The sequence below is a fragment of the Oncorhynchus masou genome, chromosome 28 (genome assembly GCF_036934945.1).
Source record: "Oncorhynchus masou masou isolate Uvic2021 chromosome 28, UVic_Omas_1.1, whole genome shotgun sequence".
In the NCBI taxonomy this organism is placed as follows: Eukaryota; Metazoa; Chordata; class Actinopteri; order Salmoniformes; family Salmonidae; genus Oncorhynchus; species Oncorhynchus masou.
The window spans coordinates 52,009,654-52,081,742 of NC_088239.1; the positions used below are offsets into that span (position 1 = coordinate 52,009,654).

General features: G+C 42.4%; 3 protein-coding genes across 5 annotated transcripts; 2 read left to right on the forward strand and 1 right to left on the reverse strand.

Moving 5' to 3' along the window:
* Positions 1 to 2,662: 2,662 nt before the first annotated feature.
* Positions 2,663 to 31,649, forward strand: rab11fip1b (RAB11 family interacting protein 1 (class I) b). 3 transcript variants are annotated; one of them, XM_064942517.1, is made up of 7 exons: positions 2,663 to 3,148; positions 19,111 to 19,550; positions 19,657 to 20,663; positions 20,715 to 21,613; positions 23,046 to 24,677; positions 25,612 to 25,726; positions 30,251 to 30,448. In XM_064942517.1, the coding sequence occupies exons 1-7, from the start codon at positions 2,799 to 2,801 to the stop codon at positions 30,446 to 30,448; spliced, it is 4,641 nt and encodes a 1,546-aa protein (XP_064798589.1). In that variant the 5' UTR covers positions 2,663 to 2,798. The 3 variants fall into 3 exon arrangements, with proteins under 3 accessions (XP_064798589.1, XP_064798588.1, XP_064798590.1); XM_064942516.1 differs by having other exon boundaries at positions 19,657 to 21,613; XM_064942518.1 differs by lacking the exon at positions 23,046 to 24,677 and having other exon boundaries at positions 19,657 to 21,613; positions 30,251 to 31,649.
* Positions 31,650 to 31,728: 79 nt separating this feature from the next.
* Positions 31,729 to 34,674, forward strand: brf2 (BRF2 RNA polymerase III transcription initiation factor subunit). The gene is made up of 4 exons (XM_064942519.1): positions 31,729 to 32,186; positions 32,388 to 32,447; positions 32,579 to 32,900; positions 33,039 to 34,674. Exons 1-4 carry the CDS (start codon positions 32,030 to 32,032, stop codon positions 33,910 to 33,912), a joined length of 1,413 nt encoding a protein of 470 aa, XP_064798591.1. The 5' UTR covers positions 31,729 to 32,029; the 3' UTR covers positions 33,913 to 34,674.
* Positions 34,675 to 48,119: 13,445 nt separating this feature from the next.
* Positions 48,120 to 49,417, reverse strand: LOC135518621 (prolactin-releasing peptide receptor-like). The gene is made up of 2 exons (XM_064943777.1): positions 48,966 to 49,417; positions 48,120 to 48,756 (listed from the first exon to the last, which is right to left on the reverse strand). Exons 1-2 carry the CDS (start codon positions 49,415 to 49,417, stop codon positions 48,120 to 48,122), a joined length of 1,089 nt encoding a protein of 362 aa, XP_064799849.1.
* Between the last annotated feature and the right edge of the window lie 22,672 nt (positions 49,418 to 72,089).

A 72,089-nucleotide genomic window follows, 5' to 3' on the forward strand; every position in this document is an offset into this window, starting at 1 on the left:
CAAAACTTTTAAAGAGGATTCAGGGAAATGTCTGCACACTGAGAAAAGTCTTGACAGGAATTCTTTCAAAAGTAATATACAGTACCAGCCAAAGGCTTGGACACACAAAATCATTCAAGGTCTTTCTTTATTTTTACTCTTTTCTACATTTTAGAATAATAGTGAAGACATCAAAACTATGAAAAAACACATGGAATCATGTAGTAACCAAAAAAAGTGTTCAAAAAAATCTAAATATTTTTTAGATTTGAGATTCTTCAAAGGAGCCACCCTTTGCCTTGATGACAGCTTTGCACAATTGGCATTCTCTCAACCAGCTTTATGAGGTAGTCACATGGATTGCATTTCAACTAACATGTGTGCCTTGTTAAAAGTTTATTTGTGGAATTTATTTCCTGAACCAATCTGAACCAATCAGTTGTGTTGTGATAAGGCAGGGATGGTATACAGAAGATAGCCTTATTTGGTAAAATACCAAGTCCATATTATGGCAAGAACAGCTCAAATAAGAAAATAGAAATGACAGTCCATCATTACTTTAAGACATGAAGGTTAGTCAATGCGGAAAATTTCAAATGCAGTCGCAAAAAACATCAAGCGCTATGATGAAACTGGCTCTCATGAGGACCGTCACAGGAAAGGAAGACCCAGAGTTACCTCTGCTAAAGAGGACAAATTCATTAGAGTTAACTGTACCTCAGATTGCAGCCCAAATAAATGCTTCACAGAGTTAAAATAACCAACACATCTCAACTTCAACTGTTCAGAGTAGACTGCGTGAATCAGGCCTTCATTGTGAAATTGCTGCAAAGAAACCACTACTAAAGGACACCAATAAGAAGAAGAGACGTAAATGGGCCAAAAAACATGAGCAAGGGACATTAGGCTGGGTGGAAATCTGTCCTTTGGTAGGATGACTCCAAATTTGAGATTTTTGGTTCCAACCGCTGTGTCTTTGTGAGACCCAAAGTAGGTGAATGGATGATCTCTGCATGTGTGGTTCCCACCATGAAGGATGGAGGAGGTGTGATGGTGTGGGGGTGTTTTGCTGGTGACACTGGTGGTGATTTATTTAGAATTCAAGGCACACTTAACCAGCATGGCTACCACAGCATTCTGCAGCGATACGCCATCACATCTGGTTTGCACTTAGTGGGACCATAATTTGTTTTTCAACAGGACCATGACCCAAAACACACCTCCAGGCTGTGTAAGGGCTATTTGACTAAGGAGAGTGATGGAGTGCTGCATCAGATGACCTGGCCTCCACAATCACAAGACCTCAATCCAATTGAGATGGTTTTGGATGAGTTGGACCACAGAATGAAGGAAAAGCAGCCAACATGTGCACAGCATATGTTGGAACTCCTTCAACTGCTGGAAAGCATTCCATGTGAAGCTGGTTGAGAGAATGCCAAGAGTGTGCAAAGCTGTCATCAAAGCAAAGGGTGGCCACTTTGAAGAATATGAAATATAAAATATATTTTGATTTGTTTAACACTTGTTATGCTTACTACATGATTCCATATGTGTTATTTCATAGTTTTGATGTCTTCACTATTATTTTACAATGTAGAAAATAGTAAAAATAAAGAAAAACCCTTGAAAGAGTAGGTGTGTCCAAACTTTTGACTGGTACTGTATATCTTTAAATGAAATAAATCCAAATGTAGGCCTTCCTCTATCATTTGCTGTAGACCTAGCCTACTATGATAAAACCAATTTCCGCATTCAATGGGAAATAGAGATGAATGTAAAAAATTGTAGTGCCTATTAATACCCTACTGCTTTAATATGAAGCATATACTTTACTGAACAACAATTTAAATGCAACATGTAACAATTTAAAAGATTTTTACTGAGTTATAGTTCAAGGAAATCAGTCAATTGAAATAAATTAATTCGGCCTTAATCTATGGATTTCACATAACTGGGCAGGGGTGCAGCCATGGGTGGGCCTGGGAGGGCATAGGCCCACTGGGGAGCCAGGCCCAGTCAATCAGAATGAGTTTTTCCCCACAAAATGGCTTTATTACATACAGGATTACTCCTCAGCACCCCTCCCCCCTTTCGAACGATCCTCCAGGTGAAGAAGCCGGATGTGGAGGTCCTGGCCTGGCGTGATTACACGTGGTCTGCGGTTGTGAGGCCGGTTGGACATACTGACAAATTCTCTGGGGGACATTCCTGCAGTCAACATGCCAATTGCATCCTGTGGCATTGTGTTGAGTGACAAAATGGCACATTTGAGTGGCCCTTTATTGTCCCCAGCACAAAGTGCACCTGTGTAATGACCATGTCAGCTTCTTAATATGCCAACCCTGTCAGGTGGATGGATTATCTTAGCTGATGAGAAATGCTCACGAATAGGGATGTAAACAAATTTGTGCACACAATTTGAGAAAAATAAGCTTTTTGTGTGTATGGAAGATTTCTGGGATATTTTATGTCAGCTCATGAAACATGAGACCAACACTTTTAATGTTGCGTTTATATGTTTGTTTAGTATATATACTTCTATTGGATAATGTTTCCTAATGATGTGGGTATTTTTTCAGGCATCCGGTCGAAAGTCAAGCTTTGTCATTCATTTGTGGGTGTGTCTTGGCTCAGCAAATAACCTGTCTCGCAAGAGTATTTCAACATTCCACGCCCACTCAGCTGATTCCTCAACCGTCCATAGGTAAAAGTTTTTCTCTGTCGCGCTACACTAACTTATCTACTTCTATGTAGCACACCAAAACGTTTCTAGACGTTATTCAGAGACCCACTCGTCCAAACCTCCGCAGGTCTCAGCCATGTCTCTATCGGACCAGAGCCAACAGTGGTATCCCACCAGCGTACAGGTAACTGTGCTTCAGGCAAGAAGCCTGAGGATAAAGGGAAAAAATGGCACCAACGACTCATACGCCATCATGCAAGTGGCCAAGGATAAATTCGCTACATCGGTGGCAGAAAAGAGTGTGGCACCGGTGTGGAAAGAGGAGGCCACGTTCGAGCTGCCGCTCTTCCACAACGGTAACACAGAGAAGTGTACGTTGCATGTCCACGTAATGCACCGGGCTCTCGTGGGATCGGACAAGTTGCTCGGGCACGCAGTCATCAACCTGTTGGAGCTCAGCGAGGTTAAATCCCGCAATAAGACTGAGTGAGTGTTCACGTCTCTGTCCAGTAATAATCACAGCTTTCTATTTCTACATTGCTCAAGAAAGTGTTTGCCGTTAGTAACACAATTCCTTTTTAAATGGATAATCTCTGTAGTTGTGATAGCCTATTTAAGACATTGGAGCACCACAATGTCACTACTCCATTGGCCTTCAATAGGGGTTGTAATTATACAAGAACAGGGACTGCTCCCATATTCCACTTGTGTAATAATCACCCAACTCAACATGCAACAACAATGTTATGTATTAATTACAACAATACAGTATAAGCGCAGGCTATAAGGCCTAAAGTGTTATCCCACATGGGTTTACTCTGACAATTCACTCAGTATAGTGCTACAACCAGTTGCTAGAGCCTATGGAATAATATTGATTGTTGCCCTGTTGCTTTTTAGTTCACTCCTATTGCCTGCCTTCACCCCCCCATTGAGTGACTCTGTTTGTTTTGACAGCCTACTGATTTAGCTCATAACAGTGCAGCATGCGAGCAGCACAACACCCCATTACCAATACCTCACAAATTGCCTGTCTCCTCTGAGTCATTAGTTCATAGCAGTGTTCTCTCCCTTTATGAATATCTGTTAAGGTTTAATATCTCCAAACCATTGGTTTGCAGTACTGAAGCCCTAAAAGAGGGTTTTGTTTGACTGTATACTGTATTTTGACTGTATTCAATTGTTATAAAGAAGGTAATGTTATGTACATCTGTAGGTCTCAGGTGTTCAGATATTATAATAACAGTCAAAACAATCCCTAATGTATAGTTTTGAACTGAACAATGAGGATTTGAGTCAACAGTAAAAGCCTCGGTCAAACAAAAGCTGAGCCTTGGGGTCGCCTGTTCTGTGACACTCTGTCCTGGAATAAAACACCCAGCTGAAGTCTGGAAGGAAATGAGGAGGGGGGGGGGGGGCAGGAAGAGTCAACCAGGGGTCTCAGACCTGTGAGGTGTGTGTGGCCATGAGTGCCCTCTTGGAGGTTACAAAAACAAAATGAACACAATGCTGTGACTGCAGCTTCTTATCTTCGGTGAAGCACTCAATGTGAAACAGAAAAGCAATAAAAAAAACAGACTGACTGCTCACAGAATGACAAATATGATGAATAACTGTATGGGTGGAGAGAGAGCCTCTCCTCACTATTACTGCAGCTTTGTTGTAGAGAAGACAGTGTGGGTAAACATAGGGCAAGGTAGGTAGGGGTGGCAGCTCTCATTGTTGTCCAATGTTATTATTCATTCACAGAAAAATAGAGCAATACATTTGGGAATCATACAAAAATGTAAAACAATGCAGTCAGGCTTGTTCAACATGTCCCTCTAGTCCGGGGCTCTCCGACCCTGTTCCTGGAGAGCTACCCTCCTGTAGGTTTTTGCTACAACCCCAGTTGTAATTAACCTGATTCAGCTTAACAACCAGCTAATTATTAGAATCAGGTGAACTAGATTAGGGTTGAGTCAATTACTGTGAAATGTACATAGACATTCCATAATTGATGTAGATTACTGTGTATGTAAACAGGTTCTGTTTAGTTAACATCTCCCTTTGAGGGAGGCCATTGCGTCTAAAAAAATACTGATCCAGTCTTGAATATTAGTCAGGTTCACACACCCTCCTTCCATGTTACTGAGTGACTGACAACACCCCAAAGACTCATCCTTTCCTTCTACACCTCCCTGCTTGTGTTTGGAATACTGAGCAAGCACGTCAGGGACATTCGTGCCCGCTTGTGGAATCTACTTAGGGGCCACATAGCAGTCACAGCTGTTATACTGAGTAGTTATGTAAACATTTAAAACCAACTCTCTGGCCTTACAGCTGCACTATCACAAGCTGCATTTCCAAAGCAGTAAGGAATGGACACTTACAGTAAGCCCAATTATTATTTCATCCCAATATAGCTCTGTAATTCAATTGACGTTAGACAACAAAGGACAGTTCATTCTTCTCTGTGGTGAAAATGTCAAGTTGTTTTGAAAGTTTCTTAGTGAACAGGACACACCCAGACAATCCTTGTAGTTGTTCACTGATTGGTGCCTGTGTGGACATCATGTCACACCTCTCAACTAGAGGTCGACCGATTATGATTTTTCAACGCCGATACAGATTATTGGAGGACCAAAAAAGTCGATACCGATTAATCGGCCGATTTTTATTTATTTGTAATAATGACAATTACAACAATACTGAACACTTATTTTAACTTAATTTAATACATCAATAAAATCAATTTAGCCTCAAGTAAATAATGAAACATGTTCAATTTGGTTTCAATAAAGAAATAATGCTAAAACAAATTGGAGAAGAAAGTAAAAGTGCAATATGTGCCATGTAAGAAAGCTAACATTTCAGTTCCTTGCTCAGAACATGAGAACATATGAAAGCTGGTGGTTCCTTTTTAACATGAGTCTTAACATTACCTTCCCAGGTAAGAAGTTTTAGGTTGTAGTTATTATAGGACTATTTCTCTATACCATTTGTATTTCATATACCTTTGACTATTGGATGTTCTTATAGGTACTTTAGTATTGCCAGTGCAACAGTATAGCTCTCCTCGCTCGAACCAGCAACACAACAGCCACCACCGAAGCAGCGTTACCCATGCAGAGCAAGGGGAACAACTACTAGAATGCTCAGAGCGAGTGATGTTTGAAACGCTATTAGCGCGCGTTAACTAGCTATCCATTTCACTTCGGTTACAGCAGCCTCATCTCGGGAGGTGATAGGCTTGAAGTCATAAACAGCGCAATGCTTGACGCACAACGAAGAGCTGCTGGCAAAACGCCCAAAAGTGCTGTTTGAATGAATGTTTACGCGCCTGCTTCTGCCTACCACCGCTCAGTCAGATACTTGTATGCTCAGTCAGATTATATGCAACGCAGGACACGCTAGATAATATCTAGTAATATCATCAACCATGTGTAGTTAACTAGTGATTATAGTTGATTGTTTTTTATAAGATAAGTTTAATGCTAGCTAACAACTTACCTTGGCTTACTGCATTCACTTAACAGGCAGTCTCCTTGTGGAGTGCAACGAGAGAGAGGCAGGTCGTTATTGCATTGGACTAATTAACTGTTGCAAGATTGGTGCCCTGAGCTGACAAGGTGAAAATCTGTCGTTCTGCCCCTAAACAAGGCAGTTAACCCACCGTTCCTACGCCGTCATTGAAAATAAGAATGTGTTCTTAACTGACTTGCCTAGTTAAAATAAAGGTATTTAAAAAAATATATGAATAAATATATATATATATATATATATATATATATATATATATATATATATATATATATATATATATATTTTTTTTTTTTAATTGTCAAATCGGCTCCCAAAAATACTGATGGTTATGAATACTTGAAATCGTCCCTAATTAATCGGCCATTCCGATGAATCGGTTGACCTCTACTCTCAACAGACCCTTGTGAACAACACCCTACTAGGGAAGGGCCGGGCATTAGAGAAGAACAAGAGGAGAAGTAACTTTACTGAACATCTGTGAAAAGGAAGTTAACTGTAGTGGCGTTAGCTGGGTGGAGGGAGTTGACTAAGAACAGAATAGAACAGTAAATGAAAGGGTCATTTAGTATGAAAAGGTCCGGCGTCAGAGTATCATCTCAATGCAGCAGTCTCGCATCCCAGTGTGAAGTACACAACGTGCACTACTGCTGCTCACAGGCATGATAGACTAATGGAAAGAGATGGAACACTGTGCGAGTCAGCATTTAGGCTATTGTTCTCTTTCAGCATATACTCTTCCTGTGTAACCCTGAATGGCTGATAAAACAGTCTTCCTTGACACAAACCGTTCTTATCACAATGTGCAGCTGAGTCTCTCCCCCTCATACACATGCACACACACACATTCACTGAGAGAGACATAACTGAAAGCCAGCCTTTTATTCAAAATATGGCCCCTATAATAAGGTTTGCAGATTAAATCTGCGTTTGGTGCAGTCACTCTTATAAAGTATCTGTTTATGAACAGCCTTGACATAGTAATGCCACAGAGGAGGTACTCCATGTACCTTCATTGTGATAAAAAGAGTTGAAGAAAAATATGCACAGATAAATGTGCTACTAAGAACAGGGTTGGAGAGCCCTGCTCTATACCATTGAGTCAATTCCTGTGAAATGTACATAGAGAAATTGTTGTATATTACTGTGTGTGTGTGAAGTTTTATAGTTCTCTCGTTGAATGACAAATACTTAATTTAATAATATTTTTGTACGAGCAAACAGCTGAAAAAACCCTGCCAAAAACCCAAACCAAACAAAAACATCTCAAAATTTCATCATAATATATGCGGGAACTGTTTCAACTGGGAAACATGCAATAGTCTTTACTGTGTGTGTGTGTGTGTGGGGGGGGGGGGGCTGCAGGCTTATTTATTTCACAACTTCTTGAGAAATGTTACATCTCACTAAGCTGTCCCTAAGTATTTCAGTCCACACACATGTGCCCATGTCTTATTTAGCTGCTATACTCAGCACCAGGTGATGTGCACTGCACGCACACACTTAAGTCTGGTAAGTGGACACTCTTGAAAGTGGATATTGCTGTGTCTTGTGATGTGTAAGGAGAGTGCTTCTTGGTCAGACTTTTAGAGTAAATCTAGTTTGGTTTTTGCATCTTTCTGATGACCTATGCAAAGATCCATCATGATTTGCCATCTCCTTATATAAGATCAGACTTCTCATGCCCTATGTAAAGTCCATTCTCCATGATGATAATTGGTTTCATGCTACATGCTTTATCTGAGTAGGAGACAGTCTGGAGACAGGGCTGAGGATCTCCACGGGCGGATAATTTTTTTCCCCTCTGTGTGACAGTGATAGGTTCATGTGACGTTGTTGTTATCTCTGACCTTTAGCTAAAATGCCAAACTTCAGCAGAATTTTTGTAATTTTCTTCTCAGACCTGAATTCTTCCCAGAGCTACTTTTATATGCCATCTTCATAGCCTCTCAACCGTTTTTCGATGTCTGGTCAAAGGATGTCCATTGTAACTCATAAAACCTGATTCATACACCTTATGCATTGTATATAGTCCTATCAACCTTCGTTTTGAGTTCTTCGGAAAATGTCTTAAAACCAGTGAGCCGTGTTCAGGGAGTTTTCTTATTGTGTACTACTGCTTTCTCAAGGTTGACGATGGTGTATCTGATTTCTGCGGCGGCCAAATCCAGACTTAGCCTCACATTCCAGAGTGTTTAACTTGAAAAACAAACCTATTATGTGCTCCCCCTCTCTGGTGGTTGGGACTTGACCGTGGCTTTACCAGCTCCCAAACAGAGCGCGTTATGTTTGACTTAAAGCAGATAACTCGGTGTTTCTGTTTCCACTGCCTTCCTTCCAGTTCTCACTAGCCCCTGCCAGCTGCAGACAGCTTCTACCTCTCTCTGAAACAGATGCAGTTCATTCAGATTCATTCAGACATTTTTTTTATTCATTTTCTAAAGGACTAGCGGATTGCCTTTTGAAAAATAACATGTTTTATTTAAAGAGCAGTTTCCACAATTGGCACGGTATCTAGACATTGACACAGCACAAATATCCCTCTGGTAATGATTTCTTAACTCTAAACTGTGTTTGTATAGTACCAGTCAGAAGTTCAGACACACCTACTTATTCCAGGGTTAATCTTTATTTGGACTATTTTCTACATTGTAGAATAATAATGAAGACATCAAAATAATGAAATAAGACATGGAATTATGTAGTAGCCAAAAAAGTGTTAAACAATTCCAAATATATTTGAGATTCTTCAAAGTAGCCTCCGTTTGCCCCGATGACAGCTTTGCACACATGGCATTCACTCAACCAGCTTCATAAGGTAGTTTTTTCAAGTCGCAAAAACCATCAAGCGCTATGATAATACTGGCTCTCATGAGGACCGCCACAGGAAAGGAAGATCCAGAGTTACCTCCACTGCCTTCACGTGGACTGGGACATGTTTCGTATTGCGTCAGGCAACAACATTGACGAATACGCTGATTCGGTGTGCGAGTTCATTAGAACGTGCGTTGAAGATGTCGTTCCCATAGCAACGACTAAAACATTCCCTAACCAGAAACTGTGAATTGATTGCAGCATTCGCGTGAAACTGAAAGCGCGAACCACTGCTTTTAATCAGGGCAAGGTGACTGGTAATATGACTGAATACAAACAGTGCAGCTATTCCCTCCGTAAGGCTATCAAACAAGCTAAGCGTCAGTATAGAGACAAAGTAGAATCTCAATTCAACGGCTCAGACACGAGGTATGTGGCAGGGTCTACAGTAAATCACGGACTATAAGAATAAATCCAGCTCAGTCACGGACCAGGATGTCTTGCTCCCAGGCAGACTAACTTTTTTGCCCGCTTTGAGGACAATACAGTGCCACTGATACGGCCTGCAACGGAAACATGCGGTCTCTCCTTCATTGCAGCCGAGGTGAGTAAAACATTTAAACGTGTTAATCCTCGCAAGGCTGCAGGCCCAGACGGCATCCCCAGCCGCGCCCTCAGAGCATGCGCAGACCAGCTGGCTGGTGTGTTTACGGACATATTCAATCAATCCCTATACCAGTCTGCTGTTCCCACATGCTTCAAGAGGGCCACCATTGTTCCTGTTCCCAAGAAAGCAAAGGTAACTGAGCTAAACGACTACCGCCCGTAGCACTCACTTCCGTCATCATGAAGTGCTTTGAGAGACTAGTCAAGGACCATATCACCTCCACCCTACCTGACACCCTAGACCCACTCCAATTTGCTTACCGCCCAAATAGGTCCACAGACGACGCAATCTCAACCACACTGTACACTGCCCTAACCCGTCTGGACAAGAGGAATACCTATGTGAGAATGCTGTTCATCGACTTCATTAACACCATAGTACCATCCAAGCTCATCATCAAGCTCGAGACCCTGGGTCTAGACCCCGCCCTGTGCAACTGGGTACTGGACTTCCTGACGGGCCGCCCCCAGGTGGTGAGGGTAGGCAACAACATCTCCACCCCGCTGATCCTCAACACTGGGGCCCCACAAGGGTGCGTTCTGAGCCCTCTCCTGTACTCACTGTTCACCCACGACTGCGCGGCAAAGCACGCCTCCAACTCAATCATCAAGTTTGTGGACGACACAACAGTGGTAGGCTTGATTACCAACAGCGACGAGACTGCCTACAGGGAGGAGGTGAGGGCCCTCGGAGAGTGGTGTCAGGACAATAACCTCACACTCAACGTCAACAAAGCTAAGGAGATGATTGTGGACTTCAGGAAACAGCAGAGGGAACACCCCCCTATCCACATCGATGGAACAGAAGTGGAGAGGGTAGTAAGTTTTAAGTTCCTCGGCATACACATCACAGACAAACTGAATTGGTCCACTCACACAGACAGTATCGTGAAGAAGGCGCAGCAGCGCCTCTTCAACCTCAGGAGGCTGAAGAAATTCGGCTTGTCACCAAAAGCACTCACAAACTTCTACAGATGCACAATCGAGAGCATCCTGGCGGGCTGTATCACCGCCTGGTACGGCAACTGCTCCGCCCGCAACCGTAAGGCTCTCCAGAGGGTAGTGAGGTCTGCACAACGTATCACCGGGGGCAAACTACCTGCCCTCCAGGACACCTACACCACCCGATGTTACAGGAAGGCCACAAAGATCTTCAAGGACAACACCCACCCGAGCCACTGCCTGTTCACCCTGCTATCATCCAGAAGGCGAGGTCAGTACAGGTGCATCAAAGCTGGGACCGAGAGACTGAAAAACAGCTTCTATCTCAAGGCCATCAGACTGTTAAACAGCAACCACTAACATTGAGTGGCTGCTGCCAACACACTGACTCAACTCCAGCCACTTCAATAATGGGAATTGATGGGAAAGGATGTAAAATATATCACTAGCCACTTTAAACAATGCTACCTAATATAATGTTTACATACCCTACATTATTCATCTCATATGTATACGTATATACTGTACTCTATCATCTACTGCATCCTTATGTAATACATGTATCACTAGCCACTTTAACTATGCCACTTTGTTTACATACTCATCTCATATGTATATACTGTACTCGATACCATCTACTGTATCTTGCCTATGCTGCTCTGCACCATCACTCATTCATATCTTTATGTACATATTCTTTATCCCTTTACACTGTGTATAAGAAATTTGTTTTGGAATTGTTAGTTAGATTACTTGTTGGTTATTACTGCATTGTTGGAACTGGAAGCACAAGCATTTCGCTACACTCGCATTAACATCTGCTAACCATGTGTATGTGACAAATAAAATTTGATTTGATTTGCAGAGAATAAGTTCATTAGATTTACCAGCCTCAGAAATTGCAGCCCAAATAAATGCTTCAAGTAACAGACACATCTCAACATCAACTGTTCAGAGGAGACTGCGTGAATCAATCCTTCTTGGTCAAATTGCGGCAAAAAAATAAATAAAAAATACTAAAGGACACCAATAAGAAGAGACTTTCTTGGTCCAAGAAACACGAGCAATGGACATTACACCAATGGCAATTTGTCCTTTGGTCTGATGAGTCCAATTTAGAGAATTTTGGTTCCAACCGCTGTGACTTTGAGATGCGGAGTAGGTGAACGGGTGATTTTCGCATGTGTGGTTCCCACCGTGAAGCATGGAGAAGGTGTGAGGTTGCTTTTCTGGTGACACTGTCAGTGATTTATTTAGAATTCAAGGCACACTTAACCAGCATTCTGCAGGGATACACCATCCCTGATGGAGTGCTGAATCAGATGACCTGGCCTCCACAATCACCCGACCTCAACCCAATTGAGATGGTTTGGGATGAGTTGGACCACGGAGTGAAGGAGAAGTAGCCAACAAGCGCTCAGCATATGTTGGAACTCCTTCAAGACTGTTGGAAAAGCATTCCATGTGAAGCTGGTTGAGAGAATGCCAAGACTGTGCAAAGCTGTCATCAAGGCAAAGGGTGGCCATTTTGAAGAATATAAAATATATTTTGATTTAACACTTGTTATGCTTACTACATGATTACATGTGTTATTTAATAGTTTTGATATCTTCACTATTATTCTACAATGTAGAACATAGTAAAAATAAAGGAAAAACCCTTGAAAGAGATTGTGTGTCCACACTTGACTGGTACTGTATATACCTGCTTCCCCATCAAGTTTGTGAAGGTGGAACATGGACCTGAGAAATCAGCCTCAAATCCTGTCTGTGTGTGTTACTGATCTGACACATGTACAGAAGTAGGGTACATGTACAATGGGGACCATAAACTGCTGAATAGTAATGCCTCATTTTGCATAGTGTATTAATATAACATTTAGTACGTTTACATGCACACTAATAATTCAATATTAGACTGATTATGGCAGTAGGCTGAGCATGGCAGTAGGCTGAGCATGGCATTTGTCATGTAAACACCTTACTCTGCTTCTCTCTTAATCAGCCTAAAGTCATAGTCACAGTCGGTATACGCCGATTGAACACCAGGATTTCGGGGCAATCTTTGGAATTATTAGTAAACACCTTGGTGTATTTGATCTGCGCATGGGCAAGCGTCCCTCTTTCGTGAGTTTGGTAAAACTGAAAGTATGCGTCTTAGAAATAGTTTTCACTTACAAACGTTATACGTCCCAACTCAGAATCAAATAGGCATCACAAAAGTAACATGGTTGCAGTAATAGAATGTTTATTTTGATTGGTGATTTTCTGCATTTACCAAAGTCCCATCAGGTAACCTGATTTCAGATGTGTCCATGTAAACAGGATTATTAGGGAAATAATTATTCTTTCAAAGCATGTAAACATTTAAATTGAACTACTATATTAACCTGATTTATTCCTAATGGTCATATTATTGTGTGCATGTAACCGTACTCATTACTAATGCATGATTTCCATGAGGATATGGAAAAGCGACATGGCAGCACATTTATCTGTGCATATTTTTCTTCAACTCTTTTTATCACAATGAAGGTACATGGAGTACCTCCTCTGTGGCATTACTATGTCAAGGACAAGGCTGTTCATAAACAGATACTTTATAAGAGTGACTGCACCAAACGCAGATTTAATCTGCAAACCTTATTATAGGGGCCATATTTTGAATAAAAGGCTGGCTTTCAGTTACGTCTCTCCCAGTGAATGTGTGTGTGCATTTGTATGAGGGGGAGAGACTCAGCTGCACATTGTGATAAGAACGGTTTGTGTCAAGGAAGGCATTGTTTTATCAGCCATTCAGGGTTACACAGGAAGAGTATGTGCTGAAAGAGCCATTAGAATAATAATAGCCTAAATGCTGACTCACACAGTGTTCCATCTCTTTCCATTAGTCTATCATGCCTGTGAGCAGCAGTATTACTGCACGTTGTGTACTTCACACTGGGATGCGAGACTGCAGCGATGATACTCTGATGCCGGACCTTTTCATACTAAATGACCCTTTCATTGGCTGTTGTATCCTGCTCTTAGTCAGCGCCCTCCACCTAGCTAACGCCACTACAGTTAACTGTAACTTACTGACTTTAAGTTACTTCTCCTCTTCTTCTTCTCATTGAATGCATTCAATTGTACAACTGACAAGGTATCCCCCTTTCCCTTTCTCCAATGCCCGGCCCTTCCCTAGCAGGGTGTTGTTCACAAGGGTCTGTTTAGAGGTGTGATGTGACGTCCACACAGGCATCCGTGAACAACTACAAGGATTGTCTGGGTGTGTCCTGTTCACTGAGAAACTTTTAAAACAACTTGACATTTTCACCACAGAGAGAAGAATGAACTGTCCTTTGTTGTCAAACATCAATTGAATTACAGAGCTATATTGGGATGAAATAATAATTGGGCTTACTGTAAGTGTCCATTCCTTACTGCTTTGGCAATGCAGCTTGTGGTAGTGCAGCTGTACGGCCAAAGAGTTGGTTTAGAATGTTTGTTTACATAACTACTCAGCTACTGCGTACAGTATAACAGCTGTGACTGCTATGTGGCCCCTAAGTAGATTCCACAAGCGGGCACGAATGTCCCTGATGTGCTTGCTCAGTATTCCAAACACTAGCAGGGAGGTGTTGTAGGAAAGAATTAGTCTTTGGGGTGTTGTCAGTCACTCCGTAACATGGAAGGAGGGTGTGTGAACCTGACTAATATTCAAGACTGGATCAGTATTGTTAGACGCAATGGCATCCCTCAAAGGGAGATGCGTTAACTAAACAGAACTTGTTTACATACACAGTAATCTACATCAATTATGGAATGTCTATGTACATTTCACAGTAATTGACTCAATGGAATGGAGGGACAGGTTGAACAAGCCTGACCACATTGACCTTTTTTGAAGTTATTTTGTACATAATGGTGCTGCTACTGTCTCTTATGATCGAAAATAACTTCTGGACATCAGAACAGCGATTGCTTACCTCGAACTGGACAAAGATTTCTTTACTTAACTAGTCCGACGCAAAGGATATACTGCTTTGTCGGGAATGGGCCCAAATCCCTGTCATTTGTGTTAAAAGACAGAGAAAAAGGTTGCGGAGGTCAGGCTGCCTTCTGAGAATTTCGTAGTCGAGTGACTAAACCTCCACTACCATCTGTTCTATTGGCCAACATGCAATCATTGGAAAACAAAATGAATGATACACGATCAAGACTATCCTACCAATGGGACATTAAAAACTGTAATATCTTATGTTTCACCAAGTTGTGGCTGAACGCCGACACGGATAATATAGAACTGGCGGGATTTTTCATGCATCTACAGAACAGAGAAACTACGTCTGGTACGACAAGGGGCAGGGGTATGTGTGTGTATTTGTCAATAACAGCTGGTGCGCAATGTCTACATTTTAAAGAAGTCTCAAGGTATTGCTTGCCTAAGGTAGTGTGATCTACAGTTTATCATAAATTACTCTGTCTACCAAGAGATTTCTCATCTATATTATTCGTAGCCCGTCTAAGACCGCTCTCAAGCTGTATAAGGCCATAAGCAAACAAGATAATGCTCATCCAGAAGCGGTGCTCCTAGTGGCCAGGGACTTTAGTGCAGGCAAACAAATCTGTTTTACTTAATTTCTACCAGCATGTCACAGAGGGGGAAAAAAACTCTAGACCACCTTTACTCCACACACATGCATACAAGGCTCTCCCTCGCCCTCCATTTGATTGAGGAGTATACCACCTCAGTCATCGGCTTCATCAACATGTGCTTCGAAGATGTCGTCCCCACAGTACATATCCCAACCAGAAGCCATGGATTACAGGCCACATCCGCATCGAGCTAAATGCTAGAGCTGCCGCTTTCAAGTAGCGGGACACCAATCTGGACGCTTATAAGAAATCACGCTACAGACTCAGGCGACCCATAAAACAGGCAAAGCATCAATACAGGATTAAGATTGAGTCCTACCTACACCGGCTCTGACGCTCGTCGGATGTGGCAGGGCTTGAACACTATTACGGACTATAAAGAGACCCAGCCGCGAGCTGCCTGGTGACGCGTGCTTCGACGAGCTAAATGCCTTTTTATGCTCGCTTCGAGGCAAGCAACATTGAAGCATGCATGAGAGCACCAGCTGTTCCAGACGACTGTGTGATAACGCTCTCAGTTGCCGATGTGAGCAAGACCTTTAAACAGATCAACATTTCCAAAGCTGCGGGGCCAGACGGATTACCAGGACGTGTATTCAAAGCATGCGTGGACCAACTGGCAAGTGTTTACAATTACATTTTCAACCTCTCCATGACCGAGTCTAATACCTACATGTTTCAAAAAGACCACCATAGTCCCTGTACCCAAGGAAGTGAAGGTAACCTGCCTAAATGATTACCACCCCATAGTACTCATGTTGGTAGCAATGAAGTGCTTTGAAAGGCTGGTCATAGCTCACATCAACAGCATCATCCCGGAAGCTCTAGACCCACTCCAATTCACATGCCACCCCAACAGATCCACAGATGACACAATCTCAATCGCACCCCACACTGCCCTTTCCCACCTGGACAAAAGGAACACCTATGTGAGAAAGCTGTTCAACACCGTAGTGCTCACGAAGCTCATCACTAAGCTAAGGACCCTGGGACTAAACACCTCTCTGGAACTGGACCCTGGACTTCCTGACAGGGCACCCCCAGGTGGTAAGGTTAGGAAACAACACGTCTTCCATGCTGATCCTCAACATTGGGGCCCTACACGACTCCAACACCATCATTAAGTTTGCAGATGACACAGCAGTGGTAGATCTGATTACCGACAACGATGAGACCGCCTATATGGAGGAGATCAGTGTGGTGGCAGGACAACAACCTCTCCCTCAATGTGAGAAAGACAAAGGATATGATCGTGGACTACAGGAAAAGGTGTGCTGAACAGACAGTCGAGAGTTTTAAGTTCCTTGGTGTCCACATCACCAATGAACTTTCATGGTCCACCAAGACAGTCTTGAAGAGGGCACGACAACACCTTTTCCCCTCAGAAGACTGAAAAGATTTGGCATGGGTCCCCAGATCCTCAAAGTTCAACAGCTGCACCATCGAGCATCCTGACCGGTTGCATCACTGGCTGGTATGGCAACTGCTCGGCCTCTGACGTAAGGCGGTACAAAGGGTAGTGTGTACGGCCCAGTACATCACTGGGGCCAAGCCTCCTACCACCCAGGACCTATATACTAGGCGGTGTCAGAGGAAAGCCCAGAAAATTGTCAGACTCCAGTCACCCAAGTCATAGACTGTTCTCTCTGCTACCGCACGTGAAGTGGTAATCCTAGCGCCAAGTCTCGGACCAAAAGCTCCTTAACAGCTTCTACCCCCAAGCCATAAAACTGCTGAACAGTTCATCAAATGGCCTCCCAGACTATTTACATTGACCCCCCCCCCCCCTATTTGTTTTTACACTGCAATTATTTATTATGTATGCATAGTCACTTTACCCCCACCTACATGTACAAATGACCTTGACTAACCTGTACCCCCGCACGTTGGCTCGGCACCGGTACTCCCTGCATATAACCTTGTTATTGTTATTTTTTTAGTTTATTTAGTAAATATTTTCTTAACTCTATTTCTTGAACTGCATTGTTGGTTAAGAGCTTGTAAGAAAGCATTTCACGGTAAGGTTTACACCTGTTGTATTCGGTGCATGTGACAAAGTTGGATTTGTTTTACGTTGTTGTCGAATTCCCAAATGTATTGCTCTATTTTTCTGTGAATGAATAATCACATTGGACAACAATGAAAGCTGTCACCCCTACCTACCTTGCCCTATGCTTCCCCATGCTGTCTTCTCAACAACAAAGCTGCAGTAATAGTGAGGAGAGGCTCTCTCTCCCCCCATACAGTTATTCATCATATTTGTCATTCTGTGAGCAGTCAGTCTGTTTTTTTTATTGCTTTTCTGTTTCACATTGAGTGCTTCACCGAAGATAAGCTGCAGTCACAGCATTGTGTTCATTTTGTTTTTGTAACCTCCAAGAGGGCACTCATGGCCACACACACCTCACAGGTCTGAGACCCCTGGTTGACTCTTCCTGCCCCCTTCCTCACTCACTTCCTTCAAGACGTCAGCTGGGTTGTTGAGGAACAGGCGACCTCGGGCCTTATGGGTTTTGCTTGACAGACTTTTACTGCTGACTCAGCTCTGCATTGCTCAGTTCAAAACTATAAATGGATGGTTGTTTTGACTGTTATTCCATTATATGAACAGCGGAAACATACAGATGTATGAACAGTACCTTCTTTATAACTGAATACATACAACAGTGATTTCTTGAGGGTCATTGAACCAATCAGCATGGACGACAAGAAATTACTTGATGCAGTTCTTACGATGTGAGCCTTTCTTTTGTACTCTGACCTTCTTTTTCCCAGAAGGCATCTTCTATACAAGTGAAACAGACTTGGCGTAGAGGAACTTGTTTTGTGATATTCTGATTATATTTAATATACTGCATTCATCAAAAAAAGTGCCTGGGGATTTTGTAAGTGATTCATTAAATATGAACCTAAATTGAGTGTAATCTTAACAGACTCCAACTATATTTTACCTGCATAGCATGTAGCTATGATCACTCATAGAACCCTCCAATGTAAAGTCCATTAATTCAGTTTAGAAATTCACATTGCAAAATTATTTCACTCCCGGAACCCGGTCCCCCCCACCCCCACCCATTTCCACTGATGGCCTGTAGTAGCCTATACAGTATATTTTAAGGCATGGTGTTCAGTCTTAACATACAACAGAAGTGTGCAACAACTTAGTAGGACGGCAAGGATGAAATTGTCTTTATTTCTATGGTGACCATTTAGTATGAATCATAATGCCCACTGACTCTCAAGGTCACTTACCGCATCATTGGTCATTTCCCCTGGCTCCTCCACCCTTGGGCCTCTCCAAAAAGAATCACTGTTTCCATGGAAGGACTCTTAACATTTGAAAGGAAAAATAGCAGCAGCCCCAACTTACTGGAATTATTCTCTTGGCTATGATAAAACCCTTGGAACCAATAGGATTAGAGGTCAACAAATAAGGGGAAAAATACAGCCTTGAATAAAGCTATGCCATGGGTGACAGCTTTCTTTATTTGTGAGAGCTAACAACATGTAGACACTATATTTTTAGAACTGGAGGTGAGGCCCAGGGACTGATGAACACATGACACTTATTTGATTATCAGCCTTCCTCTGCTTATGCATGCTGTGGTTGTTCAGACAGATCAGTCTGCTAAGTGTGCGTTATCTGAAGAGAGTGGCGAATGCCTACACATTTCTAGTTATTTCTGAGTGCCCTTATTGGAGGAGCTCAGTTGACATCTAAACAAATAAAACATTACCTTGGTTCTTTCTTTCACTGCCTCACATTCATAGACCTTGTTCTTGAGCCATCTCTCCGATAAGAACAGCATGTGTTTCGTACCAATTCAATTAAACTATTTGATAAACAATAGACTTTCTCTCAACAGATGGCATAAGCTGTTGGATAAGGCAGGCAAGCCAGACAAAGACAGGGGAGAGGTGCTGGTGGACATCCAGTTTATGAAGAACAACCTGACAGCCAGCATGTTCGACCTCTCTGCTACAGACAAGCCGCGCTCGCGCCTGGGCAAGTTCAAGGACAAGGTTCGAGGCAAGAAGAAGGAGGGTCTGTCGGACTCAGCGTCTGCCGTGGTGCCGTCCTTCACCCAGGTTCTGACGGACAGCGAGGGAGAGGGGGAAGGGGAGGGAGGTGCAGACAAAGAAGAGAAAAAGAAGAAAAACAAGCTGAAGTCTCTGTTTTCCCCTAAATCTAATCTGCAGCGTCACGGACTATCTCAATCCATGTCTGTCCTGGGCCCTCTGCCGGAGAAGGACTCCTCACTGAGTGGCAGCCCCTCCTCAGGCCTCAATGAGGACTCCTCTGAAGGTGAGCATCATCACAGACTGGCCTTCCATTTTAAATATAGCAATCTATTAGAAAACTTGTTACACTGTGTTTACAAATCAACCCCCCCCCCCTTTCTCATCCACAGGTAAAAATAAATTCAAGTTTCTGACCCATAAGCGCACAGGCAGTTCCGACAGTAAGGCTTCTCAGGGCTCCCTGTCTCTAGGGCGCTCTAAGATCCATGCCCCGCTTGCAGAGCAGAGTAACCTGTGCATCAACGGCAGTCACTTGTACACAGAACATCCCCATCCCCGGAGTGCACGCACCGGCTCCACCTTCAGCCTTGCCAGCTCAGGCCACGGTTCCATGGAAGACCTACGCAGGGCCCAGGGCCGTAAGAGCTCCAGCACCTCCATGGACTCTCTCACGGCCCTGAAGCAGCCCTCACCCTGGGCAGAGGGGGAGAGCAGCAGGGCAGAAGAGGAAGAGGAGGAAGAGGAAGAAAGAGTTAAGATGGACGAGATGAAGAGAAAGGAAGAGCAGGAAAGAAAGACGTTAGAGGAAGAGAGGATGAGGAAGGAGGAACAAGAGAAAAGGAGGATTGGGAAGGAGGTAGAAAGACTTAGGTTTGAGGAGGAAGAGAAAACAAGGAAGGAGGAGCAGGAAAACAGAAAGAGGATGGAGGAGGAAAAGATTAGGGTTGAGGAGGAAAGTAGAATGATGGAAGAGAAGAAGAGGAGACTGAAGGAGGAGGGAGAGGAGAGGGTAAAGAAGAAAGAACAGGAAATGATGAGGTTACAGGAGGAACAAAAGAGGTGGGAAGAAGAGGAAAGGATGAGGCAAGAAGAGCATGAAAGAATGAAGAGGGAGGATAGACTGAGGAAGGAGGATGAGAGGAAAATGAGGGAGGAGGAGGAAAGCTTGAAGAGGGAGAAAGAGGAGAGGATTAAGGAGGAGGAAGAAAGGATTAGGAGAGAACAAGAGGAAGATATGCAAAGAAGGGAGGAACGGCAGAGGGAGATAAGGGAGGAGGAAGAAAGACTAAGGATGGAAGATGAGATGAGGGAGGAAGAAGTAAGAGTGAAGAGAGAGCAGGATAGGCTGAGAGAGGAGGAGAGAAGAGTGAGGGAGGAGGAAGAAAGAGTGAGGAAGGCCGAGGAGGAGGAGAGAAGAGTGAGGGAGGAGGAAGAAAGAGTGAGGAAGGCCGAGGAGGAAGATAGGCTGAGAGCGGAGGAGAGAAGAGTAAGGGAGGAGGAAGAAAGAGTGAGGAAGGCCGAGGAGGAAGATAGGCTGAGAGCGGAGGAGAGAAGAGTAAGGGAGGAGGAAGAAAGAGTGAGGAAGGCCGAGGAGGAAGATAGGCTGAGAGCGGAGGAGAGAAGAGTGAGGGAGGAGGAAGAAAGAGTGAGGAAGGCCGAGGAGGAAGATAGGCTGAGAGCGGAAATGGGGATAAAGAGGACAGAGGAGGAGGAAAGAATTAAGAGGGAAGAGGAGGATAGGCTGAGAATGGAGGAAGAGGAGAGGAAGATCAGGAAGGAGGAAGAGAGGATAAGGAGATTAGAGAGGGAGATGTTGAGGAAGGATGAAGAGCAGAGGAAGATCAGGGAGGAGGAAGAGAGGATAAGGAGATCTGAGGAGGAGATATTGAGGAAGGATGAAGAGGAGAGGAAGATCAGGGAGGGGGAAGAGAGGATAAGGAGATTAGAGGAGGAGAGGCTGAGGAAGGAGGAAGCCGAAACAATGAGGCTTGAAGAAAAAAGGGGCAATGAACAGGAGAGGAGTGATAAGGCGCAGAAAGAAAGATTTAGGGTAGAGGAAGAAAATATGAAAACAGAGGAGTTGAGACAGGAAGAGAAAAGGAGAAATGCACAGATGGAGGAAGAGCAAAGGCGTGAGGAGGCAAGGGCACCGTTGGAGGAAGTTGAGAAGCAGATGGAGCAGTATAGCGAGGCAAAGGTCACCGTGTGCAATAATCCTTTTGAGGAAGTCTCTCCCATCAGTTCATTTGATGACAGCTCTTCAAATAATCTGTTTGAGGAGAACCCTATGACCACTACTGGACCCATCAGCTGCCGGATAAATAAAGTATCAGCAGTCAAGCCAAGGTCAGTCACACACACACACTGTCTCAGTTCCCTTTGCCAGAATTCCATTAGCCCTTGGGTGCCATAAATTATGGATGCACTATTTATTTAGTCTCCAAAAGCAGCAGGGGGAAAATACCCAAGTGTCTTCTGGAACCCCCTGAGATCTCTCCTTTCATCCACACACACTAACTTTCCCTCTCTCAAATCCTCAGATTCTCTGATTCAGATATCCCATTTCATCCTCTAACAAAACAATATCAATAATGCTAACATTCTCTTTCCTCTGGGTGGCACAAGCCAGATTTATGTGGAAAACCTACCAACTTGTCTGAGACTTTTATACCACCAGTAAATCAAGGGAGGCAACAAGCCCAATGTATGGACATGGCACAGTGTGGCTGATTCCAGAGACTCGGCTGGATGGAATTGGGTTGGTTTTATTGGATCCTTACTGCTTTGGTACAAAATTGAGATTTGATCAGAAAACCTGTTGCCTTATCAAATACTTTGGTACAGGGTGACGTTCTGTAGAGAATATTAAGTTAATCTCTGTGTGTTGGAGTCATGGCCGTTTGGTGTTAAGCGAGATGTCCTGGTATCTGTTGGCCTGCGGTGTATGACACTACTCTCACATGCGCATCTCATTAAAGCACAATCCCCTGAAGTGCTATGACACCGTCATGAAAATTGCAGTGCAGTGGAAAATGTAGTTGTGCGTGTTCGCGTTGGAAACCTTTGGCTCAGCAAGGATTGGCTGCTCCTCCCATGAATCATACCTTGCTATACAGTTTCTACAGATGTCATATTAAAGGTGTTACAGTGAGACACAAAGCATTAGGTGATTGCTCAAGTTTTTAACTAGGGCGTTGATGTTGAATGACTCATGAGAGTATGTATGCTGATGAGGATGAAACAAACCAACAGGATGATTTGACTCGGTGTATTCAAGCAAGGCTGTTTGGTCATGTGAACAGTTCACGGTTCAGAGGCTAGAAAGATGATCTATCTTTTTTATTTCTCCTTTTGGTCTATTGTTTCATTCATGTTTGGTTATTTTAAATCTACATGTAAAACCTTTCTGTGCTTGTGTTACTAACTTAAACATTATAACTAACCTTCATGTCCCTCCCATAATAAAATGAAATCTCACCCTTTCTCCCATGTTCTTGTCTGGTGTGTTATGAGCAACTAATAACAACTTTGTTATATAACACCTCTGTAGTTTGTAGTTTACATTGACTACCTCTCTGCTAACTGGAATGTGTTTGTGTTTGGATTCCAGCAAGACTTTCATAGCATTTCATCATTTAGCTTTAGAAACAAATTCTATGTTCTTTAAAAAGTTTTGAAGGTTTTTCCATTTTCAATGTTTGGTAGTTAGACCTTGTCATCAGCAACAACAACAAAAAAATCTCACTGCACCCTCCCCTTCCTAACCCTGCTCTTCCAGACCCTCTTCATGGGGGAACCCTTCAAAGCCTGCTATATCTTCCAACCTCTTCTTATCGTCCTCGTCTCCTGAACTGGAGAGTTCTATGGACTCCCCCAGAGGCACAAGGGAAAATAGAGACGCTATTGACCCGTCTACTAATCTGATGGAGAAGAAAGACCCTCCCCCTGTGGCTCCCATCAATCAGCCCTGGGCTCGTAAGGACAACTGGTCTAGTAAATCTCATTCTGCCACACCTACCCTCGCTAAAACAAAGCCAACAAAACCGCCCCCTCCCCTCAGATGTCAATCTTCCACGGCATTGGTGGGAAGTGGGGATGACCAGGGGAGTGTTAGTGGTAAGGACCATTCCAGTGTCAGACAGGATAAGGGCCCTGCTCCACTGCCTCCAGACAACCAGCGATGGGCTCATAAGGACAACTGGCCCAGTAAGTCCCCTGGTTCTGCCACTCCTACCCTCACCCAAAAAACACCAACAAAACCACAGCCTCCTCCAAGACGCCACTCTGCCACGTCATTGGTGGGAAGTGAACATGACCTGCACTTAAATGAGAGTGTTAGTCAGGATGATTCCGGTGTCAGGAGGGGCAAGCGTCCTGCTCCACTGCCTCCTGACAGACCAAACCAGGCTCCAAGCCAGATACAGAGAGACCAGAGTATGACCAGTGTGAATCAGGGACATAAGGACAGAGTGGGTGCCTCCATGTTCAAAGTTTCTCAACGTGTGGTACAGATGATCAAGCCACTGAGATCTTCCTCCACAGCTACAACAGAGCACATCAGTGGAGGCCAGTACTCTACCCACCATGGGAACCAAGCAGAGGAACCCATGCCATCAGCCACTGGGGGGTTGGTGGTTGCGAAACACAATAAAGGTCCAGCACCCTCCAGGCCCCAGCACCTTCCAGGGAAGACAATGCCAACAGTTGATGTGTTAGATGAGCAATCAAATACTGAAGAACATGACTCTTCGGTTGAGTTTGGTCCAAATAATCCCTTTGCAGAAGACTGCAGAATGGAGAAGTCCTCTGGATGTGGTGTAGAACAGAGTCTAACTGGTGAGCGCCAGGGGAGCCCGGACTCTCACAATCAACAGAGTTGTACCTCCACAGATGCAGATCTAGGTCCGTTTCAGAAGCGTGTGGTTGGGGACACAACTGAGCTTCCAACACCAGATGTTCTGCCAGCCGAGGATGTCTCCTGTCCCACCAAAAGCACATCAGCGAAGCGGGCCCGTGCTCCCTTGCCTCCAGTGAAGATAACATCCACCTTTAGAGAGGAGGGAGCTGGTAAACAGAGTTCTGGAAAACTACAAAGCCCAGGGGCTCCCACTTCGAGTAAGCTTTCCTCAGGTAACTGGGTAAAAAAGCAGAATGGCGGGGTGGGTGTAGCACTACCATGTGTTACACTTGCCCAGCCCCCATGTTTCCCCTCACCTGCCCCCTCCTCCATACCCCACCCCGAGCCCCTGAAGGGATCAGGGGGCAGGAGAGACTGCCCTCCCCAGACAACAAGCTCTGTCCCTGGCCAGAAGACCCTGCTTCATGCTGGAGCTTTGCCCTCCATTACAGAGCAGTACAGTGGAGAGGAGGCAGGAGGGAGAGGGGACAGGTCTGCCTCAAGCACACGCAGGTGAGAGAGATCTCAGCCTTTTCCTGTAGCGTGTAGCAGCTATGTGCTGTCCACCAAACCTCTCCTGTAGAATGTACTGTAGTTAGAATTACTAAACCTCCCCAATCGTTTGTAAAATGCACTGTTCCAGAACACTTCATGAATGTGACCCTTTATAAAACTCTTCTACTCTCTTATCAAATGTTTAGCTGCACTTTCCTGAATTAAATCACTAACTTATGACTAGGTTGTATTTGCAATACTTTCACAAATTGTGCAAAGGAAATCATAGCTGGTACTCTTTTAAAAATGACTATACTATAATTATTATGGAGTTTAACATAAAGCAAAAGGAGCATAGCTCCCCAGAGCAATTAGCAGTATATTATGTCATCAAAGAGCACTTAGCTACTAATTACTGCAGATGTAATTTATTTTCTGCTAGTTGTTTAATTGTGATGTCATTCACACAATGCCCTCAGCCAGTATGAATCACGTCTATAGAAATGCCAGCCTTTGTAGCTTTCATTGCTTTTTGTCATATTATTCTTCCTGTAGAATCTGACAAAGCTCAGTGGAGCCTGTAAAATGCCATTACTCAGACTGTGCGTACACTGTGGATCCTCTGCAGTCTAACCTTATCTAAGAGAGAAAGAATAGATACTCTTGTCATTGTGTCATATATGGTGGGAATGAGTCAATTGTGAAGACTAATCCTGCTCGGATTTCTTGTCATGTCTAACTGATCAAACAAATCGTTTCCCATTGTTGGCAGCAAGCTTCCAACTCTTTTTTTTTCTTCTTCTGTGCTATGAGACATATAATAATCAGACCTGCTTTTTGAGAAAAGGCATTTATTTGGATATCCCCCACATCCACATGCTGCATCCTCTAATAACAATACTTTTCAGAAACGTTTGAGTGTCTCTTACTCTCTCTGTCTATCTCGATTCAGGCCACACCCAGTAAAGCCCTTGAGTTCCCTGGAAAACCAGCCAGCTTCCAACATCCATGAGGGACAGGCTGGCAAATCTACAGGGATCCTCGGTGGCCTTCAAGAGAAGATAAAGGTACTTTAAAGGAATATATTGTCAGGTCCATAATTATTGACACCCTTGATAAAGATAAAATAAATAATACAAATACTGAGCTGTATTTTATACTAATACGCTTGCTCAGAAAAAGATTTTGTTTAACATAATAATTGTCACCTATTTTCAATACTTTAGCACCCTCCCCTTGCGAGGATAATGAGGCTTTTTCTAAAAAAAAAATATGAGATTGGAGAACACGTTGGGCAGGATCTTAGACCATTCCTCAATACAGAATCTTTCCAGATCCTTGATATCCTTTGTCTGTGCTTGGACTGCCCTCTTCAATTCAAACCACAGGTTTTCAATGGGTTCCAAGTCCGGAGACTGAGATGGCCATTGAAAAATGTTGATTGTATAGTCAATTAATCATTTCTTTGTCGATTTTGATCAGTGCTTGAGGCTGTCTTGTTGGAAGATCTACTTGTGGCCAGGTTTTTTGGCTAAAATGTCCTAGTACTGTGTAAAGTTCATGATGCCATTGACCTTAACAAGGGTCCCAGGACCAGTAGAAGCAAAATAGTCCCATAACATCATAGATCCACCACCATATATTGCTGTAGGTATGAAGTACTTTTCTGCATACAGTGTATGCTTCGGTCATCTGACCACTAACTTGTGACTCGGTTGTATTTGCAATAATTAAAAAAATTGTGCAAAGGAAATCATAGCTGGTACTATATGAATTATTATATTATTATTATGGAGTTTAACATAAAGCAAAAGGAACAGTATAGCAACAGTATATTATGTCATCAAAGAGCACTTAGCTACGAAGTAATTAATACAGATGTAATTTTTCTCTGCTAGTTGTTTAATTGTGATGTCATTCAGACAATGCCCTCAGCCAGTATGAATCACGTTTACAGAAATGCCCGCTTTTGTAGTTTTCATAGTTTTTTTGCGCCTGGGCTGGAACAATACATTATGGCTTTTCTCTTGCATTTCAAAGATGATGGTCCAAAAACATGCATCTGTGTTATATTCTCCTACATTAATTTCACATTTCCACAAACTTCAAGGTGTTTCCTTTCAAATGGTATCAAGAATATGCATATCCTTACTACAGTTAGATTTGGGTATGTCATTTTAGGTGAAAATTGAAAAAAGAGTCAGATCCTTAAGAGCTTTTAATAGGCTTTTAACAGGCTTTTAGCAAATCCAATGACATGGTGATTTTTATTTTTAATGATTTCATGTCAGTTGACAACTCAGCCAAATGTAAACTAAAAACTAGACGTTGAACTGATTCTCTATGTAGGATATTACATTATGTTAGCCAGTGTAAAGGACGTCACGTCGCTTCCTTAGCAAGTACCACTTTCTCCTGATTCGTCTCACACAGGGGCTCAATCCCAAAACCACGTGACCTCCCTCCTGAAGCGTCTTACCGGTTGACGGCACATGAAAGGGGAGGTGACCGGTTAAAGAAAACTTTTTAAGCCTTGAGACAATTCAGACATGGCATGTGTATGTGTGCCATTCAGAGGGGGAATGGGCAAGACAAAAGATGTACAGTTGAAGTCAGAAGTTTACATACGCCTTAGCCAAATACATTTAAACTCAGTTTTTCCACAATTCCTGGCATTTAATCCTAGTAAAAATTCCCTGTCTTATGTCAGTTAGGATCACCACTTTATTTTAAGAATGTGAAATGTCAGAATAATAGTAGAGTGATTTTATTTCAGCTTTTATTTATTTCATCACATTCCCAGTGGGTCAGAAGTTTACATGCACTCAATTAGTATTTGCTAGCATTGCCTTTACATTGTTTAACTTGGGTCAAACGTGTCAGGTAGCCTTCCACAAGCTTCCCACAATAAGTTGGGTGAATTCTGGCTCCTTCCTCCTGACAGAGCAGGTGTAACTGGGTCAGGTTTGCCGCCAACCTAAATGTATGTAAACTTACGACTTCAACTGTAGATATGTATAGGGGTAAGGTGATTAGGCATCAGGATATATGATAATTGGTTGTACCTCTACTCTATTTATGGTTGTATGTATGTGTATTGAGTCAGTATAAATGTGACTGCATGTTATGTGTGTGTTGGAGTTTCAGTGTGCATAGAGACAACAACAGAAATACAAGGGTCAACTCAGTGTGTGTAGCCACTCTGTTAGCTATTTAGCAGTCTTATGGCTTGGGGATAGAAACTGTTCAGGAGCCTTTTGGTGTCAGACTTGATGCACCGGTACCACTTTCTGTGTGAAAGCAGAGAGAACAGTCTATGGCTTGGGTGGCTGGTATTTCACACCACCTGATATAGAGGTCCTTGATGGCAGGGAGCTTGGCCCCAGTGATGTACTGGGTTGTCGGCACCAACCTCTGAAGCACCATGCGGCCATACCAAGCAATGATGCAGCCAGTTAAATGCCTAGTACAAATAACAAAAATATTTTAAAAAGTCTAGATGCTCTCAATGGTGCAGCTGTAGAACCTTTTGAGGATTTGAGGGCCCATGCCAAACCTTTTCAACCTCCTGAGGGGGAAGAGGCGCTATCACGCCTTCACAACTTTACGCGTGTGAGTGAACTATTTAAGTCCTTAGTGATTTAGACACCGAGGAAATTGGAGCTCCTGGCCCCTCCCCTACAGCCCCGTCGATGTGTATGGGGGTGGCCCGTTTCCTGTAGTCCACGATCAGCTCCTTGGTCTTACTGACGTTGAGGGACAGGCTGTTTTCCCAGCACCACATTGTCATGTCGTCAGCAAACTTGATGATAGTGTTGAAGTCTTGTGGGTCCACGCAGTCATGGGTGAACAGGGAGTACAGGAGAGGACTAAGCACACACCCCTGTGGGGCCCCCGTGTTGAGGGTGAGCGTGGCGGAGGTGATGTTGCCGACCCTCACCAGCTGGGGTTGGCTCGTCAGGATGTCCAGGATCCAGTTGCAGGGGGAGTTGTTCAGTCCCAGGGTCCTAAGCTTGGAGGGAACAATACTGTTGTATGCTGAGGCAATGAACAGCATTCTCACATAACTTTACAACTACTTTGCAAGGTTGGGAAAGGGAAGCTAACATGCTAAGTAGTTGCAAAGTAGCTAAAAAGTAGTTGCAAAGTTACACATTAGCTTAAATGCTAAAGTTGTCCATGATGAGATTCGAACAATATTAGATGTTCGCGTTATACACTCGACCAACCACCTTACTTTCATTTTTGCCTTAAGCAACCTGTCTTATGTAACCGTACCAATTGTAACATATACTAATTTCAGTGTCCCGGATTTACATTTACTATGATACATCTAGTCCGAGACCAGGCTGCTAAGACGTCTGTCCTCAAAACAGTTTATGGACTTGGGCTCATGTATAACGCATTTAATTAACTTGAGTGTAGCCTATGTCTTGCAAGATCACATAGGCCTAATGATTTAATTAGTATTTACATAACAGACCTGAATATAACAGCGTAGTAGTAGGTCTATATTACTGTTACACCAAAAACACCTGTCATTTTTTTACTTTTAGGGTTCTGGCTGAAGTCACTCTTTTTTTTCCCTCATGCGGCCAAAACTCAACTGAGCACGCAACTTGGCAGGATGTATAGCCAGTCTATGCTAGCTGTGCCATTCGAAATCCTGTTTCAAGTCCAGGCTCTGTCAAAGCCGGCTGTGACCGGGAGACCCATGGGGCGGTGTACAATTGGCCCAGCGTTTGTCCGGGTTAAGGGAGGGTATGGCCGGCAGAGATGGTCTTGTCCCATCGCACCGACTCCTGTGGCGGGCTGGGCACGATGCACGCTGACACAGTCACCAGGTGTATGGTGTTTCCCCTGACACATTAGTGCGGCTGGCTTCCGGGTTAAGCGGGCATTTTGTCAAGAAGCAGTGCGGCTTGGCTGGGTTGTTTCGGGACACACGGCTCTTGACCTTCGCTTCTCCCGAGTCTGTATAGGAGTTGCAGCGATGGGACAAGACTGTAACTACCAATTGGGGAGATAAAGGGCAACAACAACAAAAAATTTGAATAATTTGGGACAATATGTGTGGGCATAGGCAGACGTTGCAATTGGAGGATGCGTTATTCTATATTCTAGAGTGCATCCGTTAGTCATTTCTCAATCAAAGTCATAAATTAAATTTAAAAAATGCATTTCTGCACCTAAAGGAAGGGCACTACACCCCTCTGTATGTGTACTGAATAATCAGACCCCATTGTGTGTAAGAAAAAAGGTGCTATCTAGAAACTAAAATGCTTCTTCGGCTGTCCCCATAGGAGAACCCTTTTTGGTTCCTTTGACAGAGTTCTACATCATCAGTTCCTCGGGAGCAGTTGTTGGGGGTTAACTGCCTTCCTCAGGGGTAGAACGGAAGATTTTCCACCTTGCTGGCTTGGGGATTCAAACCAGTGACTTTTGAGTTTCTGGCCCAACGCTCTTAACCACTAGGCTACCTGCCGCCAGATATTATAGATAATTCATGGCATATAGTATCCTTAGAGAAGTCTATGGAAAAATATAAATGGCACTGACTGATTGTACCACCTCAATTCCCTCCCTTCTAGGTCAAAGACACAGGGGTCAAAGGTCCCTACTCCCAGCTGACCCAGGAAGAGCTGATCTCCCTGGTGGTAAAGCAGCAGGCGCAGCTCTCCAAAAGGGACGATAAGATTAAGGAGCTGGAGCAGTACATTGACAACCTGCTGGTGCGCATCATCGAGGAGCAACCCAGTATCCTGATGACCATGAACTCACTCAAATGAGTGTTCCTAATCATTCAGAGCAGGGCTTTACTAAAATGTGTATCTTCCTCAATGCACATGTATTGGACTGGTTGAATATTTCAGTCTGAATTCACCTGACACTCATGTACTGTATACCATACCAAGCACTGGCTTTGTTTCTACTGAACAGGTGCACTTTTCATTACATTTTGATTGTTGACTATTTGATTGCTCATTACATTTTGACTGAAGGATTTCTTAACTTTATGGTGTGTAAAGACAGAACAAAGATAAGAACAACAAAGCACAAGTTTAAATAGGCCTGTGGGAAGTTGCCTTACATTTTTGACAGTTTGATTTTCCTTATTATTAATGTTATGATTTTCTTGCGATGAGTATGATATGAAGGTTAAATACAGCGCAATGACACTGAAGAATGAATTTAATAATAAATAATGAAAGCTCCAACAGAACAGTGGAGTTTGCATATTTGGTAACACTTTATGTAAAGCAGACAGACCGGTATAAGGTGTCATGCTTATGACCAGTATTACAATGAATTATAATCACATAATGAGTAATACCTGTTGGTAAAGTGTTTGTATTACTAGTCTATGAGGTACATATTATTCACTGATACTGTATAACTCGTATAAATGTTGTACATATTGAGATGTCCTTTTGCTATTGTCAACTTCATGTTGAATCACTTTGAGGGGGAAATCATTGATAAGTTGCTAGTCTTAAGAGATAAGCATGGATTGATAATTATTACAATTTAGTCTACAGATAAGCAAGGTTTACTGGGAAGTGTGGACTATGCAATGAATGAGAGTGCATTCATCAAAAGGCAATCTCACTGACAGGTGCACCTCTGGAAACAAATTGCATGGGTGTAACCTATAGACACCGTTCAAAGTGGCATTTTCTTGTGAAGAAAGCTATTGAAATTCAGAGACTTTTCTTAAACCAGCTACCACTGGCCATAGGTAGATACAGTAGCAAGATGTGTCAGAGTATGTTGGTCTGCCTTTGGTCATACAAATTATTACCGTATAGTTGGGTGAAAGTTAATCTCGGGACACCCAGAACTAAAATCTCATGTATCTCAAGTAATTGCGTCAAACGCTCAATTACATCTGTCCACGAGAGATTAGGTGAAAGTCGGAACGTTTATATTTGATCCATGTAAAGCCTATTTTACAATGATAAAATAAAGACTCATTTTCAAAAAATCATGTAATTTATTTAGCCTCCGGTTGACAAACACACACACCACTTTCTCTCTTTGTCTCTCACTCGCACACTTTCTATCGCTCTCTCATCTGTAAAATGTGTATTAATATCTTGTGATAAACCTTTAAATAAAGCTTGACGCATCGATTACACGCGATGTACGTAACGTATGGATAAAATGCGCTGTTCCAATAGAAGTCGAACGTTGCAGTAGTTTTCAATAGCGGAACGAAAGTACGGGTGCCTTGTTCCTACACGGATTATAAAGGCTGAGCTCATATTAAAGAACTCGAAACGTTCATTGGTCGTTCACAGCACATGAATGGTATTGATTCAAGTTTATGATTTGCTCGCTAACTTTAACCAACATACATCAACCGGAAGATGGCTACTGTCGGTCTTAAGTGTCCGGAGTGTGGCTCGCTCGACATAGTGGACGACGAACATTATTCACAGCCACAACTTGTATGTGCAGATTGTGGCGCTGTGGTATCCGAAGGTCTACTCACCACTACCCGAAGTGAAGAGACACAGGGCACAGGTAGCTAACGTTAGTTATCTAACTTACTGGTTTATCTGTCACCATCTTAGCACAAATATTTATGCAGCTAAGAATGTGCTTTCCTACTGAGTGTAGGTCATGCAGTCTTCTGTAAGGCTATTCCACATGCCTGCTGTCTATATTGTGACTAATTTAATTGAACACTTTGTATTTCCTTGTCTGCTTGTTTTGGTCCTGTAGATGTAAGATACAGTAATAGCACAGAAGTGGACAAGAAGCCATGCCGGAATCTAATCAATGGTAGGAACTGCACCGTTTCCCTGTAGAACTACTGACTACCTGTTTCTGACAATGTGAGGGTTGGATATCACAAAATGCTGTGTATTTTAATCATGTTTGGCTGGCAATACTGTATCACTTCCTCCAAACAGGCATACACCGGGTGCGTGCTCTCTGTCGTATTCTCAGACTCACTTTCCTCATGGAGGAGACTGCAGAGACCCATTTTAAGCAGGCCTATGAGCACCCTAACTTCATCAGGGTTAGTCTGCAGAAGAAAGAGGTTCTGGCAGGATGCTGCGTGCTGGCGACCTGCAGGCAGCACAGCTGGCCCATCGCCATGGGAACCATTTGTTGTCTCCTGGAAGCGAACCCCAGGCTGATAGGCGTGGTCTACCAGGAGATGGTGAAGACTCTGAAGATAGAGGCTCCCCCCATCAGTATCATTAACCTACTGGAGACACACTGTCAGGCGTAAGTCAATCACCTCAACTATAAACATTAACCTTGATTGCCTGATGATAAATAAATTGCCTGACATAGCACATGTTGTTATTAGGTAGACATTTGATGCTTATTGAGAAACTGTCTTTTCTCTCCTTTCTCTGTCAGATACAAACTAAGTCCTCAATATGTCCATGAAGAGTTGTCGGAGTCCTCCAAGGATTTGACAAAGCGAGCTGCTGTCCTGTTGGAGCTGGCTGCAGATGCCTGGCTAGTGACTGGCCGCCAGCCCATCCCCATCCTCACGGCCTCCATCTTCCTGGCTTGGCAGTCCCTGAAACCCACACAGACCCGGCTCAAATACACACTGGCCAGGTTTTGCCAGATGGCCAAGGTGACCAAGTCCTCCATAGCTCCGAAGCGGGTGACCGAGCTGAAGGAGGTGCTGTGTAAGCTGGGCCAGGAGCTGCCCTGGCTGAGGGGGGATGAGGTGACACCCCAGACTGTGATACAGATGGTGGATGACATCCTGAACCATAGACTCACCCTACTGAGGAGGGCCCTGAGCAGTCACGAGGAAGCCCTGGCCTCTGAATCAGTAGTCCCACCAAGTTTAGAGGACTCCCTACCTGGATCCCACACCAACACGTCCTGCCTGGAGGGTGCAGTCTCATCCCAGACCCCAGGGCAGACCCCTAAAGAACCCTTTGTGGGGGAGCCAGACACCGGGAGCGTCCAGCAACAAGGAGATGTTGACCTGACATACACTGTTGTAATGGAGGGGTTGCCACATACGGGGCCTGGCACAGACTCTCAGCACAGCCAGCCCTCAGTACCAAACTCTGGTAAGAGGAGTTTGTTTGAACCCCCTTCTGTGAGGTACGCTAAGATAAGGAGGGTGCAGGTCCCGGTGGTGGAGGTGACTGGTGATGAGGAGATCTCAGACAGTGAGATTGACAGTTACATCCGTACTCCTCAGGAGATCAGAGACTATGTTGAGGCGAAAGAGGCATTAGCTTCCTCCTCTGATGATGAGTTCTGACAGGAAGGGATAACATTGTAACCAGGTGACTTAGCTATACTGCGCTATCTGATCTGTAATGCATTATAATACAACGATTTGGCTATTTATTTTGTATGAATATTGAATAATCTCTTGTACCCTTCAGGTCATAAGGCGACACATTAAATCTACTTATTTCAAAACACTCACCAACAGTGTTTAGGACTATATTCATTTTAATGGTGATTGTATCCTTAATGTGTTCGTTTATTTGAAAGATTCTTCTTTGGCTGATCAATTTTATTGCATTGAAGGTGTGTGTGCATCCAAATATGTTACTAAATGGTCTGTACTTCAAACTGGAAAACAAGCCCATATACAGTACTTGAAGTGGCCCAATAGACTCCTTAGCTTTGGTTCTTTGCAAATTATCTATTTGACTAATTACAGTGGCCTAAACTCAGTTCATCATCTCAGGCTGGCTGTCAGTGATTTTTTAGAGCACATTCGCCATATTAGTGTCAATGTTGTCACAGCACAGCCTGTAGCCTAAAATATTTATTTCAAACAGTCAGCACTGTTGGTTATTAGGTTGTTTACAGCTGTCAGCCTAAAATATTTATATTCATTTTTACATAAGTTAGGCATTAGTCATCTAGATTTTAACTTTCTGAAGCCACGTTCTGTTTTTTTTTTTTTTACTGATGTTGTGGTGAGAGGACTGTTACCATAGCAACCACAGGTGGAATTTGTGGACAGTCACTGTTTACTTGTCACAATAAAGTATACATATTTTTTTTACTTGGATTAGTGCATTCTAGTTATTGTCTACCTGTAGTCTTGCCTCTCCATGTACTCCTCTTGTCAGTCCATTCATATCCCACTGGGCACACACTGGTTAAATCAATGTTGTTTCCACGTAATTTCAATTAAATGGCGTTGAACCAACATAGAATATCGGGGCCCCAAAAGGCTAGGGCCGGTTCTGACGATGTGGGTATGGAGACCCGCTCGCCACTGCAGCCCCTCATGATGAGTTCAGATGTTTTGTTGCCTCCACCCCCATCAAAGTTGCCCATACCTTATCCAAACATTTCATGCGAATGAATTACTTGACGCATGGGAAAAAAGTCACGACCGGGCTGATGGAAACAGGAACTGATCAGTGGTGTAAAGTACTTATAAGTCGAAATACTTTAAAATCAGTACTTAAGTAGTTTTTGGGGGTATCTGTACTTTACTATTTATTTTTTTGACAAATTTTACTTTACTACATTCCTAAAGAAAATAATGTACTTTTTACTTCATTTTCCATGACACCCAAAAGTACTCATAACATTTTGAATGCTTAGCAGGACAGGAAAATGGTCCAATTCACACACATCACAGGGAGGCAAACAAGTCACCTTTTTGGTGAAATGTGTCGTTTTGAGTCCAAAATAGGTGACCTACGTGATTTGTGTAGATTTGACGAGAAAAGTTTGGGAAAGGAGGGGGGTTTGGATCCTTACTGGCTGTGAGCGAGTGATGCGCGTTTGGAGAAATACTGGCTGTATCCAAGGCTCAGCCAATCGTTCACATAACAACAGAATGCAGCACGCGACTGAAGAAAGAAAGGACAACCAACTTACTAGTTACAGCATCAGCGCACTCTGGAAAGACAACTTGTCTGTTTCAGCAGCGCGTCCCCTGAACGATGACGAAGGTGTAACGTTATGTGAGAAGCCTGACCACGTAGACGACCGAGGTAAAGTTGGTTTTATATTCACACATTTGGACGTTCGACATTCAAAAGACATTCGCTAAAAGCCATTTAAAAATGTAAAAATGTCTGTTTGAATCATAAAACTAGATATGATTTATTCTATACATGTCTAGCATGCTATTACAACCTTTGTTTTGAGGAAAGATTTGAGTTTTAATTTATAGAACTACATAACATCTATAAGAAGCCATTTAAAGTGGGATAAATCAATAACTAATTCACTGTTTGTCACAGAAACAAATTAGGTATATGATTCATTCTATAGTATACTATAGTCTAGTATACTTTTACAACTTTTGCTTTGAGTAAACATTCCAGTTCTGATTTGATAGAAATACAGTTGAAGTCGGAAGTTTGCATACACCTTAGCCAAATACATTTAAACTCAGTTTTTCACAATTCCTGATTTAATCCAAGTAAAAATTCCCTGTTTTAGGTCAGTTAGGATTACCACTCTATTTTAAGAATGTGAAATGTCAGAAAAATAGAGAGAATGATTTATTTCAGCTTTTATTTCTTTCATCACCTTCCCAGTGGGTCAGAAGTTAACATACACTCAATTAGTATTTGGCAGCGTTGCCTTTAAATTGTTGAACTTGGGTCAAAAGTGCCGGGTAGCCATCCACAAGCTTCCCACAATAAGTTGGGTGAATACTGGCCCATTCCTCCTGACAGAGCTGGTGTAACTGAGTCAGGTTTGTAGGCCTCCTTGCTCGCACACCCTTTTTCAGTTCTGCCCACAAATCTTCTATAGGATTGAGGTCAGGGCTTTGTGATGGTCACTCCAATACCTTGACTTTGTTGTCTTTAAGCCATTTAGCCACAACTTTGGAAGTATGCTTGGGATCATTGTCCATTTGAAGACCCATTTACGACCAAGCTATAAATTCCTGACTGATGTCTTAAGATGTTGCATCAATATATCCACGTAATTGTCCTACCTCATGATGCCATCTATTTTGTGAAGTGCACCAGTCCCTCCTGCAGCAAAGCACCCCCACAACATGATGCCGCCACTCCTGTGCTTCACGGTTGGGATGGTATTCTTCGGCTTGCAAGCCTCCCATTTTTCCCTACAAACATAACGATGGTCATTATGGCCAAACAGTTCTATTTTTGTTTCATCAGACCAGAGGACATTTCTCCAAAAAGTATGATCTTTGTCCCCATGTGCAGTTGCAAACTGTAGTCTGGCTTTTTTATGGTGGTTTTGGAGCAGTGGCTTCTTCCTTGCTGAGCGGCCTTTCAGGTTATGTCGATATAGAACTTGTTTTACTGTGGATATAGATATGGTGTTTATACTTGCGTACTATTGTTTGTACAGATGAACGTGGTACATTCAGGCATTTGGAAATTGCTCCCAAAGATGAATCAGACTTGTGGAGGTCAACAATGTGGAGGTCAACAATTTTTTTGAGTTCTTGACTGATTTCTTTTGATTTTCCCATGATGTCAAGCAGAGGCAGAGATTGAAGGTAGGCCTTGAAATACATCGACAGGCACACCTCCAATTGAGTCAAATGATGTCAATTAGCCTATCAGAAGCTTCTAACGCCATGACATAATTTCCTGGAATTATAAGTGAAATAATCTGTCTGTAAACAATTGTTGGAAAAACTAGTTGTGTCATCCACAAAGTAGATGTCCTAACCTACTTGCCAAAACTATAGTTTGTTAACAAGAAATTTGTGGAGTGGTTGAAAAATAAGTTTTAATGACTCCAACCTAAGTGTATGTAAACTTCTGACTTTTTTAACTTAAAAATTGCACTGTTGGTTACATATATATACAGTTGAAGTCAGAGGTTTACATTCATTCATTTCACTGCAGAATGTTGTGGAAGCCATGCTGGTTAAAAGGCTAGGGGGCCCAATTTTCACGTCCGGATGAAAAGTGTGCCCAATGTAAACTGCCTGCTACTCAGGCCCAGAAGCTAGGATATGCATATAATTTTTGGATAGAAAACACTAAAGTTTCTAAAACTGTTAAAATGATGTCTGTGAGTATAACAGAACTTATTTGGCAGGCGAAACCTCAAGGACAAACCATCCAGAAAAAAAAATGTTTGAGGTCACTCTCTTTTCAATTGCTTTTCTATGGGGAACTAGATTTCTAAGGCACTTGCTTGAAATTCCTATTGCTTCCACTGGATGTCTTTAGAAATTGATTGATGTTGTTCCTTTGAGAAATGAAGAAGTAGGGCAGTTCAGAACGTGGGTCGAGTGAAGTGTACTGTTGTGGTTGGGGCGCGCGACCTGAAAGCTCGCTCCACTTTGTTTTTGTCTGCTATTGAACACAGTTTATTCTGTCTTAAATTTTATAAATGATTTACATTAAAAATACATATATAAAGTTGTATTAGGAAAGTTGTTTGAAATGTTTGGATCAAGATTACAGGTAACTTATTATATATTTTGTATTTATTTTGCATGAGTTGGAACCGGTGTATTATCAGAATCAAACGTGCCAAATAAATGGACATTTTAGGGATATAATGACAAAATTAATCGAACAAAAGGACTATTTGTGATGTTTAATGGACATTTTGGAGTGCCAACAGAAGAAGATCTTCATTTTATTTCTGACTTTTGTGTCGTGCCTGGTGGATTGAATTATGATTTTCATGTGTATGTTTGATGGGGTGCTGTCCTCAGATAATAGCATGGTTTGCTTTAGCCATAAAGCCCTTTTGAAATCTGATACTGTGGCTGGATTAACAAGAAGTTCATCTTTAATCCGATGTATAACACTTGTATGATGTATTAATTATTATTATGAGTATTTCTGTTTTTGAATTTGGCGCACTGCTAATTCACTGGGTGTTGTCAAATCAAGCCCGTTAACGGAATTAGTGCGTGAAGGGATCACTAAGGAGTTAAGTGTGCCTTGAATTCTAAATAAATGACGACAGTGTCACCAGCAAAGCACACCCACACCATCACACCTCCTTGCTTCACCGTGGGAACCACACATGCGGAGATCATCCATTCACCTATTCTGCGTTTCACAAAATACGGTGGTTGGAACCAAAGATCTTACATTTGGACTCATCATCCCAAAGGACAGATTTCCACTGGTCTAATGTCCATTGCTTTTGTTTCTTGGCCCAAGCAAGTCTCTTCTTATTATTGGTGTCCTTTAGTAGTGATTTCTATGCAGCAATTTGATCACAAAGGCCTAATTCACGCGGGTCTCCTGAACAGTTGATGTTGAGATGTGTCTGTTACTTGTACTCTGTGAAGCATTTATTTGAGCTGCAATTTCTGAGGCTGGTAACTCTAATGAACTTATCCTCTGCAGCAGAGGTAACTCTGGGTCTTCCTTTCCTGTGGCGGTCCTCATGAGAGCCAGTTTCATCATAGCACTGCATTGAAGAAACTTTAAAAGTCCTTGAAGTTTTCGGGATTGACTGACCTTCATGTCTTAAAGTAATTATGAACTATCTTTTCTCTTTGCTTATTTGAGCTGTTCTTGCAATAATATGGACTTGGTCTTTTACCAAATAGGGCTATCTTCTGTATAACACCAATACCTTGTCACAAATTCATTAAGGAAAGAAAAGAAAATCCAAAATTGTACTTTTAACAAGGCACCTGTTAATTAAATGCATTTCAGGTGACTACCTCATGAAGCTGGTTGAGAGAATGCCAACAGTTTGCAAAGCTGTCATCAAGGCAAAGGCTACTTTGAATAATCTAAAATACGTTTGGATTTGTTTAACACTTTTTTGGTTACTACATGATTCCATATGTGTTATTTCATAGTTTTAATGTCTTCACTATTATTCTACTATGTAGAAAATAGTATAACAAATAAAAACCCTTGAATGAGTAGGTGTGTGCAAACTTTTGACAAGTACTGTATATAATACCTTTTTTATAGTTTTTTTTGTGCCTGTTTTGCTTGTCATTTTGGCAATAATACGTGTCACCTATCAGTTTGCAAACATTTAAAAAAGAAAATCATATTAATTGAGTTAATAAAGCTGCATACAAACATGTTCTCTTTTTGTTTTCTTGAGTAAGGCAGCTCCAAAATGCAGGTGTTTCAGCCGAGTTCAGTGCTTTCTGTGGTGGTGGGGCAGCCAGTGGAAAATACAGAGCGCAGTTGTTGGTAATGTTCTCTAGTTGTGTCGTGATTGGCTCAGTGTTTTGTCACTCATGGGGACACTACGTCACTGCAAAATCTACGTAGAGAGCTTGAAAATTCTAGTCCCTTGGGTGCTGCCATAGATTTACATTAGAACTGCCCATCCAAGAAGGCTCGAGGTCGTTGACCACAGATAAAAGGACATCAAATCACGTTATATCTACCGTAGCTTTGTGTTAAGGTTTTCTTCCTCTTCCTCTGAAGAGGGGGTGTAGCAGTGATCGGACCAAAATGCAGCGTGGTTATCTTGATACATCTTTAATGAAGATAATACCGAACAATACAAAACCACTAAACGTAATGTGAAAAAACGAAACAGCCCTATCTGGTACAAACAGAGACAGGAACAATCACCCACGAAACACTCAAAGAATATGGCTGCCAAAATGTGGTTCCCAATCAGAGACAACGATAAACACCTGCCTCTGAGAACCACTCCAGGCAACCATGGACTTTCCTAGACTACTATACTATACCACAATCCCATACCTACAAAAACCCCAAGACAAAACACACCACATAAATAACCCATGTCACACCCTGGCCTGATCAACAAAAAAAAAACAACACAAAATACTAAGACCAGGGCGTGACAGAACCCCCCCCCCACACCCCCAAGGTGCGGACTCCCGGCCACACACCTATACCCATAGGGGAGGGCAGCTCTGGCGGCTCTGGCGGCTCCTTGCAGACTGACAGCTCTGGCAGCGCTGGACAGGCGGGAGACTCTGGCAGCGCTGAACAGGCAGGAGACTCCAGCAGCGCTGAACAGGCGGGAGACTCCGGCAGTGCTGTAGAGGAGGAAGGCTCTGACAGCGCTGGACAGGCGGGAGACTCCGGCAGCACTGGAGAGGAGGAAGGCTCTGGCAGCGCTGGACAGGTGAGGCGCACTGTAGGCCTGATGCGTTGTTCTGGCACTGGTGGTACTGTGCCGAGGACACGCACAGGAAGCCTGGTGCGGGGAGCTGCCACCGGAGGGCTGGTGTGTGGAGGTGGCACTGGATGGACCTGACCGTGAAGGCGTACTGGAGATCTTGAGAGCAGGGCTGGCACCAACCGCCCTGGCTGGATCTTCACCCTAGCCCAGCAGATGTGAGGAGCTGAGATGTAGCGTACCGGGCTAAGCACGCGTACTGGGGACACCGTGCGTTCCACAGCATAACACGGTGCCTGACCAGTACCTCGCCCACCACGGTTAGCACTGTTATGCGCACTGTAGCGCTGAGCTGGCACAGGACGTGCAAGGCTAGGGAGGTGCACAGGAGGCCTGGTGCGTGAGGCTGGCACCGTCTTCACCAGCCGACTAGCACGCACCTCAGGACGAGTATGGAGAGCTGATCCAGGGGTCATCAAATCCCCAACACGCTCCGTCAAGGTGAATTCCGTGCCTCATGCACCAACAACTCCCTCATAACTCTCTCCTCCAATTTCCCCATTAACTCCTTCACAGTCTCTGCTTCGCTCACCTCCAACACCGGCTCTGGTTCTGGTTTCCTCCTTGGCTCCTTACGATAAACAGGGGGAGTTGGCTCAGGTCTGACTCCTGACTCTCCCACACTCTCCCTCAATTGCTCGTTTTGAGTTCAAGTGCGAAAATCTAACGGAGCTAATGGATTTCAAATTGCTGAATGTTAACTTGCTGAACACTGACAGATGTAGCCTACTAATTACCCCACAATACTTAACCATTCATATACTGTAACTTACGACACTGGACTGTATATGCGTGTATTACTAGCACAGATGTAAACATAATGTTAGGCTCTCTCTTCTCTGATTAACTGTCTGTTTTAATGGAGCCAAAGGTCTAACGTTAACTTACACAGTGACTCAACTTTCATAAAAGTTGTTCAGGAAACCTAAACCCGATGCTAAACCTTAAAACTTACTTCAAATATGATGCTTTCGCCAATCGCGAAAAGAGCTTGTGGAGCTGTGGAAATATTCTCTCTTCTTCTTCTGTATGTTATTCTTCTTCTTATTCTTCTGTATCTCGCAACCAACATTAATATTCTCTCTTCCTCGTCCTCGATTTGAAAAATGTGCCACCTAATGTCAAAATATATGCTTCTTTCAATAACAGGTGAAATGAGATGTCAATCAGCATCAAACTGCCAGTAGGGAATTTAATTTTGAGGTGGCACCCAGGGTGGCCAATCAGATGTCAGGGGTGTCCAGTGCCCACCGGACACCCCTCTGGCTTCGCCCCTGCTTATGCCCCATTCAAAACAACTGGAAACTCGGAACTGGGAAATCTCAGACTTCAGTGAGTTCAAGACAACTGGGAACTCGAACAAAAACTAGCTCTGACTGGGAAAATATGTTTTGAACGGTCATCCAACTCAGAATTCCATGTCGGGAACCTGGGCCTTTTTTTAGAGCGGTAACCTGAAGTTTACTGACGTCATGATTCAATCTTGTTTTTTTCGGAGTTCCCAGTTGTCTTGAAAGCACCACAAATCCAGAGAATGCCAGACTTTGATGAGAAAGTTTGACGATAACATGTGCCCACAAGAACGACTGAGCGCCACATTCCTATTGAAGTGAGTACCAGTTGAGTCCAAGTTGAGTCCAAAAATGTATTGTATGCTGCTGCATAATTGATGTAATATGCCAGGGAGATGTGTATACTGTAGCTAATAAAGTAATACTAAGTGTATGTTGTGTAGTAAGCTATTAGTAGCCCATGTGCCTCACCCTAATCCTTTAGTTCCTTAGCCTACTGTTCTGAATTGGTGGTGCACATGATGCCTGCAGCCTGTTTCAGAGAAATCATTGATGTAATCATCGAATATTGTAAGACCTTTCATTGTCTGCTTACAGTATATGCCCCCTTTATTTATCCTACGGTTCTGACTTGGTGTACAGGGAGAATACTGTAAGAATGGCCCATGTTCTGAATTCTATCGCTGTACATTTCAAAAGTGTTGAACGAATAGTTATATTGACCACATCCATCCTAGCTCGCTCCTCAATGTCTTAATCGAAATTACAGATTGCCTCTTATCCACTCGTCGTTCCCTTATGCCATAGTTTGTACATGTCAATTGTCATTAGAAACCACATTTGTTTAAGAAAGTCAGGCCTATCAGCTATCTTTTTTAAAATGGCAGTAAATGAGGCTGAATGAACTGTTTTGCTGCCAGACAAGGCTCCAATGATAGCCAGGTGTGGTGGTGGTAATGGTTCATTCGGTGAATGGTGCTGAGTTGAAAGCTCTGCTGTTGGGACAGCTTAATGTAGGCTCTAACAGTTTATGGGGATCATTTGTCACCTTTATAGTGCAATTAATGTATTGTTTAGTATTGTGTAGTGGCTATGCTAGTGTGCATCGATTTTTTGTTTTTTGTTTGCCCCACCAAGATTTACATGCTTGTCACGTTGTTCGAAAAATAATGAAAATATAAACTAGATCAAAAACCCCTAGTCACGCCCTGACCTACTCTACCATAGAAAATACAGGTTTTCTATGTTCAGGACGTGACAATGCTAAAACCGCCACTGTGTCTGACCCAATGTAAAAATTCAGACCCTTTGCTATGAGACTCGAAATTGTGCTCAGGTGCATCCTGTTTCCATTGATCATCCTTGAGATGTTTCTACTACTTGTTTGGAGTCCACCTGTGATAAATTCAATTGATTGTACATGATTTGGAAAGGCACACATCTGTCTATATAAGGTCCCACAGCATGTCAGCGCAAAAACCAAGCCATGATGTCAAAGGAATTGCCCGTTGAGCGCCTAGACAGGATTGTCTGGGGAAATATGGAATATTTTTGGATCCACCAAGACTATTCCTTGAGCTGGCCTCACAGCCAAACTGAGCAATCGGGGGAGAAGGGCCTTGGTCAGGTCAGCACCAGAGTTCTTCTGTGGAGATGGGAGAACTTTCCAGAAGGACAACCAACTCTGCAACACTCCACCAATCAGGCCTTTATGGTAGATTGGCCAGACAGAAGCCACTCCTCAGTAAAAGGCACATGACAGCCCGCTTGGAGTTTGACAAAAGACAATTTAAAGACTCAAGATTCTCTGGTCTGATGAAACAAAGATTGAACTCTTTGGCCTGAATGCCAAGCATCACGTCTGGAGGAAACCTGGCTCCATCCTTATGGTGAAGCATGGTGGTGGCAGCATCAAATCAAATGTATTTATATAGCCCTTCTTACATCAGCTGATATCTCAAAGTGCTGTACAGAAACCCAGCCTAAAACCCCAAACAGCAAGCAATGTAGGTGTAGAAGCACGGTGGCTCGGAAAAACTCCCTAGAAAGGCCAAAACCTAGGAAGAAACCTAGAGAGGAACCAGGCTATGAGAGGTGGCCTCTTGACCTCTTTCTCCCCTCTCTCTCCAGAGACTGGTGAGGACCGGCCGCCCAACAACCTACCCACTCGACCCCATTACCTTCTCCCTCCTCCAGACCCCATTCCCTTCTTTCTCCTCCATCTCTGGAGACATTCTCACTTCCCTCATCAACTCATCCCTGGTTGTGTCCCCTCTGACTTGGCAAGAGTTGCTTCCCTTCTCTAGAAACGAACACTCAACCTCTCTGTCAAAAACTACACACCGGCATCCCTTCTTACTTTTCTTTCCAAAACACTTGAGCGTGCTGTGTCTGATCAACTGTTTCGCTATCGCTCTCAGAATGATCTTCTTGACCTTAACCAGTCAGGCTTCAAAACCTGTCACTCAACCAAGACTGCTCTTCTCTGTGTCACGGAGGCTCTCTGCACTGCCAAAGCGGACTCTCTCTCCTCTGTTCTCCTCCTCCTAGATCTATCTGCTGCCTTCGACACCGTGAACGCTCAGATCCTCCTCTCCACCCTCTCAGGGCTGGATGTCTCAGGCTCTGCATACTCTTGGATTGCATCCTACCTACGTGGAGAGAATATGTGTCTGCACCACGTACTCTCACTACTGGCTCGGGTATAGGCCCTCTCCTCTTCTCTCTATACACCAAGTCACTCAGCTAAGTCATATCCTCACATGGTCTCTCCTGTCATTGCAATGCGGATGACACTCAGCTACTTTTCTCCTTCTATCTTTCTGACACACATCTCTGCTTGCCTGGCAGATATCTCAGCTTAGATTGTTGCCTACTACCTCAAACTCAGCAAGCTCAGCCTACCTAGTGTTCTACCTTCCCAGGCTCTCCTATGTCACCCTGCTTCTCCGCACACCTCACTGGCTTCCAGTTGAAGCTCGCATCCACTACAAGACCATGGCACTTACCTACGGAGCAGTAAGAGGATCTGGCCCTCCTTACCTTGCTTCTTCAAAGAGTATCATAAATAAACCCACAGCACCCCCTCCTCACCCCATGCCCTCCCACCCACACAAAAAACATGCCTTTCTTGAACTAACACATGTACTTGACTTTTCCCCCTACTATCCCTGACTTTGTTGATAACTACTTTATTTAGGAAAAATATACTTACTATGACTGAGATATGTGGTTGTCCAACCTAGCTATCTTAAGATGAATGCACTAACTGTAAATTACTCTGGATAAGAGCATCTGCTAAATGACTAAAATGTAAATGTATTTCATGTGATTAGTGATTCATTTACATTTGTACCTCATTTTAAGGTCAACCCTTTTACGTGAATTTAACTCTCGTTTTAATATGGTGAAACTATTCCTTTTAAAAGGATTTTTCAAGGAACATTGAACATCAGATAGTCAAATCATAGTCTAAAAGCAGGTGCTCTTTCTGATAGAATTCTAAAATTAGGTGAAATAAATACATTTCCAAATAAACTATGCAAAAGGCACTCTATTGCTGGAATAGCCTAATTAAGGTGTATATGAATTAGTCCTGTGTAAATATTGTTCTGTGATGTTGGTCTATGTGATTTCAAGTCTATACTAATTAAGACATTTGCCATCTGTAATACATTAAAGCCCCAATGCAGTCTTTTCAATTTTATTTTTTAAATCATCACTAATAATGTCTAATAAATCACTGGGTTTTTATTTCATGAAAATAACTCCAAATATATTTTTTATAAATTATTTCCCTGAGCCTCTGCCATTGAAATGCTCAGTCTGATGGTGTGGGCGTGTTGATACAAATGTAGTCATATTTCCATACACAACCCTGATTGGAGGACAGGATTTCTAGACTAGGGGTCTCCAACCCTGTTCCTGGAGAGCTACTGTCCTGTAGGTTTTTTGCTCCAACCCCAATCTAGTGCACCTGATTCTAATTATTAGCTGGTGGATAATATCCCACCTACCCCTTGGTTCCATCTGCAAATAAAAGATGACTGGTCATTGGTCAGAATAATCTGATCAGATCTTGGTTCAAAATCTCCATCCCACCTGAACAGGCTGAAATTCCAGGCAATTACACAAAAATCACACACTGCCCTTTTAAGCTTATTAGCACTTCAAAAGGGAATTCAAGAAAAAAAATGGCCAATTGTCAGTGTTCGTTTATTGAGAATTTTACACACAATTGCATGCAATCACTTAATAAGGACAGGCATTTTATATAGCATGACACAAACCACACAGAAGGCCATTTATTACAAAGGGATACATAACAACTTCAGCATACCACCATTTTGCTTAGATGTATTGAAAGTGGGTAGTCTTGTGGTTAGTCTAAAAAAACCCATTGAGAATCAACACCTGAGTGAAACTTTCTGGAGTTATGATAATCAGTCAATAATGCAATCACGCAGTGGCAAGCATGACCTTAGCAAATGCCTAACTAACACCTAATTCTGAATGACTGTTTTCAGAGGCGTGGTACATTCCCCACAAACAAAGATACGCAAGAGACTGAGAAGACTGCAATAAAAATGAAGAATTCAACCATAGGGGAAAAAAGCTCACCTACTGTTTTATTAAGCATGTTTATTCACAGGGTGCAGACAGCGAGATCTGTAATCACATCATTCAGCAGTGCTCCTGGGATGTGCAGTCCAACCTGGACTCGGTTAGACGTAACATAGTAAATGTAAATCCAAGTTACTTCAATTAGTATGATATTTGACTTCTGGGTATGGTATGTATTAGTTTGTGGATGTCCATTATCCATTTTGTATGATATATTGAGAATTACAATTCGTATGATGCCTTACGAATTGCATTTGTACAATATGTTAGGAATTGCAATTCGTATAATATGTTATGAATTGCAATTCGTACAATATGTTATGAATTTGCAAAACGTATGATATGTTACAAATTCCAATTTGTTGTAGCTAACATTAGCTAGGTGGCTAACATTTGCTGGGGGTTAGGTGTTAAGGTTAGGGTGAGGGTTAGGAGTTAGGTTAAAGGGTTAAGGTTAGGGTGAGGGTTAGGAGTTAGGTTAAAGGGTTAAGGTTAGGGTTATGATTAGGGGAAGGTAAAATGCTAAGTAGTTACAAAGTAGCTAAATAGTAGTAAGTAGTTGCACAGTTGCTAATTATCTAAAGTTGTCCGTGATAAAATTCGAACACGCAACCTTGGATTGGTAGACGTTCGCTTTAGAACCCATCCACCCCGACCAACCACCCTACTTTCTGTTTGTAACCATACCAAACGTATCATATCATACTAATTTGGATCTTTACAGATTTACATTTACTATGTTACATCTAGTCTATGAGACCAGGCTGACCAGTCTAGGGACCAAACCTGCAGTTGACTATTAACACAACAGACAGAAGCATACTGGACACGGAGTTGAGTTGACATTGTATAGTCTGTCCACTGAGTGCTGCGCTCTAACTTCAGCAGACAGCTGTCCATCTGGATGAATGGAAGATGTCTTCCTGTAGCAACTACTGTGATGATTACTTAACTAATGGTATTATTTACAAAACCTCTTATGAGCATTGACAACATTTTGTGGATTCAGATTTTCCTGTTTGCTACTGTTTTCTCCTAGTGTTAAACATTAATCTCTTGTGGACAGTTTGACGGGAAGTAACATCTCTCTCTCTCTCTCTTCCTCTTTCCCTCTCTCCCTCTTTCTCTCCCTCTCTCCCTTTCTCTCGTCTCTCATCTCTCGTCTCTCGTCTCTTGCACTTTTTGTCTCTTGAATTTCACCTTCTTCTTATTGTTGTTCAATCTGCTCATTTAATGACTATTTCCAGTCAATCACCTAATTTATGTTCAATTGATTTGTTTACCTATGAACAATGAGGAAACCACCTCATATCTCTATAATCAGCTGTAATTCCAAGATTTCCTGTATTGTTCATGATGATCTCTTGTTATGTCTACATTAGGTCACCAACAAACATGAACATTATCAGGAAATTGGACCTACAACATGCTTACACAGGTATCACAGGTCTTGTGTCTCTTCTATCTCCTTGTCCCTGCACAGTCAGAGGACCACACTGGCCATAGCACAGTGGTTGGTGGGGATGCCGATGCGGTGGTGGCAGGTGAACATCTTGCGCAGCTCAGCACGAAAGCGGTCGTGCAGCCAGGCATACAAGAAGGGGTTACAGCAGGAGGAGCTCATGGCACACAGGTGGCACAGCAGCTGAATGAGCAGGAAGTGGCGCTTGTTGATTAGGCGGATATCGATGTCACGCAGCACGTTGAACACATGGATGGGCAGCCAGCACACCCCGAAGGCCGCCACCACTAACGCCACCAGACGGAAGATCTTTCGCTTTCGGGCTCGCTGTGCCTCTGCCTGGTCTCGGGACCGATGTCCCGGCGCCACGCAGTTCCTCAGCTTGAAAGAGATGCAGAGATAGGAGGCGCAGACAGCGGAGAGTGGCAGGACATAGGTAACCAGCAGGGTGCTGTAGGCGTAGGCTAGCCTCTCCTTCTCCTGTCCCAGCCAGAACTCCTCACAGATAGTAAGGCCCTCATCTCTGAACTCCACGTGGTACGTGTGGGCCACGGCCGGAGCCACCAGGCCACAGGACAGCAGCCAGATCCCTGACAGGACGTAAGCACAGGTGGACACAGAGGTACGCTTCTTCAGAGGATGCACAGTGGCGTAGTACCTGGCAGGGAAAATGCACAGCAGTATTCATTTTAATGAATTGGGAGAAAAGAAATCATAGATATAGATCAACAATTACAACGTCATTATTCCAGATGTGGTGTTGAATTTATTTTTATTTTCACAGTTCATGTGTTTCACTTCATTTGAAACTGCCCTTTGAAAACCCATGGGCTTTTCGTTCTCTCGAGTCAAAGTGGGTACACTCACCTGTCTACAGCGATGGCGGTGAGGGTGAAGACAGACACATAGACGGTAACCGGCTGGATCAGGAACACCAGGTAGCACATGAACCTCCCAAACACCCAACCACGAGGGTTGAATGCATAGGCCAGGGTTAAGGGTACACAGGTCACACACATCAGCATGTCTGAGAAGGCCAGGTTCCCTATGAAGAAGTTGGTGACATTGTGCATCTTGCGAGTGCGGCAGATGACGTAGAGCAACAGGTAGTTCCCCAACACACCCACCACCACCACCAGGGAGTAGCAGGGGATGATGAGCAGCTTGAAGCTCTGCAGCAGAGCCACGTCTGCAAACAGGGAGCTGTGGTTGGTCGAGTCATTCTGAACAGCCATCTCAAAGACCGAGTGCCCCTCTGTTGTCTTCTCGCTAACAGAGGGCAGCAGACCTCCAGTCCAGCCACTGCCACTGCCGTCCATACTGTATCTGATTAACCGCACAGCAATAGGGAGCCCTGGGTAGCAGCCTCTTAGCACCTTACCCTGAAAGAGTCAGAGCACAGAGGTTGGCAAAGTTTTAGTGACAAACAATAAGCAAAAATGTATTTTAACTACCGGTATATTCATCATAACTGGAAATGAACGGCATTCAAACGTGAATGATACACAGTAGATCATACATTAATGTACAGTATATATTCATCAACAAAGCCAAACAGACTTTTACTTTTGCTTTTCCATGACTTTTTCCCTTCGATGATTGGTTACGAGTATAATAGTCCCCAGGTCCAGAACAAATTGAAGGAAACGTACAGTACTATACAGAGCCATGAGTGCATGGAACTCCCTTCATCTTATATAGCCCAAGTGAACAGCAAACCTTTGCTTTGTTTGTTTAAAAAAAACAAATAAAGCAACACCTCACAACGTCTCTCCCCATGTGACCTACTTGTTGTGTGTATGTACTAACATGTATGTGTAACTGATAGACGCACACACAAAACTACATGTTCATATTTTAAATGTACTGTATGTAAATTGTAAAGTACTTTTTGTCTTTTTCGTGATGTGTCGAACCCCAGTAAGACTCGCTGTCGCCATTGGCGTCGGCTAATGGGGATCCTAATCAATCAAATAATCCAAAGAAGATCCATGACTATCTACATTACTTTAATCAATCAGAACATGCCTGTAGTGTGGGGCTTGCTACAGTATGTCTATTAAAGTGTATTAGGTCTGGAGTGATTGAGAACATTTTCCCAACCCTTCAGATAGACTCAGCTGCACAGTATTCCAAATGCTTTCCGGAAACGAGTTTTGGAGAGGGGAAGCTCTTGTGAAACGTAAAGAATTTTCTACAAAAATATCTTATAGGATAAGTGCATGCATGACCAATTAAAGGCCCATTGTGGTCAAAAACGGGATTACCTGTGTTGTATACACAGTGCCAGTCAAAAGTTTGGACACACCTACTCAATCAAGGGTTTTTCTTTTTTTTAAACTATTTTCCACATTGTAAAATAATAGTAAAGACATTGATGACTTGATGACAGCTTTGCAAACTCTTGGCATTCTCTCAACCAGCTTCACCTGGAATGCTTTCCCAACAGTCTTGAAGGAGTTCCCACATGTGCTGAGCACTTATTGGCTGCTTTTCCTTCACTCTGCGGTCCAACTCATCCCAAAACATGTCAATTTGGTTGAGGTGGGGTGATTGTGGAGGCCAGGTCATCTGATGCAGCACTCCATCACTCTCCTTCTTGGTCAAATAACCCTTACACAGCCTGGAGGTGAGTTGGGTCATTGTTCTCAAATCAAAATCAAATCAAATGTATTTATATAGCCCTTCTTACATCAGCTGATATTTCAAAGTGCTGTACAGAAACCCAGCCTAAAACCCCAAACAGCAAGCAATGCAGGTGTAGAAGCACGGTGGCTAGGAAAAACTCCATAGAAAGGCCAAAACCTAGGAAGAAACCTAGAGAGGAACCAGGCTATGAGGGGCGGCCAGTCCTCTTCTGGCTCTGCCAGGTGGAGATTATAACAGAACATGGCCAAGATGTTCAAATGTTCATAATTGACCAGCATGGTCAAATAATAATAATCCCAGTAGTTGTCGAAAGTGCAAAAGGTCAGCCCCTCAGGAGTAAATGTCAGTTGGCTTTTCATAGCCGATCATTGAGAGTATCTCTACCGCTCTTGCTGTCTCTAGAGAGTTGAAAACAGCAGGTCTGGGACAGGTAGCACGTCCAGTTCTGTTGAAAAACAAATGATAGTCCCACTAAGCCCAAACCAGATGGGATGGCATACTGCTGAGGAATGCTGTGGTAGCCATACTGTTAAGTATGCCTTGAATTCTAAATAAATCACTGACATTGTCACCGGAAAAGCACCATCACACCTCCTCCTCCATGCTTCATGGTGGGAACCACACATGCGGAGATCATCCGTTCACCTACTCTGCGGTTGGAACCAATAATCTCTAATTTGGACTCATCAGACCAAAGGACAGATTTCCACCGGTCATTTTTCTTAGCCCAAGCAAGTCTCTTCTTCTTATTGGTGTCCTTCAGTAGTGGTTTCTTTGCAGAAATGTGACCACTAAGGCCTGATTCACACAGTCTCCTCTGAACAGTTGATGTTGAGATGTGTCAGTTACTTGAAGCATTTATTTGGGCTGCAATTTCTGAGGCTGGTAAACTCTAATGAATTTATCCTCTGCAGCAGAGGTAACTTTGGGTCCTCCTTTCCTGTGGCGTTCCTCATGAGAGCAAGTTTCATCATAGCACGTGATGGTTTTTCCGACTCCACTTGAACAAACCTTCAAAGTTCTTGAAATTTACCGGTTTGACTGACCTTCATGTCTTAAAGTAATGATGGACTGTTGTTTCTCTTTTCTTATTTGAGCTGTTCTTGCCATAATATGGACTTGGTCTTTTACCAAATGTGCTACCTTCTGTATACTGTACCAGCCCTATCAGTCCCACCTGTTAATTGAAATGCATTCCAGATGACTACCTCATCTGACATCCCCAGGTGGTAAATTGGTTAATAGACCAATAAGAAAGAGAGTTCCACATCTCTGCCAATAACAGCTAGCTTTCAGTTTTCTCCTCCCCACTCAGACCACTCCCAGACAGTCCGAGCAAAAATTCTTGCTTGAGAAATTGCTCTGTGCTAAGAAGCTATTTAAAAATATATTCTTGACAATTTTGGCTTTGATGAAATGAAACAGTTCAGATTGCTGACATGCCTACATGACCCTCAATTTCATGTGTAAATACCTCTGGTTAATAATGAGTGTTATAATGATTAATACATACATTTAACATGATATGATGCAGTGATGGGCAACTTTGATGGAGGTGGTGGCCACAAAAAAAAATAGAACTTATCGTGAGGGGCCGCAGGGGATCGTGGGTCTGATTGGAGACAAAGTAGAGAATCTAGACTATTATTCATCTAAGCATTACACCCACATTACACACACTGTCTAAGCTAACAGATACAACTATATCGAGATAAAGATGGATGCAATGTGAGATGTACGCATTCTATTTAAAAAATTATAATTCTAGTGGCTACCTGGCTGCAACACAATAATATGCAATTATTTTTAAACCTGCACTAAATAGATCTGTTCTCAATATCTTTATGCCAATGGCCTCTTGGGCTCCAATAAAGTATGGGTTAATGAGAACTATTGTATTTTATTATCTTCTTGCCTGCTAGTCATTTTTATTCAATTCAGAGTAATTGTTTCCAGGCATCTTTTTTCATATTTGCTAAAAGGACAACTGCAGGGTGAATGAAATAAAGGTTTAGACATTAATTCAATGTGGAATCTTGTTCTAATAAAATACTAGTGTATTCTTGCTATACTTATTTTACTACCACTTCTTTTATAACTACAACAACAACTTACTACACAACATAATGACAGTAATATCCTGATTAATATCAACAACAAATTATTTTTGCAAAATCAACACTTGATCAAACACTTTTTATAGTAAAGATAAGAATGATAGAAATTAATAATAGTACATCACAAATTAACTTATCCAACAACTCTTAGGCTACCTTGCTTATGAGGTAAAAATGAAAGTCATAATTATTTTGAAGGAAACAAATATATTTAATCAAAGGCATCGTACCTCAAGTGCTGATGAGCAAAAGGAGAAGGGAACTCCTTGAAAGACTGAGAACCTCTGTCAAGTGCGCTCTCGACACATTCATATCCTTCCTGAACAGTGGTGAGTACACAGTTGCAGAGCCACTGATGCTGATATGGAGGGAGGGAGGGAGGGGAGAGGAGAGAGAGAGAGAGAGAGAGAGAGAGAGAGAGAGAGAGAGAGAGAGAGAGAGAGAGAGAGAGAGAGAGAGAGAGAGAGAGAGAGAGAGAGAGAGAGAGAGAGAGAGAGAGATGGGCGGTTATCTCCCAGTCGGGTGGAGATTTTATTTTCTCCAATGTCAGACTCTATTATACATTTTATTATTATTTTAGTAGGCCTACCTGTAATGGGCTGCCCATAGGCTATAAAATAATAGCCAGAAGAAAATGGGTATCCTGGTAATTCACTTGGTTACTGAGCTTGCAGGATGTGTTTTGAAGAAAACCAATTGATTGGTCAAGATTGATCTCTTCAAGTCCATTACTTACAGACACCACGTGGTCCTCCTGTGTCAGTCATCCATGTGCAGGGTGACACAGTTATTGTCCAAATTGTTCAGTTGGTTGGAGAATGCTCCTGGCAAATACACACTGTTTCTGCAATGCTCAGGTGAAAGGGAAACATTTGAATAATGGCACACACAATGTGCCTCAATAGTAAGTCACATGAATAAAGGTGTATTTTATCAACTATTCTATGGCAATCTAATCCTGGCTCACCTACTGTATTGTCACTCCAGGGATGGGATGAGGTTTAGGGCTCATAGAGGTTCCAAGGAAATGTACTGCACTGGCATATTCATGAATTATTGGGAACATGCCTCCCATGTTTTCCATGAAGTACAATATAATCTAGATAGATTGGTAAGACTTTACAACAGGATAGAGGTTGAACTCCATTCACCAGTTTTAAAGCTAGAGTCCTAAATTGAAACAACAACAAAGCGGACACCCCACCTCTGTTTTGGTAAAAGAAAAAGCTGAGGTAGGAGCCTGGAGAAATGTTACCACTCTCAAATTCATTCACAGAGCTATGGATGCAAGGACTGACCATTCACGATATCAAAATGATAGTTCTAACCAGGTTTCTAGTGGTTGTTTACATTTACTTTGTTTACAAACATTGGAGTAAAACAATCTATATTTTGTGTTCTGGTGGGGTACAACAGTTGAACTAAGCACATTAGGCATTTCTAAGTTATATTCTTCAAGAATCAGCAGGTATACAATATATCATACATTTATACGTCCAAAAATGGATGTAGAAACTAAGGATTCTAGCTTTAAGTCTGCCCTGGTCTGCTCTACTGATCTGTGAAATTAAGACAAATTGTTTTGGGGCAGATTTTGGATCTTAATTTGAGCCTGTTTACTACAGCAGGAAAATAATCCTGCAGCAACAGGAAATTGTAAAAAAAATATTAAAAAAAATATATATATATTATGTGGATTGTAATTAATCTACATGTAGGAAAATTCTCAGCAACCAAAGATGATGACCCTTTGGCTGGAGAGGATCTTTGTGAGCTGCAGACCTATTTATGAATAATCGTCTCTTCACTGAGAACAGCCTACCTGTTTACTCAGTGCACTCAAGGATGTTGTTATTTCAGTGGTTTATTTGTCTCTTTCTTTCAAAGATGTCTAGTTATCTGTGTCTGTGTCTATTCAGACCTCTCCAAACCACATCATGTCTGAAGAGCAGGGTGAGAGCATTAATACCTCTTTCAAACACAGCAGAGGACAATGGAACAGAACAGGAAACAAAACACTTACAATTCCTATTTCATTTGCTGGGTTAGGCTTGGGCGGGTTTACCTTATTTGATACCTTTCGGTATAATGAAGAAGCCGGTCAGTATTACCAACAGTGTAGGTAATGCCGTTTCCATTTCATCGGTCCTCCCTTATCATCTGATAACACGTATTTCATGTTTCCATGGGTACCTATTTGTGTGCTGCCAAACTATTGGGTTGTTACCAAGCCATGAACAGTCACACAGGGAAAAGTTCTCCTTTGAATCAGTTGATCACTCAGGGGTGAGTTCGCCACAGGGTTTCTACCTGCACATGAATCTCTCTACCTTGAAGGGATTATTGTGCCGAGGTTAAACTCAGTGAAGTGCTGATGGTTTTCCCACAGCCCATTCTGTCCATTAATACCCATGTCTCAGAACCATATGGGGGAACGTTATTCATCGACGGTGTGTAATCCATCACATGAAAATTCAATTTCTATGGTGTAATAATAACACCACTCCCAGTATTTCTAGTGGATGCATCAGTAACAAAGAGTCAAATAATGACGAGCTTAAAGAAAGCTTTTACTAACCGCAGCAGGTCCAGGTGCAGTTGAAGGGGGCCTGGGGAAATGGAACAAGACTAAAATAACTGTCTCTTTTCTTTATACGTATTTGACATTTAACACAATGTGTAGAAAACCTGTTCGCCGTGGAATATTCTGCGAAATGTCAGTATTAAAAAAAAAGTCACAGTAGAGCTTGAGTGTCACATCACCAAAGCAACCCAGCTCACAAACATAAACATTTTTCAAGGTTTCCAAGAATACAGTTGTGTGCATAGCTCTGAAGAAGAAAGAAAGAAAGCTGCTCCAATTGTTCTGTTCTGAGAAAACGGTGATGGGTCCTGACTCCTCTTTGTACCATGAACCAGAGGATGAGATAACGAGAGCAGCCTGAACATTGGGATGAATGCTGTCCACCCCCTGTAACCAGGTGCTCAATTTGTAAATGCATGAATTACTTCAACAATCAACAGGACTGTTGCAGAACGGTTGGACTCACTGGACTCTACCCACACACTCACAAATACTACACTGACATTCTAACACACACACACACACACACACACACACACACACACACACACACACACACACACACACACACACACACACACACACACACACACACACACACACACACACACACACACACACACTACATACGCTCACACACACAAAACACAAACTCACACATTGACACCTTTTCACACTCTATTTTTCACACATTTTTACACATGCGCTGCTGCTACTCTGTTTATTATCTATCCTGATTGCCTAGTCACTTTTAGTCCTACCTACATGCTCTTGAGTGGCGCAGCGGTCGAAGGCACTGCATCTTAGTGCAAGAGGCGTTACTATAGTACCTGGTTTGAATCCAGGCTGTATCACATCCGGCTGTGATTGGCAGTCCCGTAGGGCGGTGCACAATTGGCCCAGCGTTGTCTGGTTTTGGCCGGAGTAGGCCGTCATTGTAAATAAGAATTTGTTCTTCACTGACTTGCACAGTTAAATAAAGGTTAAATAAAACAATATATAAATCATCTCAATTACTTCAACTACAGTACCTCGTACCCGTGCACATTGACTCGGTACAGGTACTCCTTGTATAAAGTATCTTATTTTGTTACTATTTCCTGACATTTGTTTTGCAAATTGTTTGTACTTTTTAACTGCATTGTTGGGGCTTGTATTCGGTGCATGTGACAAATACAATTTTATTTATTTTGTTATGGAGAGTTGACTTACAATTGAATGTTGTAATTGCAAATAATATTTTCATATTCATGAAAACTTTGTATTTTTATCAGTGGAGTACAGCAGTTTTGCAGGTCCCCCAAGCAAGGTCTGTTTTTGGGGAACACAGCTAAATTCCTACAATTCTACCCGTTTTGCAACACACAACCAGATCCAGCAGTACACCTCCTGTACTCCAGTGATTTTGAATCATTAAGTTTTCGATTTGGTTCATTAAGAAATTCTAGCGACCATGACAGAATTCAAATGTGAGTTGGTTTCAGGGTAAGGTTTGATGTGGGTGTCTCGTATGTGTGTTCAAAGGTGGGAAGAGTTAAACAAAATCTTTTAGACAATTCGCTTCAGCCGGCTGGCGTACAACTGTGGCAAAGTTGGTATGACTTTGGATAGTCTATCACCGAAGCCAGTTAGGGACTGTCAATAAACTACAAAATGTAAATGAGACAATATTTTCATGTTGCACACCTTTAAGTTTTCTCATTAAAAGCTTTCAATATTTGTACATGGTTTCTACAATTTACAGTTGGTTTGAAATTTGTAGCTATTGGAATTTTAACATATTGTCCCATGTACATTGTGTAATTTACCCATGATCCCTAACCAGCCCCATATGGATATCCAAAGTCAACCCACATTTACTTCAGGCATTATGATGGGGTCATATGAAGCTGCACTCTGAATTCCTGATTACTTCTGTTTTGCCAGCTGTGGGCAGAGCATTAAAATGAATGTACTGATGCTGTCATGACCACAAGACTGACTTTATGACCAAAATTATCAATGCCACATATTGTTGGCTGTTTTCAAAATGATAAGTAGTTTTTTAGGGGCTGTTGCTCTTTAAAGGTTTTTGCCAATGACAGGTTCAAGCAAACTACCTTTGACATTTACTGAGGTTGAGACATCTTAGGAGGAGGAATGAGCTAAAAATAGAAACGTGCAAGGTCAATGAAATGATTCCAATAGAGACAATTCCATTCCAACTTCTGCCTTGACACTGACACCATGATGTATCTTCAAAAAGGCTTGTCTGCCACCTTCAGCAGCAGAAGCTGCTGTAGATGACAGCTCTGCCACCTGCATTGGTAGAGGCTGCCGCCTATGTCAGCACTGTTACCTCCACTGGCAGCATTAGATGACAGGTCTGCAGTCATTCTGGGTAGTGTTTATTTATCCTCCAAGACAAATGATAATACACATGAAATGAATGTGTTGAACAGTGGAACAATTGTAGTTATAAGAGCTGTCATTGTTTTGACAAATGATTTATATATAAACTAGACTACTGACAAGGGGAGCTGTTTTGAAGCCACCGGGCCTCCATCTTGGCACTCCCCCACCGTTATTTTTTATTTATTTAGAAGCTATAGAAATGCATTTATTCATGTCTATATTTGTTTTTGCCATGTTTATTCTATTACAAAAACCTTAATGCATACTTCTGCATAATATTATGTGAGCTAAACATAAACAATTTTCAATATAAAAATATAAAATGTTTTCCTTAAAGTACAATTTTTGGAAAGTTATAATATCAACGTCCCTACTACAACAATAAAATATTTAAATACATGTAAATGTGTCATTGAAACATTTAATTGAAATAATGTAGAATTCCATTAATTCCTATGGAGGACTGCTTCTTCTGGGGAGTTCCAATATGGCAGATCATTGGCATCAAAACCTGGCCATTAAATAGCATTACCAATCTAGGGTTGATAGACAGGTTGGTTGTTTAACAACAAAACCAAAATGTCCACAACTATGGAGCAAACAGGCAGGATTGGCTTCATTTTTTGACAACATATATTTTGTCTCCAAATGTTTATTGAAAACATAAACACATTTGCACACTTATTGTCTCTGAAATACATTGTTACAGTTGTTGGTTAAATATCTAGCCAATTTTAGTCATATCAGCATTGATATGAAATCAGTCAAACACCTCAAAACAAGACATGGTATCAAGAACAAGCACAAACTGAAACGAGCCACCTACAATTCCCCACATGGCAGCTTCTTGTTATTGCTGCTAGCTATCTGGCCTTTCAGAATCATAACAAAGCATGGTTTCCGCCCCTATCGATGGGCACGCATCATTTTCATGATTTTGACAGCTAACCCGTCTATATACCTCATTGGTTTTGACAGGCAATCAAAGCTAGATTTATTTTCAAAATGGTATTTGTTTACTTGGATCCCCATTAGCTTTTGCAGAAGCAGCAGCTACTCTTACGGTGGTCCAGAAAAAAAACACAAAACATGACAACTAACAAAACACTGATACACTTATAGACAAGGACAGTCACACAAATGCTATAAGTCATTACTGAGGAAAACTATCCACAGCAGCAGCAACAGAACGAGATGACAAACCCCTCAGGTGTTTTAATCTTTCAATTTTGGATATATCTTTTCATTCATTTTTCATCTTAAATGCAGTCAGTGTTGTTATTTTGTTGTCTCAGAACTAATTATCTGCTGTCTGCCTCTTCTGCCTCTGGCTATTGTTGAGGTATGAATTTTCTTCTGAGTTCGTAGGTGGAGAATGATCAAATATAAGAGAGAAAGAGCCCAGTTATAATGCATGCAATGACTATGGAATAACATTAGCATGCAAAACTGCTAAGAATCCCATGATGAGAAAAGCAAAGTAATCCCACTCTTTTGATTGGTGGGTTAAATATAATCTTATCTTGTCAGCACTAATCACACTGTTTCTATTACCATAATCACACACTGGGCTCGAAGTAATCTGGAGTCTTTTTATGGTACTGTACACTGAATATGCAGACAGGTAAAGACAGCTGTGTGACTGCTTGATTATCTGTGAGGAGCCAAGAACGGCAGAGAGCTGACAGCTTGTCCAACAATGCCTGTTGCTGTTGTCAAGGGTGTCGATCTCGGTATTTTCCTCTCTATATATCTCCATCAGTCACGATTCACAGAGCATCTTACTCTGTTCTATTCGCCTCAAACTGCCTGTTTTCTATTCGCCTCAAACTGCCTGCCTACGTCACAACTCTGTTTTTAACTCCATTCGTCTCTTCTGCCCCAATGTCACTAATCTGTCAAGGAAATGGGCAAGCAATTTTCTTTACTTTTGCTGATGATATGGTGTCCATTATAGTATATCTGTTGCTTGTCAAGTTACCATTCTTGGCTCTAAGAGTTCTCATTTAAAGTTTCAAGTTGTTATACAGTTTCAGTCTATTTCTAGTCATATTAATGATCTGTTATAATAGGACACGACTACCGTAAAACATTTTCCATTTTCTTTTTAAAATCACAAACAGCCCCAGACTTAAGCTTATCCACGTTTTACCCTGGTGATATAGAAGAGATAGTGAGAATTCTAACATCTGATTGGTTGCTCTCATCAGTGGAATCATCTCTACAATAAGACTTTAGTGAGTGTGAGCACACACTGATTCAGTGTTTTCATTCAATACTAGCCTTTGTTTGTGTCATCGAAGCCCCAAAGAAGCCCAGTTAAAATCTTCTTCTGACACTTTCATGTGCATGGATTGACTTTATTAATTTATTTTTATTTCACCTTTATTTAACCAGGTAGGCTAGTTGAGAACAAGTTCTCATTTATAAACTGCGACCTGGGCAAGATAAAGCAAAGCAGTGCGACACATACAACAACACAGAGTTACACATGGAATAAACAAACATACAGTCAATAATACAATAGAAAAGTGTATATACAGTGTGTGCAAATGAGGTAGGATAAGGGAGGTAAGGCAATAAATAGGCCATAGTGGTAAAATAATTACAATATAGCAATTACACATTGGATTGATAGATATGTGATAGATATGCAGAAGATAAGTGATGCAGTAGAGATACTGGGGTGCAAAGGAGCAAAAATAAATAACAGTATGGGGATGAGGTAGTTGGATGGGCTATTTACAGATGGGCTATGTACAGGTGCAGTGATATGTGAGCTGCTCTGACAGCTGGTGCTTAAAGTTAGTGAGGGAGATATGAGTCTCCAGCTTCAGTGATTTTTGCAGTTCGTTCCAGTCATTCGCAGCAGAGAACTGGAAGGAAAGGCGGCCAAAGGAAGAATTGGCTTTGGGGGTGACCAGTGAAATACAGTGCCTTGCGAAAGTATTCGGCCCCCTTGAACTTTGCGAACTTTTGCCACATTTCAGGCTTCAAACATAAAGATATAAAACTGTATTTTCTTGTGAAGAATCAACAACAAGTGGGACACAATCAGAAGTGGAACGACATTTATTGGATATTTCAAGCTTCTTTAACAAATCAAAAACTGAAAAATTGGGCGTGCAAAATTATTCAGCCCCCTTAAGTTAATACTTTGTAGCGCCACCTTTTGCTGCGATTACAGCTGTAAGTCGCTTGGGGTATGTCTCTATCAGTTTTGCACATCGAGAGACTGAAATTTTTTCCCATTCCTCCTTGCAAAACAGCTCGAGCTCAGTGAGGTTGGATGGAGAGCATTTGTGAACAGCAGTTTTCAGTTCTTTCCACAGATTCTCAATTGGATTCAGGTCTGGACTTTGACTTGGCCATTCTAACACCTGGATATGTTTATTTTTGAACCATTCCATTGTAGATTTTGCTTTATGTTTTGGATCATTGTCTTGTTGGAAGACAAATCTCCGTCCCAGTCTCAGGTCTTTTGCAGACTCCATCAGGTTTTCTTCCAGAATGGTCCTGTATTTGGCTCCATCCATCTTCCCATCAATTTTAACCATCTTCCCTGTCCCTGCTGAAGAAAAGCAGGCCCAAACCATGTTTGACAGTGGGTATAGTGTGTTCAGGGTGACGAGCTGTGTTGCTTTTACGCCAAACATAACGTTTTGCATTGTTGCCAAAAAGTTCAATTTTGGTTTCATCTGACCAGAGCACCTTCTTCCACATGTTTGGTGTGTCTCCCAGGTGGCTTGTGGCAAACTTTAAACAACACTTTTTATGGATATATTTAAGAAATGGCTTTCTTCTTGCCACTCTTCCATAAAGGCCAGATTTATGCAATATACGACTGATTGTTGTCCTATAGACAGAGTCTCCCACCTCAGCTGTAGATCTCTGCAGTTCATCCAGAGTGATCATGGGCCTCTTGGCTGCATCTCTGATCAGTCTTCTCCTTGTATGAGCTGAAAGTTTAGAGGGATGGCCAGGTCTTGGTAGATTTGCAGTGGTCTGATACTCCTTCCATTTCAATATTATCGCTTGCACAGTGCTCCTTGGGATGTTTAAAGCTTGGGAAATCTTTTTGTATCCAAATCCGGCTTTAAACTTCTTCACAACAGTATCTCGGACCTGCCTGGTGTGTTCCTTGTTCTTCATGATGCTCTCTGCGCTTTTAACGGACCTCTGAGACTATCACAGTGCAGGTGCATTTATATGGAGACTTCATTACACACAGGTGGATTGTATTTATCATCATTAGTCATTTAGGTCAACATTGGATCATTCAGAGATCCTCACTGAACTTCTGGAGAGAGTTTGCTGCATTGAAAGTAAAGGGGCTGAATAATTTTGCACGCCCAATTTTTCAGTTTTTGATTTGTTAAAAAAGTTTGAAATATCCAATAAATGTTGTTCCACTTCATGATTGTGTCCCACTTGTTGTTGATTCTTCACAAAAAAATACAGTTTTATATCTTTATGTTTGAAGCCTGAAATGTGGCAAAAGGTCGCAAAGTTCAAGGGGGCCGAATACTTTCGCAAGGCACTGTATATCTGCTGGAGCGCGTGCTACGGGTGGGTGCTGCTATGGTGACCAGTGAGCTGAGATAAGGCTGGGCTTTACCTAGCAAAGACTTATAGATGACCTGGAGCCAGTGGTTTTGGCAACAAATATGAAGCGAGGGCCAGCCAACGAGAGCATACAGGTCGCAGTGGTAGGTCATATATGGGGCTTTGGTGACAGAACGGATGCGACTGTGATAGACTGCATCCAATATGCTGAGTAGAGTGTTATTTTGTAAATGACATTGCCGAAGTCAAGGATCGGTAAGATAGTCCGTTTTACGGGGGTATGTTTGACAGCATGAGTGAAGGATGCTTTGTTGTGAAATTGGAAGCCAATTCTAGATTTCATTTTGGATTGGAGATGCTTAATATGAGTCTGGAAGGAGAGTTTACAGTCTAACCAGAAACCTAAGGTATTTGTAGTTGTCCACATATTCTAAGTCAGAACCATCCAGAGTAGTGATGTTGGACGGGCGGGCAGGTGTGGGCAGCGATCGGTGGAAGGGCATGCATTTAGTTTTACTAGAATTTAAGAGCAGTTGGAGGCCACGGAAGGAGAGTTGTATGGCATTGAAGCTCATCTGGAGGTTAGTTAACATTGTGTCCAAAGAAGGGCCAGAAGTATACAGAATGGTGTCATCTGCGTAGAGATGGATCAGAGAATCACCAGCAGCAAGAGCAACATCATTGCAGTATACAGAGAAAAGAGTCGACCCGATAATTGAACCCTGTTGCACCCCCGTAGAGACTGCCAGAGGTCCGGACAACAGGACCTCCGATTTGACACACTGAACTCTGTCTGAGAAGTAGTTGGTGAACCAGGCGAGGCAGTCATTTGAGAAACCAAGGTTGTTGAGTCTGCCGATAGGAATGCAGTGATTGACAGTGTCGAAAGCCTTGGCCAGGTCAATTAATACAGCTGCACAGTATTGTCCCGTATCGATGGCGGTTATGATATCGTTTAGGACATTGAGCGTGGCTGAGATGCACCCTGAGATTGCATAGCGGAGATGGTACGGTGAGATTCGAAATGGTCGGTGATCTGTTTGTTAACTTGACTTTCGAAGACCTTAGAAAGGCAGGGTAGGATAGATATAGGTTTGTAGCAGTTTGGGTCTAGAGTGTCACCCCCTTTGAAGAGGGGGATGACCGCAGCAGCTTTCCAATCTATGGGGATCTCAGACGATACAAAAGAGAGGTTGAACAGGCTTGTAATAGGGGTTGCAACAATTTTGGCAGATAATTTTAGAAAGAGAGGGCCCAGATTGTCTAGCCTGGCTGATTTGTAGGGGTCCAGATTTTGCAGCTCTTTCAGAACATCAGCTATCTGGATTTTGGTGAAGGAGAAATGGGGGAGTCTTGGGTAAGTTGCTGTGGGGAGTGCAGGGTTGTTGACCGGGGTAAGGGTAGGTATATTTGTGTGGCCTCATCTAAAGTGCGGGATATTTATACTTCATAGAAATTTTATAAATGTTTTGGATGACCAATGTAATTTCTCACAAAAATAGGGACATGCCATTGGTAGACATTCCAGCATAGTGATCTCAAACATAAACTGTATATGACATGAGTTTTATGATATGGAAATGTGAAGTGCACATTTGGTCTCACGGGTGTTTGGCTGGTATGACATTAAAGCATTATTTATTATAATCTTTAACGTCTCATCTTTCAAAATACATCGAGTCCTTTTACTTTACAGCAGTTCTCTCACTCAGACAACACAAAAAATGTGCATAAGTTGCCCAATTAGCATAAGTTGCCCAATTAGCGGGAGTGCAGTGCTCAAGTGTGTTGGGTGAGGGAGCTGAACACTGTGGGATATGTAGCACTGCCTTGCTTGCTAGCTTGTTAGCACCCACATGAGGGTGAGGCTAGTGTTTCTAGGCAAGTGCCACTTGTATAGTGTAAATGAGACAGCTCTGTGAAACGCAGAGCCTGATATCTGATGTCATTTATAGCATGTTACACTTATCAGGACACAAATCTGCCATTTTCAAGCCATGTACGGGTAGGAGTGGAAAGGTCTACACAACAAGCACACAATACCAAGGATGTTTAGGAAAATTGCAATGTGTAACTTCTTGGGCGACTGACCAAATTCACATAGAAATGTAAGTTATAGATCTGTCATTCTCATTGATGATTTATAGACCTGTCATTCTCATTGTAAGCAAGTCTAAGAAGTGGAAGATATGTTCTATGTATACTATTTCTATGCATCCCAATCTTAAATGTAGTTTTTGCTTTTACTTTTGGTTTTCTACACCAGCTTCAAACAGCGGAAAATACAACATTTTGGATTATTGAAAATATATTTCACAGCGGATTAGTACAGATGGTACAATGATTGTCTTCATTGCTTGTTTTGTCACATAAACTGAAATTATGCGAAATATTTGAATTTTAGCGACCAGGCAATGTCAGAGCAATTTTGCATATTGCACATTCAATAAAACATATTGATCATTTTATTCCAAAAACAATCACTGTTGTAATAGTGTGATGTGTAACTTCAGACACTATGCTGAGTAAAATTGAGTTTTTAGTCCGAAAGTGCTAACACAAGCATTTCCTGGCAATGAATGTTCTACCTATGTGGATTGCAGTCACTCCTTAGAGCAGTCTAATATTGGTTAACACAGAACTAAAATCTTGCGTAATTTGGGCAACCAGGTGATTAAATTCAGCTCCATATGTGTTTGCGAAGTTTCTCCACCCTTGCAACTCTCAGCCAATTATTAAAGTGCTACCAGGTTATTCTTTCTAAAGGAGATGAATGAGTGTATGAGACGTGTGTGTACAGTTGAAGTCGGCTGTTTACATACACTTAGGTTGGAGTCATTAAAAACCGTTTTTCAACCACTCCACAAATTTCTTGTTAACAAACTATAGTTTTGGCAAGTCGGTTAGGACATCTACTTTGTGCATAACACAAGTCCTTTTTCCAACAATTGTTTACAGACAGATTATTTCACTTATAATTCACTGTATCACCATTCCAATGGGTCAGAAGTGTACATACACTAAGTTTTCTGTGCCTTTAAACAGCTCGGAAAATTCCAGAAAATTATATCATGGCTTCAGAAGCTTCTTACAGGCTAATTGACATCACTTGAGTCAATTGAAGGCCTACCTTCAAGCTCAGTGCCTCTTTGCTTGACATCATGGGAAAATCAAAGGAAATCAGGCAAGACATCAGAAAATAAATTGTAGACCTCCACAAGTCTGGTTCATCCTTGGGAGCAATTTCCAAATGTCTGAAGGTACCACGTTCATCTGCACAAACAATAATACGCAAGTATAAACACCATGGGACCACACAGCCGTGATACCCCTTAAGAAGGAGAAGTGTTCTGTCTCCTAGAGATGAACATACTTTGGTGCGAAAAGTGCAAATCAATCCCAGAACAACAGCAAAAGACCTTGTGAAGATGCTGGAGGAAACAGGTACAAAAGTATCTATATCCACAGTAAAACGAGTCCTATATCGACATAACCTGAAAGGCCGCTCAGAAGGGAAGAAGCCACTGCTCCAAAAAACTGGCATAGCAAAGCCAGACTGCCTTTTTGCAACTGCACATGGTGACAAAGATTGTAATTTTTGGAGAAATGTCCTCTGGTCTGATGAAACAAAAATAGAACTGTTTGGCCATAATGCCCATCGTTATGTTTGGAGGAAAAAGTGGAAGGCTTGCAAGCCGAAGAACACCATTCCAACCGTGAAGCACGGATGTGACAGCATCATGTTGTGGGGGTGCTTTGCTGCAGGAGAGATTGGTGCACTTCACAAAATAGATGGAATCATGAGGAAGGACAATTATGTTGATATGTTGAAGCAACATCTCAAGACATCAGTCAGGAAGTTAAAGCTTGGTCGGGAATGGGTCTTCCATATGGACAATGATTCCAAGCATACTTCCAAAGTTGCAGCAAAATGGCTTAAGGACAACAAAGTCAAGGTATTGGAGTGGCCTACACAAAGCCCTGACCTCAATCCCATAGAATATTTGTGGGCAGAACTGAAAAAGCATGTGCGAGCAAGGAGGCCTATAAACCTGAGTTACACCAGCTCTGTCAGGAAGAATGGGCCAAAATTTGAAAGCTTGTGGAAGGCTACCCAAAACATTTGACCCAAGTCAAACAATTTAAAGGCAATGCTACCAAATACTAATTGAGTGCATGTGAACTTCTGACCCACTGGGAATGTGATGAATGAAATAAAAGCTGAAATAAATAATTTTCTCTACTATTATTCTGACATTTCACATTCTTAAAATAAAGTGGTGATCCTACCTGACCTAAGACAGGGGATTTTTACTAGGATTAAATGTCAGGAATTGTGAAAAACTGAGTTTAAATGTATTTGGCTAAGGTGTATGTAAGCATCCGACTTCAACTGTGTATGTGTGTGAACGTGTGGGTGGATGTGTATGTGTGTTTTGTCTCGGTGTGAAGCTGCACATTTTGAGTTCATTTAGACCATATGCAAAGGAAAACTGTATTGATTAATTATTTTCCAGTATTTGATTTACTTTCAATATTGATTGATATACAGTGGAGAGAACAAGTATTTGATACACTGCCAATTTTGCAGGTGTTCCTACTTACAAAGCATGTAGAGGTCTGTCATTTTTATCATAGGTACACTTCAACTGTGAGAGATAGAATCCAGAAAATCCAGAAAATCATATTGTATGATTTTTAAGTAATTAATTTGCATTTTATTGCATTACATAAGTATTTGATCACCTACCAACCAGTAAGAATTCCGGCACTCACAGACCTGTTAGTTTTTCTTTAAAAAGCCCTCCTGTTCTCCACTCATTACCCGTATTAACTGCACCTGTTTGAACTAGTTACCTGTATAAAAGATACCTGTCCACCCACTCAATCAAACAGACTCCAACCTCTCCACAATGGCCAAGACCAGAGAGCTGTGTAAGGACATCAGGGATAAAATTGTAGACCTGCACAAAGCTGGGATGGGCTACAGGACAATAGGAAAGCAGCTTGGTGAGAAGGCAACAACTGTTGGTGCAAATATTAGAAAATGCAAGAAGTTCAAGATGACGGTCAATCACCCTCGGTCTGGGGCTCCATGCAAGATCTCACCTCGTGGGGTATCAATGATCATGAGGAAGGTGAGGGATCAGCCCAGAACTACACGGCAGGACCTGGTCAATGACCTGAATAGAGCTGGGACCACAGTCTCAAAGAAAACCATTAGTAACACATTACGCCGTCATGGATTAAAATGCTGCAGCGCATGCAAGGTCCCCCTGCTCAATCCAGCGCATGTCCAGGCCCGTCTGAAGTTTGCCAATGACCATCTGGATGATCCAGAGGAGGAATGGGAGAAGGTTATGTGGTCTGATGAGACAAAAATAGAGAGCTTTTTGGTCTAAACTCCACTCGCCGTGTTTGGAGGAAGAAGAAGGATAAGTACAACCCCAAGAACACCATCGCAACCGTGAAGCATGGAGGTGGAAACATCATTCTTTGGGGATGCTTTTCTGCAAAGGGGACAGGACGACTGCACCGTATTGAGGGGAGGATGGATGGGGCCATGTATCTCAAGATCCTGGCCAACAACCTCCTTCCCTCAGTAAGAGCATTGAAGATGGGTCGTGGCTGGGTCTTCCAGCATGACAACAACCTGAAACACACAGCCAGGGCAACTAAGGAGTGGCTCAGTAAGAAGCATCTCAAGGTCCTGGAGTGTCCTAGCCATTCTCCAGACCTGAACCCAATAGAACATTTTTGGAGGGAGCTGAAAGTCCGTATTGCCCAGCGACAGCCCCAAAACCTGAAGGATCTGGAGAAGATCTGTTTGGAGTGTTAGGCCATAATCCCTGCTGCAGTGTGTGTAAACCTGGTCAAGAACTACAGGAAACAAAGGTTTCTGTACCAAATATTAATTTCTGCTTTTCTGATGTATCAAATACGTATGTCATGCAATAAAATGCAAATTAATTACTTCAAAATCATACAATGTGATTTTCTGGATTTTTGTTTTAGATTCCGTCTCTCACAGTTGAAGTGTACCCATGATAAAAATTACAGACCTCTACATGTTTTGTAAGTAGGAAAACCTGCAACATCGGTAGTGTATCAAATACTTGTTCTCCCCACTGTATAAATCAAATCAAATCAAAATGTATTTGTCACATACACATGGTTAGCAGATGTTAATGCGAGTGTAGCGAAATGCTTGTGCTTCCAGTTCCGACAATGCAGTAATAACCAACAAGTAATCTAACTAACAATTCCAAAACTAATTTCTTATACACAGTGTAAGGGGATAAAGAATATGTACATAAAGATATGAATGAGTGATGGTGCAGAGCAGCATAGGCAAGATACAGTAGATGGTATCGAGTAGTGTATATACATATGAGATGAGTATGTAAACAAAGTGGCATAGTTAAAGTGGCTAGTGATACATGTATTACATAAGGATGCAGTAGATGATAGAGTACAGTATATACGTATACATATGAGATGAATAATGTAGGGTATGTAAACATTACATTAGGTAGCATTGTTTAAAGTGGCTAGTGATATATTTTACATCCTTTCCCATCAATTCCCATTATTGAAGTGGCTGGAGTTGAGTCAGTGTGTTGGCAGCAGCCACTCAATGTTTGTTAGTGGTTGCTGTTTAACAGTCTGATGGCCTTGAGATAGAAGCTGTTTTTCAGTCTCTCGGTCCCAGCTTTGATGCACCTGTACTGACCTTGCCATCTGGATGATAGCGGGGTGAACAGGCAGTGGCTCGGGTGGGTGTTGTCCTTGATGATCTTTATGGCCTTCCTGTAACATCGGGTGGTGTAGATGTCCTGGAGGGCAGGTAGTTTGCACCCGGTGATACGTTGTGCAGACCTCACTACCCTCTGGAGTGCCTTCCGGTTGTGGGCGGAGCAATTGCCGTACCAGGCGGTGATACAGCCCGCCAGGATGCTCTCGATTGTGCATCTGTAGAAGTTTGTGAGTGCTTTTGGTGACAAGCCAAATTTCTTCAGCCTCCTGAGGTTGAAGAAGCGCTGCTGCGCCTTCTTCACGATGCTGTCTGTGTGAGTGGACCAATTCAGTTTGTCTGTGATGTGTATGCCGAGGAACTTAAAACTTACTATCCTCTCCACTACTGTTCTATCGATGTGGATAGGGGGGTGTTCCCTCTGCTGTTATAAGGGGAAGGGAAACAGGAGTTAACCATTTATGTTGAAGTAAGTAGTTTGCTAGTTTATAGTGATCTGTTTTACCTACTGTACGTACTGATGTTCTAACTTTGACCTGTATTGCTGCCAGTGTCAAATGTCAGCTGTTGAATGTTATCATTAAAGCTTGATGCCTGACTGACAGGCACACTAATAATATATCTGTGACACTATGCGATTCTGTAGCAGCTTGATGTTGTGACTTCCTGCAAGCCTCTCGGGCTGGTGTTTACAGGACAGAAGGTGCTGTGTGATTATTGTATAAGTGATTTTCTCTGCTTCTGTGCTGGATGTGAAACTTGTATTAGACCAGATTTACTTTATCTGTGACTGCTCCTCTCTTTTATTCACCTTTAAAATCTCCATGTGACTTCATCCTCTTACCCCTCACCATTAAGAAACACTTTACACGCCGTCACTAATGATGCTCAATCAGAGAGAAGAACTTGTTTCCATGCCAAGAGAGGCTTTTCATTCAGAGAGGGAAGGTCGGCTTGACTAAATGGCAGCAGGGACGTGGGAGTACTTGTTTAGTGTTGTGAGTTTCTTGAGGGTAGTCACATAAGGGGCAGAGTTGCATGCTGTTGCTTTTGAGCAAAGGAGAGATTTAAGGATTCTGCGTGTCAAAGTCGGCATCAGTATATTTTATTTTATTTTAGTATGATCTCTTTTAGTCTTCATTTGGACTAATCTTCCAAGAGTCCTTAAACATTAAAATACAATTTACACAGGGAGCTTTGCAAAGAACATATTCGGCCCAAACTAAATGTACTAAAACTGGGAGTGCAATGCTCCCAGTGCAATTCAACCTCATGTCCAGTACACATAACTCTAGCTACATACTGTTTAGCACATGGGGATGTGTAAAACCTACTCATCAGCCTGAAGTGTCCCCACTTGCGCCAGCAAATAGGTAGCTTTTAGCTTGGCTCCGACTGGTAAGACGCTTCAGGAGAGTGGTCACGTGCTAGCAAGGCAGAGGTCCCAAATTCATGCCAGCTGAATCGTGAGGAGGTGATACTCGCTAAGCAAGCAGTGTGGCATCCTTTACACATGCCACTCAAAATAATGTAATAATGATTAATGCCCTTAGTAGGCACTTTCATCCAAAGTGACTATAAGTACAGGGACTGCATACAAAAATAGGATTATATGTTCTTTGCAAAGCTCCCTGTGTTACTTTGTCCAACAAAGACCCTTTCTGATTCCTTTGGGTGCAGCCTGTCAAAGGACACGTCTTGTTCCAATGTCAATGTGTCTCTGGCGAGAGAACAGTGTACCTCAGCAGTCCTGCTGCTATTTCATCAACTACAGTTCACTACTCTGACCATGGGGGAAACAATCCTAACCTGAAATAGACATGGCATTTTACTTACATTGTCATTTTTTCCATGACTGAAAATAGAATGGAGAGCAACAGCACAGTGGGATTTCAGACATTGCAACAGGGTCATAGCTCTCCACTTTTACTACTCCAACTCATCCTTGTCTTCTAATGTGTTCTATTACATAATTAAAAAGCAGCTTTGTCTGTCTGAGAGGATGGCACAATTTGTCCATGTTCCCAGCTGGGGACAATAAAAGGCCACTCTAAAATGTGCAGTTTTCGGCGAGCGGTTCACTGATGTCAATGTTGTGAACAGAGTGTCCCAGGGTGTCAGTGGGGTTATGGTATGGGCAGGCATAAGCTATGGAGAACGAACACAATTGCGTTTTATTGATGGCAATTTGAACGCACAGCGATACCGTGATGAGATCCTGAGGCCCATTGTCGTGCCATTCATCTGCCTCCATCACCTCATGTTTCAGCATGATAATGCACAGCCCCATGTCGCAAGGATCTGTACACAATTCCTGGAGGCTGAAAATGTCCCAGTTCTTCCATGGCCTGCGTACTCACCAGACATGTCACCCATTGAGCCTGTTCGGGATGCTCTGGATTGACGTGTACAACAGCATGTTCCAGTTCCCACCAATATCCAGCAACTTCGCACAGCCAATAAAGAGTAGCTGGACAACATTCCACAGGCCACAATCAACAGACTGATCAACACAATGCGAAGGAGATGTGTTACACTGCATGAGGCAAATGGTGGTCACACCAGATACGGACTGGTTTTCTTATCCATGCCCCTAGCTTTTATAAAGGTATTTGTGACCAACAGATGCATATCTGTATTCCCAGTCATGTGTAATCCACAGATTAGGGCCTTATGAATTTATCTCAATTGACTGATTTCCTTAAATGAACTGTAACTCAGTAAAATCTTTGAAGTTGTTGCATGTTGCGTTTATATTTTTGTTCAATTACGTTGTCAAGAAGCAGGCCAACTCAAGAGCATCTGAAATTGATTGAAACAAATCGACTGTAGAGGAACATGCCCAACTAATGACCAAACTATGTATGATCTAATGTCATCTCCTATTTCAAGACTCTCAGTTTGATATAATAGAACATTTTGAAATG

Bases quoted from the DNA above. Each gene is read 5' to 3' on its own strand.
- rab11fip1b (XM_064942516.1), top strand. From the start codon at position 2,799: ATGTCTCTATCGGACCAGAGCCAACAGTGGTATCCCACCAGCGTACAG. The intron at 19,551-19,656 runs GTGAGCATCATC...TCTCATCCACAG, and splicing joins CAATGAGGACTCCTCTGAAG to GTAAAAATAAATTCAAGTTT. The intron at 21,614-23,045 runs GTCAGTCACACA...CTGCTCTTCCAG, and splicing joins GTATCAGCAGTCAAGCCAAG to ACCCTCTTCATGGGGGAACC.
- brf2 (XM_064942519.1), top strand. From the start codon at position 32,030: ATGGCTACTGTCGGTCTTAAGTGTCCGGAGTGTGGCTCGCTCGACATA. The intron at 32,187-32,387 runs GTAGCTAACGTT...TTGGTCCTGTAG, and splicing joins TGAAGAGACACAGGGCACAG to ATGTAAGATACAGTAATAGC. The intron at 32,448-32,578 runs GTAGGAACTGCA...TCCTCCAAACAG, and splicing joins ATGCCGGAATCTAATCAATG to GCATACACCGGGTGCGTGCT.
- LOC135518621 (XM_064943777.1), bottom strand. From the start codon at position 49,417: ATGGACGGCAGTGGCAGTGGCTGGACTGGAGGTCTGCTGCCCTCTGTT. The intron at 48,757-48,965 runs GTGAGTGTACCC...TTTCCCTGCCAG, and splicing joins ACCGCCATCGCTGTAGACAG to GTACTACGCCACTGTGCATC.